Source organism: Arachis ipaensis, chromosome B9 (genome assembly GCF_059453495.1).
Source record: "Arachis ipaensis isolate K30076 ecotype BB chromosome B9, ASM5945349v1, whole genome shotgun sequence".
Lineage (NCBI taxonomy): Eukaryota > Viridiplantae > Streptophyta > Magnoliopsida > Fabales > Fabaceae > Arachis > Arachis ipaensis.
In genome coordinates, this window is record NC_142444.1 from 21,268,423 (window position 1) to 21,340,511 (window position 72,089).

A 72,089-nucleotide genomic window follows, 5' to 3' on the forward strand; every position below is an offset into this window, starting at 1 on the left:
TGAAAAATAATCTTACTAATATTTTTATTTAATATTAAAATAATATATATTAATATCGAAAAATTAATAGTAAAATATAAAAAAAATTGTTAACGAAAATTTTGGTAAAATTATAATTTAATAATTAAAAAATTATTGAAGGTATCTTAGAAAAAAAATTAATTATTAAATTTTTTAAAAAATATTTTGATAAAAATATAATTTAATCAGTAAAAAATAATTTATCAAAGAATATTTTGGTAAGCAAAATTTAATGATAAAAAATAAAATTTTTGCTAAAGAATATTTTTATAAAAAATAATTTATTTTTTCTTGAAAAACGAATAAAGTTAACATTAATTAATACAAAAAAATTTAAAACGGATTAAAGAGAAAATTTTTTAAAAGTTATAAAGAATGAAAATATACATTTATAAATGGAGGGGAAGAGAATGTCATTTTAGTGTCTTACAAGAAAAGAAAATGGTATTTTCTCTTTTATATTTTATACTAGCTACATACTTGAATAAAAAAATTAAAAATTATTTTCGTAGCGTCTTAAACTTTCTCTCAAAATCAATTTTTTGAAATTGTGGATAATAATTTTTTTTTAATAGGATAACAACCCATCTTCTTTCAATGAGTACTAAATATTATATTTTAACAGAGAATTTAGTTAACATTTAAGCTACATGATAAATTTATTATTAATAAAAAAATTTAAAATTTTTTTATTTAATAAATATAAAATAAATATATTAAAAATTTAAATTTTTTATGTTTTTAATAAAAGAATTTTAATTTATAATTTTAACATATATTCTTAAAACACAAGATAAATAAATTTTTTAACAAAACCATAACTTTTTGTTGTACCTGGTTTGGAAATAGGACGATTCCATAGTTAGATCCTGTAATATATTTGATTATGTGGCGCTGAAACACTTATGTTTGCATGTATTAGCTCAATTTGCAGAATTCCTAGGCATCTTGTTGCACTGATAACCGAGGTATTATAATTCACAAACTGACAATTTCTCATATTTGTGCCCACTCTCCGTGCATGTTAATTCAATCTCATTAATTAATCTTGAAATAAGATATATCGTGATAATAAGGCAAAGCAAGATTTACTAATATAGAGTTTGAATATATTGATCATTTAGGTGAAGTTGACCAACATAATTGGGCTCTTCTTAACAAAGAAGGGATGAAAAGTGAAAATCTTGAGATAATCACCTTTAAATTATGTATAAGATTTTTTTTAATAAGTATGCTTCGAGTACAAAAAAAAAATGTACACAAGTTCAGAGAGCACCAAACATAAGATAAGAAATATAATACAAAAACTAAACTTAATCGTTAGTATAAAATATATATTAAAATATAAATATATATTAAAAATAAATTAAATTATATATATAATATATTTATATATAAATATATTAATGATTATTTTTAATAATTAATTTTAATATATTAATAACATTTTTTCTATTTTTTACATTGATTTGATTTGAAATAAATTAAATTAAAAATAAATTATTGTATTTAAAATTAATTATGTGAAATAAGAATTGATTTTCTTTAAAAATGGATATACTTTGATTTTATATTTTTATCATTTATTTATAACATAATTTTTTATCATCACCACACCAATAAACAGTATCATAATGCAAACGCCATCGAACTTCTACTACATCTTTCTTTTTTTCAATTTTTTTAATATTAATATTTAAAAAATAAAAATAACTTTTTATATTTTATATATACTAAATCACTTTATTTTTAACCAAATTCTATTAAAAAAAATAAAAGAAATTTGAGTTTAATTATAATATAAATTTATAAAAATTAATTCAATTTTTTTATTTATTTTAAATAAAAAATTTAATTTTAAAAAAATCAATTTTATTTTTATTGTATTCCGCACACCTTAGAAAACAATAGTTCACATAGTGTTTATTATACTTTAATCATATTATCTGATTTAAACATTTGAACACCTATATTTATTATCAACCACCTCCGACTCTTAGCATGCACAAGTTATATTACTGAAAATTAATATGTAGTTCCTTTAAGTTTGCAAATTATTTTCTTGAAAAGAGTAAAATTCTTCTAATTATTAATTAATACTATGTTCATCTTTCTTTTAAGACATCATCTCAATTACATCATAGCTATGTTTATCTTAAGGTATCTTTGCCAATTTGGATTATGAGAATTTTGATGAGAATAAAGAATAGTACTCCGAATGAAGAGAATGTCAACAAACTATATGTCTCCACAGACAATATTATTATTTATAAATGTTTTATGACTTCTTGAGTTGAGAAATTACTTAAACAAAATGGTAAAGTGTAGGTTAGAAATACAAAATTATCACAATTTTCTTATTCCAAGTTTTTTATGTTAGTTCATCAAAAACATTATATTAAAAATTATACATGAATGAACATATTTAAAATAATATATTTTTTATGAAATTATATTACAAGTTTTTCTATCTTCTATTACGATTTCATTCAAAGTTTTAAATTACTTCTCGCATTAATTAGTAGATGCTAAGATAGTGAATTCAATTCTCTTAGATTTATATATGTTTGATATTGTAACTTCCTTTTTAAAAAAACCATAATTATAATGTGAATTATTAAACCTATAAAGTTAAAGGATAAAATATTATTTTAACCTATAATGTTTAAAATATTTTATTTTTATGCTAATTATTTTATTTTATTTTATTTTAATTATCTAGTTAAAATAAAAAAATTCTTTCAAAAATACTCTTTTTTCTATCATTTTTTTTATAACGGCAAAAGTATTAGTTATTGTAGTAATTTAAAAACGAAAATAGCGAAATAATAATACAAAAGAAAATCATAACAAAGAAAAAATAATATCTAAAAAAATGTTAATTTTAACAGAAGATTAAAAGAGGATAAATTAAAATATTTGAGATAAAAATTAAATTTTTTTGATAACTTATAAAAATTAGGATTTAATATAAAAGTTTGACACTAAAAGAGTATTTTGCTCTAAAGTTTAAATTATTAAATATTAAATCCACTGACACAGAATTATTGTAATTCTCTCTCCAATGCTTTCATGATGTAACCTCTTCTTTATGGATGTTTGAGACTTTAGAAATATTTGGACTCGATTTCTACCTTTTAAATATAGAGAACTAGTATAGAATTGTAGAGTCTTATGCATACAGTCATTTATTGATCAATGACAAATTTTTAAATAGAGTTCAGTATCGTGGCGGATTAATCTTTAGTCTATCGAATTAGAGAATACTATGAAAAACAAAAAAAAAAAATGAGAAAAGAAAAGTACAAATAGATTTTTGATTTTTTGATATATAAATACTTAAATTTTTAAAAATTTGAAAATACATTTAAGTTCTTAATCTTTTTAAAATCTGGATATATTAATTTCTTATATTCATTTGAGTCTGTCGAAAAAATCAAATATGACTCTTGTTGTACACATAAGAGAATTTTTAAAATTGAACAAAGTAAACTTAGAACATTGATATGTCCAAATTTTAAAAAGTCAATAATTTAAATATATTTTTAAATTTCAACAAACTTAAATATCTGCAAAATTAAAAAGTCAGCGACAGATTTCTCTTTCTCACATAAGAACGAGAAAGTTTTTGGCAAAAACTGAATTGTGATGGATTCAGTTTTTGGTCGTATGTTAGCAAAATCTTGACTCTTTATTTTCACTTTCGCTGCCAATGTATGGGTTCCTTAGCTTCCTGTGACAGTAACAGAGTTAAGAAAGTTTTGGTTGAAATAAATTATCCTCTTGCACTATCACTCATTCAAAGTGTTTCTATTGGGTCTCATCAAAGGTTTCTTGGCAAAAGATTGGAAGTACACTTGCACATATTTATCGGGACATGAATTGCACTGTTGATGGTTTGGCAAACCGTGTTCTATGATTTTATGATCTTATCACTTGCCGGGTGTGTTTTTCCTACCTTATTCGTTTTGTTTTATTCGGCCGTTAGTACCTTTAATTTCCCACTCAAAAAATAATGTCCGGTTTTACCATATTAGCGCAGACACTTCACACTTGTAACCACTTAAGACGTTGACAATATTTAACTCAAATTAATTTATTGCTTCCAACATCGCTCTTAAGGAAGAAAACCCGTATATCAGATCAGACTAATATCAAGAACGTAACTTAATTGACAAAATGATTTAGAAATTCTTAGGACATATATTCATCATATCATATTATGTATAGAAATTATCATGAAACAAACAAGAAGATTGTAATATATATTTCTCCGCAATGAATGAAACACCGAAGCAGCTTAATTTTTTGCCCTCCAATATCTGTCGGCCACTTTCATATATAAGAAATGTTGAAGGGCACGCCTACATACATTATACATTATTATTATAATTAGTCTCTTTAATTACACTTACTTAACTAACACGAACATTTGAATCATCTTCATCACTTCAACTATATAACTGCTTTACATGACTAATTATCCTCCTCTCACTTTAGTTGCAAGCAACCGGCATATACTCGTATTATTATTATCTACTTCTACTATATATAAAGGCAATAGAGTGAAGTAGTTGGCATGTATTTTTATTTTTAAATATTCTTCTTATAAATCCATAAAAGTTAATTTGTTATTTTTTTAATTTAAATCCAAAATTTAGTTGATAAAATAGTAAAACAATAACTATATTAACTAATCACACATTTTATAGTAAATTCAGAGACATATTTTCCATTTTGTAAATGTACACCTATTGATTAATCCACTGATTTTTATGTATGAAGTGAGAAGCTAGTATTCGAATGTTTCTTCTTAAAATACTATTTTATTATATTTCTCTTTTAAACAAATTGTTATAAAATATTTTCTATTTATAAAGCTTGAATAAAAAAAACAATGGTTAAAAGAATCAAAATAATGTATACTTAATTACGACTTTATATAATATTCATACATTTGATTTGATATCTATTAAAAACACATTGAATTTATAGATAAAAATAAGAAATAATAAAATATGCCAAAACCACAGTGTAATTAATAATACTAAATTGAATCTCTAAAGGTTTATACGCCAATTTTTGGTATACAAATATGTTACTTATCATACATATTATTAATCATGCTGCCTGTTCTAGACAAGATCAGCCATTTATAATCATAATTAAATAAGAATATTACGTTTTAGTTAACAGATATATAGTTAAGATTAATAAAGTCGTGATCTCATAAAATTGTTAAAATTATGACATTAAAACAGATGTTAAAAGTAGTAAATGTTTCTAAATCGTTACTCTGAAAAAAATAAAAATAAAAGAAAAGGGAACCAACAAATAAACTCTAATATTTACTAACACCTAAAAACATTACTAATTTAAATATCGGATTATCTTATAGGTTCTTGACCTAATTTTGACAACACTCAAATTAGGGTCTCCGATTTTTTTATCTTTTTAACTCGTAACTTCAAAAGGTATAAACACAATCATACTAGATATATACTAAAATTAGTCATTAATACAAAATATATATTAAAATATAAAATATATGTTGAATGTGAGTTAAATAGCGCTTGTATTTATATACGAATATACAATAACTTATTGTACACATAATATTTTTGTAATCTTGGTACATATATACTAAAAAATAACTATTAATTAGCTATTATATAGAAATATATATATTTAATCTAAATAAATTTCTTTTGTTATGTTTTTATCAAAGTATTTGATTATTTATCTATTTTAAATTTGATTATCATACTTTAATAAATATAATTATGATAATTATTAATGATTTTGTTAAAAATACATGTAAAATAATATGTATAAATAAAAAAAAAACATAATAACTAATTTAATTAATAAGAAACTTTGATGTACATGCAACACTTTTGAAATATTTTTGTATGTTATATTCACTTGGATAACATTTATACATAACAATGATGAATGAGCAAAAGTGCAAAACCAATTAATCAACTAACTCAGCATTGTAAATCTCTTTTTCTCTTTTCTTTTCCCGGACTCTTCTCTTCTCTCATCACAATAATAATAATAATAATAATAAAAGTCAGTTAATTAATTAATTATGCAGTAGTTGTTGCTTAGTTTTCTCTCTCTCTCTCTCATTCTCTCAGCATGCACAAGTGTAGAACTCAACCAGCTCATCCATGGACCCCAACTGAGTCTCAGCACTCTCAAGCATCCAAAGCAAGTGCTCAAACAGAACCACCTCACAAGAAACAACTATTCCGCCATGGCACCCACCATTACTATTATTGTTGCTGTTGGACCTGTCCACCAGCTCCTGGAACACCGGGTGATCTATGATCTCAGAGTTCACGAGGTACCTCCTCCGCGATCTGCCGACGTACACAACGTTCTGTTCCTTGGAAGACGCGGCGCCGTGGTTTGAGTCGCAGCTGGCGGCGGAGACGCAGCTGTTGTTGCGGCTCAGCTTGCTCAGTGACGGCCACCTTTTGATCGCTGACTTGATCTTCGTTAGTTTTCCCACTTTCGCCATTAAGGTGTTTGATGAAATGCCTGACTGAAGTGAATGAGTGTTTTTCTGGTTTTGTGTTTGGGATGTGAAGGAAGGTGTGAGGGAAGGTTCGGTTTATATAAAGAGAAGAATTGAAGTTAGTGAGGAATGGTGGAACACGTGCATGGCCCACGGTTTAGAGCACAGCTAAGAATGAGATATTTTTCATTCATTTTATTTCGGTTGGAAATTCGGCAAACCCAGTTGCTCTTTTTTTTTTTTTTTTTTTTTTGAGGTTATTTCCCTTATTGGGATTAGGAAGGTTTTGCAAAGTGACAATCGTCTCTCTCTCTTCCTCTTTTGTGCTTTTACATGCATGCCCCTTGTTTTTGTTGCCAACCCCAACCTCGAGGACCATGTGATTTCTTTCTTGTGCAAATAGCCACAAATTTTCTAGCGTGTGTAAAAAAATTAAAAATGACAGACACATTAAATCAAGAATTTAATTTTAATATGGGTGCATTTAATAATGTCACACCACATCAATAAAAATAATTATTTTTTATATTAACAGAATAAATAGTCATCTAAAAAAATAAATATAATTATATAATTGTGTAAAATATTTTATACTATTAGTGTATTAAAATTAAATTCTTAAATAATTAACCAATTTTAACAAATATATTAAAGTGAACATAAGAACTATGTGTATTTTGAATAATTATGATTGATGAGTATTGTAAAATATTTATTTCTCTTATTTTAGCAGAAAAGCATAGAAAAATAACTTAGTTAGTCAAGACTAATAAACTTTAATATTTAAGTTTATAATTAAAATTTAAAATTTAAAATTTATGATTTAAAATTTAGAAAATTTAATATAAAACAATAATTTTTTTGTTATTTGAGAATCCTCCAAAAATTAAATTGGATTAATTGTGTTTCTCTAAATAATAAAATCAGGTATATTGATGGAACTATTTGATTTTAATATATATATATATATATATATATATATAGAAAGAATTAACCTGTCTTTCTCTTTTCTCTTTACCGCTCTTCTCCTGTCGCTCTACAGTCATGTTTTTATTGCTGAAAAATGTCCAATAATATTATATAATTGATGATCGTTAAATGTCAGATGTTAAAAGCTATTATCATGTTAATTTCTTACGTATCATGTTCTCACCTAAATAACATAAAAAGAGAGAGAGAGAGATGAATATATATTAGTAGTATATTACTATTACATTACATGTACGGTTCATGCAACTGATGCAAGGAGCAAGGGAAACAATATGGGTTTTAGTGAACAAGATATAAAATTAAATAGAATAAAATAAAATCTCCAACAGTTAGTTGCGTAATACATGTTAAATTTTATTTTTCTATATAAAAGTCTTTTTTTTTGTTATTTCTATAAAAATGTTGGAAGCAATAATTTTTATTAGTATTAACCAATATTTTCAATGAACATTTTATTTTTATATGATCCGAATTTATAATTTAGAATTTATGATTTAAAATTTAAAAAAATCTCAAGAGCCAGTATAGATTCCAACAAATCTAGTCAGCATTTGGTTTAATTTTTAACACTACATTATATTTGGACTTTATTTAAATTTATATAAAAAATATTAATATTGACTAATTGATAATCCAAAATGATAAAATCTAATGGACTTGTAGAACTGCTGTTAAAATTTAATTAAAAAAAATGCATTTTCTCATCTAATATACATTTTTCTTGTTGTGAAATATATTTGTCATGAAATAGATCTGTAACAGTATTTAAGTTTATCAAACATTATAAATTAATATCAATAGTTACATAGGATTGACTGAGATGGTAACAATAATTAAGTTTATCAAACATTATAAATAAATTAATATCATTAGTTACATAAGATTAACTGAGATGGTAAATAACTAATTTTTTTTTACAGAATTTTTTATTTTTTTACAGAATTTCATTTAAAGATTTGTTCCATAATGCATAAGACATAATCAAACTACTAACACTCATTTAAATAACTTAAATAAACGAACGAACCAACCATTTACCCAAACCCAAATTGGTTGGTAAAATAACCTTATTAATTAACCATATATAAAACTGGTGTGTGTAAGAGAATAGTATAGCTTCTATCTTCCTACAATGAAATAAATATTAGTATTATGATTATTATAGATAGATGATAATCTCATAATGGAGTAAAGCATATAAAATAGAATGACATTGTAGACAAGACAACACCATACTCTTTCAAGGATCATCTGTTGTAAAGTAGGCCCTGAAAATCTTAGCACTACAGCATTGCAAATAGAACATGATGAGGATACTAGAAAAATATCAAATAAAAAAATGATTCTTTGTTGGACCTTCGATCTTATTTTATTCTCTTGTTCTTTTATTTATATATATAAACAGAAGCAAAAACTTAACAACCCTATATAGATGTTCTATTAAATTTTTGCATTTGTTTATCCTAAAGAAAAATTACGATTGTCTAAATAAATCTCATTACTAGAAATTTAACTAAGTTTTTCAACAAGAATTCTTTTTATGTTCATTGAGTCAAATACAAAACTTTTAATTAAAAAGTTAAGATACACCAATCCCAATGCAACTTGGTTGTTAAGCTGTGTTTCCTGTGAATGGGATAGTGAAAGACCAACAAATTAAGGTGTTGCATTGGTTGGTAAACAAAGCCAGCAAGATTAGCATATGAGCTAGTACTCAAACGAAGAAAGAAGTTTTTATCATTTTTATAAAATACTTTTAATACCAAAACTAAAAACTGTATAAAAAAAAATATGAACAAAAATAGTACACATGATGAAATTATTAAAACTCAAAACTAACTACTTCTATCAAAATATTTTTATATAAAAATAATATTATAAAGCGTTAAATAATTTAAGTATTTAACATATTTGATTGTACACATTTAATTCAACTATTTAACAGTTTGTAATATCATCTTTATGAAAAGACGTTTTTGCAGAAGTAACTACCAAATTGGGTTGTGGCCAGTGTTTGGCTTATTATTCATGAGGCTTTAGGCCCTTACAAACTATGAAGAGATGGTGCCCACAACTTGTCCTTTACTTGTATATGCTTTATTACCAGCTTTGTTTTAGGTACAGAGGTACCATTAGCTAGGTTCTAAATGCATATGGGGCCAAGGAACCTCATCTCTCACAGCACCCTAACAACTCCAATTATGGACTTTGTCAAGTTCTAGAAATTCAATCTGAAATGACTACTACAAATTCAATTTCTTATTATAAGTTCCATACATGAAAAATAATATCCTTAGTTGTTGTTGACGTTAGGAGTAAGACTCGAACTCGTAATCTCTAGGTGAGTATAGAGAGGTTATCTCATTTGAGTTATAGTTCGTTGGTCGCGTAAGATTAACTATTAGAGTTTTGGTTCTTGTATATATTTATTTTTTAAAAGAAAATAAAATTTGATATACAAATCAATTTCACACTAACCATATATAAAAAGCATAAGTATTATATCTCTAATAAGATGGTGACGAGTACTTTACTTATCAAAATTTAGACCTAAACCACAAAAGAAAAAAAAAAGGGTTATACTAAAAAGTCAATAAACTAAAATTATTTTATTTAATTTAACATTTATAATTTTATTATATATAATATTTATAATTATACACTTATCTCATTTAGTATTATTCAATTATTTCAATAATAATTAAAAATATAAAATAAGATAAATAATAATAAAAATATAAAATAAAATAATTTTGAGTTACTTTGTACTGATTTAATTTATTATTGTTTGTCAAATATTTTTTTTAAAAAAATTCATGAATAAATAACTTAATTAAAACCCCAAATCATTAACTATAATATATCAGCAAAAACGTATATTTAACCTTTTGAAATCAGACTAACTTATTAGCTAATTAGTCCTTCAAACATATATGTGACATCAATTTGGTTCTCAAATAAATATCTAATTAGTTTCTCAAATAATACATGTGATATACCATTTTTCCAACAAAGACTCAATCGATGCAAAATACATCTACAACAATAAACTCATCATCTCACATATATTTCTTAAATAACTATACTAGATGTGTATATTAAAAATAACTATTAAAATTAATTACTAACATAAAATATATATTAAAATAAATTAAATAGAGTAAATAGATGTCACAAATCTTTGAGTAGTAATACGTGAATAAGTATTTTAGTGTTAAAATTACACATGATTAATGAATAAGGCATATATACCGGATGTAAGAAATAGTAGCATATGCAGAGTTTCTGATGGGGAAACATAAATTTGGATGTGTAATGAGTCATGAGTCATGAGTAATGTCTAATGTGTGGGTCTTGTTAGTGTGGTCCAAAACATAACACAATGGGTCAAGGTGAAAAATGAAAAATGAAAACAAAACAAGAGGCTCTGAGCAAAGAAGCAAAATCCATTTGGTGTTCGCAATGCATTGCAGCCGTCAGTGGTCCAACTAACGCTTCCAATTCCCGCTGACTAAGCTGGCGCTCTTAAATTTTAACCTTTTCTTACAAGTTATAACACAAATATGAATAAGAAAAGTCTAGGGGTAGTAGTTTTATTGAAATTTGGCCAACACTTAATCAGAAAAAATAAAGTGAATAATCTCACATTTTTTAATGAAATTTTACACTATTAAAATCACTAATAATAATTAATTGATGGCTACAAATCACAAAACTGACTGCTCCTAACACTCCTCATATGAATATATGATAGATTTTTTCTGTTCATACAAAAGTGAATTCCTAAATGGATTTAGCTAAAATATGTTATATGCGCACAAGTTAAAGTCATTATTAGCAATAGAAAATTTTAAATAATTTATTATAATTTATATATAATAAATATATTAAAAATTTAAATTTTAGATATTTTTTATAAAAATTCTTTTAATCAATAATTTTATCAATTATGTGTCTTAAGAATACATATTAGTTAAATTCTTCATAAATAATGTACCAACACAAGTTTTTATTGAAATACTACCATTTATTGTGAATTAATTATTGGAGTCCAAATTGTTAGGAACAACTGCATTTTATTACCACTTAATCGGACACATTCTTTTTTATCCGTTTTATATTTAGGATTTAGGATTTAAAATTATCATATATAAAGACATATAATGATAAATATTCTGCTAGATGTAACTGGATTTATTGACTTTTTTGTGTAATTGCAGGTTTGTTTGAGGTTGTCTTTTGGATGATTAATATTTTTTTATGACAATGCCAAAAAATAATATCAAATATGTATAAGCTACCTCAAAATCTTTTCTCTTTATTTAGGTCGAGCTTATAATACAACTGATCGAAAAAATAATAATAAATATGTGGATTAGAATTTCATACGTTTTGTGCATTTTTGGCCATGAAAATTTTTCGAGTTTCTTTTCTCAATATGTTTCATTTTAAAAAGAAAAAAAAAAAGGAAAAAACCCATAAAGAAATATACCAAAAAAATTGACCCATAATTATTTCATTTGCATCAAACCATATATTGTAATGTGTAATATGATAGGTATAACTGAGCTGAAGTGGTTCAAAAATGATGCCTTCATAAATAAAAATGGTCCCAAATCTTTAGAACACTATCACAGTATCACTGTATCACATAGCTGATCATGTGCTAAGAGAGACTGTGATGGGGATCCAAGACGAGATTAATTTTTTTGGGGTCTTGGACCATGTTGTATACAATGTGAAATGCATTAAATTTTAAGATTATGTTTGGATTTGCTAATTGTAAATCATGTGCATGAAATAATGTAGCGTACAAAATGTCAAAATCATTGTCAGTTCAACCATATTATTGAACAGAGCACTAACTTAGCAACATAATTAAACCGAGCATCAATGCTGATTGGGAAGCTAATTAACAGACACAATTAAATCAAGACTTGAGTTAGGTGTGGGAGGCAAGAGAATTGCAATTTTAGGAACATATTAATACTTTAAATTTGATTTTTGAAAATGATAGGGAATGGTTATTACCACTAAAAAATTGATAATATCACTTTCAATGTGATAAGATTTTGTTATAGATAGGCTTTGTATCTAAAATAGTATTTTTCAATTGGAGGTGATATTATTAATTTGAAGATGACAGCATCCAACAAAATTTTTTTATGTACGGATAATTTTAATATAAAAGAGGAGTGCTAGGGTCAGTAACTTTTGTGATTTATAGTCATCAAATAGTCATTAATAATGATTTTAATGGTGTAAATTTGGTGTAAGATTTCATCCAATAATTTACTTTTCTTTGCTGGTTACATACTGACCAGAATTTAAAAAAGTTGCTGGCCCTAGACTTTTCCTTTTTATAAAAATTCACAATAACTTATAACACAAGTTTAGATTATTTTTGAAAAATTCATACCTAATAATTTAATATTAAAAAAAAAGAAATTCGTCAATATCCACTTCCATGATAATACTCAAATGGTATTTTTTATTTTTATTTTTAAAAAGTTCCCAAATGGTTTGTCATATAATAATGCTTGGAAAGATAGTATTAAGGTTAAACTTAGAACCTAAATGAACAACCAAGTAGCTTAGTTTATCAAAGTTTTTTGGAAGGCAGGGTTGACCATCAAAATATACTTGAAAGATTTAATTATTTATAAAAATAATTTTAAAAGATGAAAAAAAATGCTTGGTGGTACAAAAACTCGTGGAACAAAAGTAGATTAATGTGATTAGGTTATCGCATAAAATAAAAATGCTGCATAAACAACTAATTCATGTACAACTATTAAAGATTAGGTGTAATTTCTTATAGGTATGGACATACACTAAATTATACAATTTTAGTAACATTTAAAAATATTAATAAAATCAAAATAACATTATTTAAATGTTTAAAAATAATTTTCAATTTTAAAAATAAAAATAAAAAATATTATAAAAACATAAAAAAATTATTTTTAACAATATTTAAAAAAAAGTTGAGAAATTGAGACAAAGAATGACTGTGTTTAAGAACATAGAAAATGAAGCAAGGATTTTAAAGGAGATTAATGATGTTGTTTACTTCTCTTAATTAGGGATGGCAATGGGATAGGACGAGAGTGAGGGTAGGGATGGGAGATATCTTCTCACTCTCTATTCTCGCTTCTAGATTTGCTCTCCATCCCCACCTCAATTTTTGCCGTAGAAAAATATTGCTCTCCATCTCTATTCTCTGCAGATCTTCATTTTTTGTGGGGTCCCATTATCCATCATCCAATATTGATCATTTATATAAAAGTTCTAATGAAAAATTAAAAACAATGAATTAGAAAACATTATTATAACATACAAGGACACAATCATACAGCGGTGAAAAGAGAAAAGAACGCCACGATCGGAGACAAAGAGATGGGGTGACGACATGATGAGCACTAAGCAGGAGTGGCGAGGGGTATGGTTGTGACTTTATGAGAGATTGGAATTTACGAGTTTTAGCCTTCTGGAGTGACTGGAGAGTGGGACAGCATAATGTTAGTGTTATGGAAAAAAGGGAAGACACTTTTAAAATTAGGTTTTTCAATATATATAGGTGAGTTCCGTGGTGGCTAGGATTGTCGTGGCTAAAGGTGGTCGTGCTTTGACTGGTGAATTGGTGAATGACATGTGACATACCCATTTAAGCATTAGAAGTTTTTAATGTCAACATTGAAGAAGATTAAACGTAGTTAAGTATGATAACTTGCTAAGTTTTACCGCATTGATAGTATAGTTATTTTGAATCCGAAAAATTGATTATTTCATATGGACTTTAGATTGCATGGACAATAATCATGTCAACGTAAGATAGGTCTATGAGGAATTTAAAAAAAAAAAAGAAAAAAAAAACGTGAAAACAATTATTTTTTGGTTCCCTGGCTAGTATTGCGTCTGGGTTCGTGAAGAGCACATAGAGATTGATGAGAAGAGTTTTGGTGCCAATTGAAAACAGAGGCATACTACTGTCGGCAAAATTTCGAGCACCAGGAGAGAGGCAGAATCATCTAACAGAAAACTGAAGAAAGGCAGAATCATCCAACAGTAAGACCTAGAGCAAGCAATCTAACATTCCTCTCCTCCGATCAACAGAGAAGAATGGGGAAGGAAGTATTGGTACAGGCAAAGAGCAACTCGTTTCTATGGCAGCAGCGTTCAACAGCTCACCAGCATTCTACTCTATTCCGTCATCCAGCAGCGGCCACCGTTATTGGTAGAGAGAGCGCCTCACTAAAAAGAAGTGTTCTTGGTTATCTTGATTAGGATTAGGAACCATTGAGTGAGATGAAAGGGACGGAGTTAGTGGAATTATTCCTAACTATGACCCCAAAACATGTTTTTTTCGTTTTCTTTAAATCTAGTAAGTTAAAATATGTAAACTGTAAGGCCCAAGACTTTTGAAAAGTCCTATTTTAAACTAATCTCAAATTACGTATATTTATTTATAGTTTTAATTTTAGAAATTATTTTAATATTTTATATTGTTACGATGATAGTACAAAATGTTAATTGATATTTTATAAAAATTCACAATAACGTATAACACAAGTTTAGATTATTTTTGAAAAATTCATACCTAATAATTTAATATTAAAAAAAAAGAAATTCGACAATATCCACTTCCATGATAATACCCAAATGGTATTTTTTATTTTTATTTTTAAAAAATTCCCAAATGGTTTGTCATATAATAATGCTTGGAAAGATAGTATTAAGGTTAAACTTAGAACCTAAATGAACAATCAAGTAGCTTAGTTTATCAAAGTTTTTTGGAAGGCAGGGTTGACCATCAAAATATACTTGAAAGATTTAATTATTTATAAAAATAATTTTAAAAGATGAAAAAAATGCTTGGTGGTACAAAAACTCGTGGAACAAAAGTAGATTAATGTGATTAGGTTATCGCATAAAATAAAAATGCTGCATAAACAGCTAATTCATGTACAACTATTAAAGATTAGGTGTAATTTTTTATAGGTATGGACATACACTAAATTATACAATTTTATTAACATTTAAAAATATTAATAAAATCAAAATAACATTATTTAAATGTTTAAAAATAATTTTCAATTTAAAAAATAAAAATAAAAATATTATAAAAACATAAAAAAATTATTTTTAACAATATTTTAAAAAAAAGTTGAGAAATTGAGACAAAGAATGCTTGTGTTTAAGAACATAGAAAATGAAGTAAGGATTTTAAAGGAGATTAATGATGTTTACTTTTCTTAACTAGGGATGGCAATGGAATAGGACGAGAGTGAAAGTAGGGGTGGGGGATATCTTTTCGCTCTCCATTCTCGCTTCTAGATTTGCTCTCCATCTCCACTTCAATCCCCGCCGTAGAAAAATATTGCTTTCCATCTCTATTCTCTGCGGATCTTCATTTTTTGTGGGGTCCTATTACCCATCATCCAATATTGATCATTTATATAAAAGTTCTAATGAAAAATTAAAAACAATGAATCAGAAAATATTATTATAACATACAAGGATACAATCATACAGCGGTGAAAAGGGAAAAGAACGCCACGATCGGAGACAAAGAGATGGGGTGACGACATGATGAGCACTAAGCAGGAGTGGCGAGGGGTATAGTTGTGACTTTATGAGAGATTGGAATTTACGAATTTTGGCCTTCTGGAGTGACTGGAGAGTGAGACAGCACAATGTTAGTATTATGGAAAAAGGGAAGATATTTTTAAAATTAGGATTAGGTTTTTCAATATATATATATATAGGTGAGTTCTGTGGTGGCTAGGATTGTCGTGGCTAAAGGTGGCCGTGCTTTGACTGGTGAATTGGTGAATGACATGTGACATACCCATTTAAGCATTAGAAGTTTTTAATGTCAACATTGAAGAAGATTAAACGTAGCTAAGTATGATAACTTGTTAAGTTTTACCGCATTGATAGTATAGTCATTTTGAATCCAAAAAATTGATTATTTCATGTGGACTTTAGATTGCATGGACAAAAATCATGTCAACGTAAGATAGGTATCTGAGGAATTTTAAAAAAAAGAAAAAAAATATGAAAACAATTATTTTTTGGTTTCCTGGCCAGTATTGCGTCTGGGTTCGTGAAGAGCGCATAGAGATTGATGAGAAGAGTTTTGGTGCCAATTGAAAACAGAGGCATACTACTGTCGACGAAATTCCGAACACCAGGAGAGAGGCAGAATCATCTAACAGAAAACTGAAGAAAGGCAGAATCATTCAACAGTAAGACCTAAAGCAAGCAATTTAACATTCCTCTCTTCCGATCAACAGAGAAGAATGGGGAAGGAAGTATTGGTACAGGCAAAGAGCAACTCGTTTCTATGGCAGCAGCGTTCAACGGCTCACCAGCATTCTACTCTATTCCGTCATCTAGCAGTGGCCACCGTTATTGGTAGAGAAAGTGCCTCACTAAAAAGAAGTGTTCTTGGTTATCTTGATTAGGATTAGGAACCATTGAGTGAGATGAAAGGGACGGAGTTAGTGGAATTATTCCTATCTATGACCCCAAAACATGTTTTTTCGTTTTCTTTAAATCTAGTAAGTTAAAATATGTAAACGACTATGAAGGGAAAAAAAATTAAAAATACCGGGCTATTAGTTGTTTCTTTCACTAATTAGTTGTTTCTCCTCTCACTGACACACTCACTAACCGCGCACCGAGACTTAGCCCTTCGATACTAAACCCCCAATTTCAACTGGAACCCTAGTTCTTCAATCACTATACCCAGAACCAATCTTTATCAATTTTTTCACGAAATTGCATTATCGATTCTTTTTTCATGTTAATTACTCTAACTTTATGCGCCAAATGATTTATTGCATTTAATTAGTGGAGTTACTGTATCATTAGAAGAGTCAATGTCCACTCTCTATATTCAAACGTCATAGATGTGCTTCCCGCATTGGTTCACACGTTATAGCCATCTTAGCCATCAATATGCATCTGTCACCACAGACGGCATTATATATATATTATGTGAAATGACTAAAAAAATTATATGAAAAATAAATTATTAAAGGTATTTAAATAAATTTAATAATTTGAAATTAGTGGTAACGGGACGAGAATCTCCTCTCGAGTCTTTGTGTTTGCCCAGAAGAATTTTGTCCTCATCCCTATTTTCACAGAGAAAATTTCTCATCTTCAAATCTTCATTTAGAGCTGTTCCCGCAAAATTTTGTCATTCTTTCTCTTAACACTCCAAAATTTAATTAATGTTAATTATAATTAGTAATTTTTAATCATCCTCAAATCTTCTATTCAAAAATTAGATATCAAATTATAAACACTATAAAATTGGCCACTGAGAATTATTTTTAAAAATCTATTGGTCACATGTTGGTTTCTCTGTCCATTGTGGCATGCTACTTGTGGCACCCTAGTCGTTCCAATAAGAAACTTATCTTAATTAAGCTATCACCAAGAGCATATAATAAGATTCAGATACATAATATTTATCAGAGCATCTATGTGGTTTCAGAATTGATTAGGGGACAAAGTATCAAACACCATGGCCATAGTGATTCTGTTGCGTGTATTTAAGTAGCAAATCTTCCTTCCTAGTGATTATATGTCTATAATAGACATGCATAGTTGTAATTTACACATTTCCTCAAACTTTCCTCGTGCTGATTTTTGTATGAATATTACTACAATGATGATCTTCTTCTGTCGTTTCTTACATTATTATTATTATTATTATTATTATTATTATTATTATTCACAGTATCATCTAATCTGAGAGACTAAAAACTAATTTATTATGGATTTGATTTCTATTTAAGAATTTGTAACTAATTTATTATATTAATTTTTTTTAATTTGAAGTATTTATTGCCCTTAGGATATAAACTTGACTGAAATGTGACAAAATAAATACTATTTTGCCTCGTTCTTTTTAGGAAAAGTATTTAAAGGTGAGAGATCATACTTTACCTTCTAAAGTAAAAATTCAAAATTTAAAAGATCCAAATTCATTCAAATCATACTTAAGATAAAAGTAATCCACACTAAAACAAAAATCAATATAGTAATAAGAAACAACACAATAAAATTATACTATACAAACCCAAAAACAAAAAGTTATAGTATCAACAATGGCCAACTCTAAACCTCTAAATGAAAATCTAATTCGCTACGAATTGAGAAATATCATAAACAAAAAAAAAATATCATACCTACTACTTTTTTGATAATAAACAAAACTCTTGTTGGTTATCTATACTTTTCCTTTCTCTTATATTTTTTCTTGTTTTTACCTATGAATTAAATGGTGAAAGATCATACTTTATTTTTTAAAGTAAAATTTAAAATTTAGAGGATTCAAATCCGATTGAAATAGTTAGAAATGACAAAATGGTTAAGTTTCCTGGTTTTGTTAAAGATTTATTGATAAAAATCGTTGTTTTTGGTCCCGAAAAAAATAACTGAGATTCTATCTATTTCTGGGTACAATGATGTTTTCTGTCATGGGTTTCGTACAATGTTATCTGCATATCATATCAAAGCGGAATCCCAACAAGCCCAAAGTGTAGATGCAGCAGCAGCCCATGATATCTTTTCATTTACGGCCCGAAAACATATTTCTTTTTCATTTATCGTTAATAAATGCAACTGTCAGTCCAAGAAAAAAAAAAACAAATGCAACTCTTGGTCTAATTTTTGTTTGTAAACTTTTCGTCAATAATTTTTGTTGTATGAGATATTGAAATTTAAAAGTAGGAAAAAAACTAAAAGTTATCTTATTATAGAAAAATGATCACGTATTCCTGTAAGGTTTGTTTGGATGTTGAAAAGAAAATAAGAAGAAAGAAAATGGAAAGAAAAGTTGAGTTATTTGTGTGTTGTTTGGATGAACAAAAAATAAATGGAAAGAAATTAAAGAGAAAATTTTTTTTTGTTTGGATGGAAAGAAAAATGAGAAGAAAGAAAATCATAATAGTATAAAATTACATTAATACCCTTATCATAAAATAAAGTATAAGTGTTTTTATTTATTCATGTTTTATTATATTTTATAAATATTATAAAATATTATAATTTTATATATTTGATTTAAATTATTTATCTAATACATATAATATTTAAATATAAATTTTTATTATAATAATATATTAAAACTAAATTTATATTAATATTTGTTAATAATAATATAACTAAGGGTAGTATTGCAAATACAAAAATATAGTACTTTTCTTCTTGTTTTCTTACTTGTGATGGAAAGAAAATTTTTTTAGTGGGATCCATATAAAAAATTTTTTTCCTTCCTATTTTCTTTCATAACCTAACAAAATAAAATATCATTTTTCATCCATTTTTTTTTTTCATCCATTTTCTTTCCACTCATTTTCTATCAAACCAAACATAGTGTAAAAGAGTGGAATATGATACTCTATATACGAACCCATAGCCAAGTATAAATTTAACGGTAACCACTAAATTAACCTTGGCTACAATGTGATTTGTCACAACTGACCCGCTGAGAAATAAAATCGTTGGGTCGTGGCTAAAAATGGTTGAATAAAAAGTGCACTTGCAGGCTGCAGCTGTGTGAATGTGACTTATTCTATTTTATGCAAACCCAATTAAATGGTATTTGTTGTCTGCTGCGTATAGCTATGTTTGATAAAAATTTATTATCAACTTCCACTATTAAAAATAAGTTTCTTTTTGTTAATAGAATTGCCTCTAATACAATAATGCAAATGGCTTATTTTTTATCTTTTAAATACACATATTGATTAATAAAAATATGCAAAAATCCTTAATAAAATAAATTAACACTTGATTTTTCAATTTTTTTTTAAAATACATCAATTTTGCATCATTCGTCGAATTTGATGGCACGTAAATGCATCCGTCGAACTGAAAGGGAAGATGGCAAATTTTTTTTAAGATTAAGACACGTATGATAAAAACACGAAGCGCAATCGAGCTTCCACAATTTTCCGGAGAGCTCCACGTGTAACCAGATATCCAAACGATCCTTCCAGAATGTTTGCTTTACCACTCTCGAACTTTCCTTACTCCTTTCCACTTTCTCATAATCTCATTATATAAGCAATAAACCCATCCAAAAAACTTTCGAACTCGATTTCTGAGAGAGCAAAAAGAACCCACATAAAAATTCCTGTTCGGAGTGATAATTTGTAAAGATGGCGAGTATTGTTGACTCGTTCAATCTGTTCAATTTGCCAGAGGCAGTGGAAAAAATGTTGTTCCCTACTCATCATAGCCATGACCATGACCACGCTCGAGAGGGCAGGGTAGTATCAAACATTCCAGTGGATATTTTGGACAATCCCAAAGAGTATGTGTTCTTCATGGATGTTCCGGGTCTCTCCAAATCTGAAATTCAGGTACTTATGTTCTTCATAGATGTCATTGATTTCTTAAGAGGCGTTAATAATGAAATGTTAGTTAGGTTTGGATAAATTAAAAAATTGATGCGATTTGTGTTTTCAATTTTTAAAAGTTAGAAGTATTTTTAAAGAAAGTTTTTCAAAAGTTAATTTAAGTTTAAATCAACATTAAAAGATTTAATATAATTTTATATATTAAAAAATATTGTAAACAATAATATAATATTATTTTTATATTAATATTTATTATAATATTTTTAAATTTAATTTTATGATAGCACAATTTTATAATTTTATAATATTAATTTATTTTTCAACTAACTGAGCAATGCAGGTAACCGTGGAAGATGAGAACGCACTTGTTATTAGGAGCAACGGGAAAAGGAAACGTGAAGACGGTGACGACGAAGGCTGCAAGTACCTAAGGCTGGAGAGGAGAGCACCACACAAATTGCAAAGGAAGTTTCGTCTGCCTGAGAACGCTAACCCCTCCGCTATCACAGCCAAGTGTGAGAACGGGGTTCTTACTGTTACTGTTGAGAAACACCCTCCACCAACGAAATCTAAAACAGTTGAAATTGCCATTGCTTGAAGAATAGGTGGTAGATGCAGAAGCTTGGACTTGGAATATTTTGTTTATTGATTGTTCTTACTCCTTTCCCCTCTCTAGGGTGCTTTTAGGTTTGTTCTTATGGTTTGCATAGTTGGCAGTGACGCTAGTATTTATGTACTGGTTTCCACGTAATGAAAATGTTAATGAAATTATGACGCTAGTATAAAACTAAGTCTAAAATCAATTCATTTTATAGAATTAACGAATAACGATACACAAAATTTCGATATGACGTTACAAAAGCATAGCATGCAAAACTGGTATTGTGGTCTATGTGTGCTAACGACGCTGCCAAGCATCAATGTAAGCATCAATGTAAAATCAGAACAATGCAATGAGTCTATTTTTTACTCTTTTTGGACTTGTGTTTTTTTCCGGCGGGTTTTTCCCGTGTCCTGTGACTCTCGTCACCATCCTCTTCCATTAGATGCTCATAATCTTCGTAACTTGCAAACGGAGATGCCTTTTCACTCTTGCGTTTTCGTTTTTGTTTTCTTTTGTCGACTTCATCCTCATCAAAATCAACATCTGAGGCATCGTCAATATCTCCAATCTCAATGTCGTCGTTGTCGTCGTCGTCGTCATCGTCATCAATCGTGGCGTCGTCGTCATCATCAATGGCATCGTCAGCCTCTCCTCCTGACATATCCGACGGTATATCGGCATCACCAATCAAGTCATCGTCTTCCTCTTCAGCGACATTGTCTAAATCATCATAATCATAACTGTCCGGTTCAGCAGTATCCAAGAGATTCTCGATCTCTTCATTATCGCTCTCATCCCCACCTTCAACCTCCTCGTCATCGTCAAAGAAGTCAGCATCCTCATCATCAGCTGACTTCTTTTTCTTCTTCTTCTTCGGTTTAGAGCTCATTTTGTTTGTATAGAATTTGTGGAAGACGAGATCTTCTGGGGGCACATCTTCTTCGGCGAGTGAAAGAATTTCTTTGCCAATCAAGTGGTTGTTAATGTCCATCTGCAAAACAGAGTTCAGAAGTTTTTTCCGGAGAGAAACTATAGGAGATAGGGAATCAACTTAGATAGTCACCGTAAGTTAACTTTTTCTTTTTTTAATTTTAATTTTTTTTTAAGGTAGACTTACTTGTAGTTGACATGAGAAGTTGATATTTGAAAACTGTATGATGATTTATCAGATTTAACTAAATTGTTATCTATTCTCGACTATCAACTTTACATGAAGACAATTGTATCCAAATTTTCCAATTTTTGGTAGATTTAGGAATTAGAGGGTGTAATTTAAAATTTAAGATTAAAAATTTATGATTTAAAGTCTAAAATTTAAAATAAATAAAATAAATTTTAAAGAAAAATAGCTGATAATAGTTGAAAAAACAAATTGGTTTCTTAGCATTGCTCTTTCAAAACAAAAATTACCAAAAGTTAGCTAGCTAAATCAGAATGATGCAGGATTGGCCATAAGCTCAAAAACCATTTTGTGGAAGAGGCAAGAACATAAATGAGTTATTACCTGTTTAGTAGGTTCAATCTGGGAACCACCATGCCATGAGCTCTGTTTCGGTTTCTTCTCCATGAATTTGTCAAGGAAAGCTGTGAGATTTAGGTCACTTAATGGGTTTCCATTGTAGACGACGTTTGCCCCAGAAAGAAGAGTTCTGGCCATGGTGGAAACTGAAGGGTGTGCGTGCGAAGCAAGTACCATTAACTCCCACCAACTTACCCGGTCTGCATTGCTGCAGCAGTGTACAAAGCAACATTAGAGGCGCTACAACTGGATATGAATACAAGGGAAAAAAGCGCAGTTGAAATAATTTTGTAGTCAGGAGTACAAAACATTATACATGATGTGCAGCTCATCTTAGAACCTGGTGTTTATAACAAAAGAAATACCAGAATCTCTTCTAAATTTATGATATTCAAGATGAGGACCACTGTGGAAGAAAATATAGCAAATTACCAATAAGAAGGTTCTCGGTGTCGTGGGTCATAGCCTCCAGGCAGTAAAGACTTCTTGGCAGATACCTTAGATTGCTGTCCTTCATCATCAGATGCAGATTTTGATTTATTTTTGGATGCAGACTTCGGTTTTTTGATACTCGGTTCATCCTTCGCAAGCAAAAAATCTGCATCCTCCTCTGAAGCACCATCTGAATCATCGTCATCCTCAGAAGATGCTGGAAGATCGTCTTTGCCTTCCGAAGAATCACTATCATTATTTTCATCATCTCCATTCTGAGCAAGGGTAATATTATCAGCTTGTTTTTTGGATACGGTGCTAGGTTCATTATCAGTTTCTTCTATAACATCTTCAAAGTGTTCTAGTTCGTCATCAATAGATTCACTCTGCAACACCATGTTCCTAAAAGACAAAATATGAACATGATTTTTTTTGGGGATCAAAAGAGTATAGTAAATTCTATAATAAACTTATCCAGAATTGACTACAAAGACGAGCGTACTCACATAGTATGCAATTTATGGCAAACATAACAAAGCAGTAGTTAAAGCGGGATGCTTGTGCATCGAGCTACCTATTTTTCATAACGTGAAGTAGTTGTCAAGACAGTACTTTGCATTTGCTTTTAGCTTTTTCCAGCAAAAATAAATCACTTCAATAAATAATTTTATTTGAAGTCTAAAAGAATCAGTCTCAGCTTCTGAGGAAAACGTAAGAAAAAACAGTTTTCAGCTTTTACAACAACATAGAAAAAGCAAGTTATATAATCACTTTTTAAAGATCACAAACGAACATCACTTTTATACTGGTTGATACTGTCTTCAAATTAGAATGTTGACCGGATTATTCAATTGCTGTAATTATCAGCATCAAACACACAATGGAGGAATGTCAGGTCTTAAAGCATTTGATACAAGTCGCTGAAAATTTTCTCACTAGCAACTACGTCCAATTTAAATGTGATAAATAAAAATGGCATACACCAAAAAACAACTAGCCTTACCATAGAGGTGGTCTGGCTTTAAGGAGTTCGGACAGAAGAAAAAGGCATGCACAGGCATATTGCGGTGGCATCTGAAGTGCAACCTGAAGTGAAAATAAATAAAAATAGAAATAGAAATAAAAGAAAAAATCAGAAACTTGATTCATGTTACTCTACATATTAAGATTTAAGAGAAATAGACAAAAAGGCAGTTCAATGATTACCTGCAATAGACGTTTAGAAAAGGCAGCCACACGCTTTAAATTTACATCTCTTTTCATTGCTCTTAGAAGAAGTGCAACGAACATTTCTGCCTGAAATCGAGCTAGTTAGAACTTAGAAATACAGAGAAGTTAAGAATAGCAGAGGTATATAATAAATAAAACAAGAAAAACATGTTTAATTGCCTTGGACGTATTCATGGCAGCTGGAAGCAGAAGTTTAGAGTACAATGCACGGTAAAATCGATCACTAGCTATCTGATTCTTGGATGTGATTTTATCGAGAAGCATCAGTGCTTGAACTCCTACGTTAAAATTTTTTGAATGAACCTGCAGGTTTTCAGCTTTTATCAATATCCAAGAATCAAAATAAGGTCATGACTCATGACAAATGCTCTTGCAACATCTGTCGGCGAAATATTGCAGCGAAATATTGCAGACTTTCGGATATACTTACCAACTGGAAAAGAATTGGGGTTTGAACATCAACAATGTCATCGACTTCAGTGCTTGATACATAAGGAAATGCCCTATTCACTCCCTGCAAGAAAATCAAGCAGAAATTTGAAAGACTTTGAGCAAGTAAAAACAACATCAAAAAAACTTAAAAAGAATTTCACAATCATTAATCAATGTCAGTTCTTGAAAATTACAGTAACATGCTTACAGTTAGGAGTGCTGAAAGAAGCCGGGAGTCCAATTCAGCATGTGATTCAGGTGTACTTTTTGATTTTTGCTCTTTTGGATTTGCCTTGCTGCTTTTATCAAGCTTTTGATTGCTGCTTGCACTTGAGATTAATACCTGAAGATTTCTAATGTGAATATTTTTCTTATTCAATTTTACCTTTTTCCTAACTATGTAGGGAAAATGCATATTGTCTAATTTTTCTTTTTTTTTTTTTTGGGGTGTGTCAGGGGAAAGGAAACCAATAACACTTGTTTCCTTGGTAAAACTGGTACCTTAAACAGCGCAAAATAAACATCTATTAGACGTTTTGCCACTTTTGGTCCATCTCCTCTATTTGTTAGACGGATTTGGCTTAAGAAGTTAACCTGAAAACATAGTCAAGAAAAATCAATCAGACTCGGTCAAACAATTGACCATTTCTGGATGGATTTGTGGAGTCAGAGTTTTTCAATTGAAAAATTGAAGGGCTAACTTATGATACTACTGAAAAGTGACATCAAAAGATTAAGTCTTGCAATACAGAATATTGTCGTTTAACATAATAAAACACCAAAATAAAATAAGTCTGAAATGTTATACTGAAGTCAGGAATCGTTAGCCATAAATTTCAAAACATGATAGGACAGACAAAAAGTAAAACTTGTGATTCTTTGAGTCTAATATGTAAGAGAGAAACATTAAATTATATGCACAAAACACTAACAAAGTTTAGGGCATACAGCATGGTACTGTGAACGTGGTCCTAAATGGGGCCGAAAGAGAAAAGTATCCACCTCGTCAATAACCACGGCCTGTATGGAAACAATAAAAATAAAATAAGCTTATACAATCACACATTCACACTAATAATCAAGGACCAAAGAAAATATATGAAAAAGGAAGAGAAAGAAATCAAAGGGGGTCTAAATATCATAACCAAAAGGCAAGGACCCTGAAACATAACTAATCCATTTTCTTAATCAAGAAAATGAACATGCAAAAGGAAATCATATGGACCGTGCAATCATTTTTTCTTCAAGCATATATTCCCCAATCATTTTTTCTTCAAGCATATATTCCCCCCCCCCCCCCCCCCCAAAAAAAAAAAACAAAACAACAAAACCCCCACCCCCAAGGAAGCACCTTGTCATATGTAAATTGTAATGACAGGATGGATAAGCCATGACTAATCAGAAAGTGGAGATTGAATCCCAAGCAAAAGCCAACCCCCCCCCCCCCCCCTTCTTTTTCCTCTCTCTCCTGACATAATGACAAGAGAGATTTGACTTGACCTAAATTTAATTTTCTTTTCAAGAATATTTGTCCTACTAATATTTGCTCAAGCACAGAACATTGACAATGGTACTTCCAAACGATGTAGGAAAATGTTTATAGTAAATGCTGATAATTGTCCATACCTTCATATTTGGGTGGTCAGACAACAGGTTTGACAAGTGATAGTCAGCATTAGATGCGGCCCTATTATCCGGATCCCCAAGCTGAAAAAAATTCAAATTTAAGAGGGAAAAAAACACTTAGCAACAGCATCTGGTAGTTACAGCAAACCAACTAAAGTGACAACATTGAATGAATATTGAACATGTTCAATTCAGATAGGCATGAATTACCCACTTTATTAACAAGAGCAGAAAGTAGTTTGCGCTCTTGCTCTGACTTCCTACTCAACAGAATATATATGCTCTGCAAAAAGAAGGAAAGGCATCAACCAAATATTTGATAAGTAAGTCAATTGAGATATGTGTACATTCAAATAGTCTCAAAGCACATTTTTAAGTGTAACAGCATCTTTCAGAAAAAAGTTTCTCGTAACTAACTTTTGAAAGATAGATTTCAAAAAATTGTAGCATCTATGTTTGGTAAATCAAACTAAAAATGGCTTTTAATAAACACAAGCAACAACAATTGTATTTGGTAAAATAGCATTTAAAATTTAAAAAAACTATAATAGATATAAATATAAGAGTAAATTTGGATATTTATTAATGTAAGAGGTAATATTAAACTCTTTTAATTTTGATAAACACATGTCAACTTTGAAAAGCTCCTCCTTACCAAACCAAGCCGAAATAGTCTCAAAGCACGTTTTTAAGTGTAATAGCTTGAAGATAACATCAAACATATTCTATATTATATAACTATAACATAGTCGCTTGTATGTAATATGAATAATAATTTAAAAAGCAATAAAAAAGAGTCGAAGTGTGACTGTGAGAGCAAAATGCCAACCTTTAGTGCCTTGTTTTTAAGAGCCGGTAGCATGTCTCGTGACGCTTCTTCAAGTGCAACAACAAATCTTTCATATCTATGACATCAAGCTATAAAATGCATCAATAACAAAACAGCTTTGGTGGTCAGGAAATTGAACACCACTGAATGAAAAGGTACAATCGTATGATTCCTCAATCAAAATGTTAATAAACACAAAGGGCAGTAGTCATATGGGCAAGTTTTGACAGTTAGGTATTCAGCATTAACAACTCATTCTTCCTGCACTTCTTTGTCAGCAGTGGGCTAGCGTTCTATGGAAACGGTCATATAGAATCTAATTATTCTTACTCTGTAGATGCTAGTATAGGAAACAAAAAAATGCAATTCATAATATGCATTTGCCGAGTCAAATAAAATAACTTTAATCGGAAGACAATTAATAAAGTGTGGTGAGGCATACCTCTGCTTCAAACATTCCTCCCAATACCAGAACAGTAGAAGGGAATATCCATCTTTGGTTTCAGGAACATGATTTAATGGCCGCTGTATCAAGGTCTTCAATTTTCGATCCGGTAATAAGCTGCCAGACAAAATATACAAGGTATATGTTTCAGTTATATGTAAACTGGACATTGTCCCATAAAGAAGTTCTTTTGTTAAGTTTTCTATGACAAAATTGGGGAAACACAGACCTCGCAATGAATAATTCTTGAAGTGCTTCAAACCCTGTCAAAGCATGGCGCTTCCCAACCTTGGATGTCACCATTCCTAAAAGAAAGAATAAATTTCATAAAATCTAAGCTTTCACACACATATGGAGTGGGGAAAATAATCAAGCTGGAATAATCAATGAAAAAGTTGACCTAAAAGTGCATCAATTGAGCGCAGGTTTGCAACAGGGTTGTCTCCAACTAACACAGAGAAAGCAGAGACCTTGTCCGCAGCAGTTCCAGACCTCTGTGTAGACACCAGCATCTTGATATCACTGCTCTGCCCTCTCGTCGACTCGTAGTCCTGCGCGTACTGCGCCATCAACCTCTCACCCAATTCTCTCTTCTTCTCCACAAACCCCCGCCACTCTTCCAAATCCTTCACCTCCACCTTCTTCCCTTCCCCAACCACCTTCGCTTCCAGCTCAGCAGCGTCCTCGAACCACACTCCCAACGCGCTCGCCTTCACCAGAGGAAGTTTTGGAAGGTTCTTGAACCTGTTGAACCCTCTCTCCTTGTTCCCGTCTTCCAGTGACAAAACCGGGGTTTTGGGTTTCGGGTTTGCCTTCTCATGGTGGGCATTGCTTCTACTTGTTTCCTTGGTGCTCGGTGCTTGGTTGTTCCGCTGCAGTGGTTTGGTGGCGGTTTCGCGTTGCTTCTTATCCTTCTTTGGGGGCTTGTTTGGCTTGCGGAAATCAACGTCGTTGAAACCGGAATAGGATTGGGAAGTGGACAAGCCAAGGGAAGAGGCGAATGAGGCTACGTCGGATTTGATGAGTTCTAAGTCCTGTGGCTCCTTGGAGAGCTTCTTGTTCTTGGAATTGGACTTCGACATTGTTGCATGTGCAGCGATGAAAATTATGGAAGGCACAAAGCTGGGAGAAAAGAGATTAGTCGTAAGTCATAACAGTCCCTTCGGGGACATCTGATAAAATTGGGGTGAAACTCACTTCCAGTTATATTAACCAAGGTTGCGAGACCGAACCAATCAATGAACCGGTATGGTAACTGGTTCACTAGTTCAATGGTTAAACCGGTTAATTAAATATTAATTAAAAATTCAATATATAATTTCAAATATTTAAATTCAATAATTTCTGAACTAATAAAATTCAAAATTTCACAATTTCACATAATGTTCTACCACAAAAAAAAAAAACATTAACCAAATTTTTAACTAAACACAAGCACTAATCATCACTAATCAGTAATCATCAGAAAATCAGCAACATATCAACAACAACATCATCATTATTTCAGAAAATCAGCAATTCAGAATAAGCAAACATCAACAAAATCAGTATTATTAACTCAGCAACTCAGAATTAAACCCAGCAACTCACAACTAAACCCAACTCCAACTCAGAATTGAACAAGCAAAAATAAATTGAAGATACACCAATGCCTGTTCCAAACAAAACACAATAATTTATATCAGATGCAAGGAAATGCATTGATGCCACAAAGATATCCCATATAAACCTTTAAGAATTATAGGAAAATTTCCTTAAAGCAGGTACAAATAGCTCTTGAGAATGATATCTTACAACTTCAAGCAGAAAACACATATTTAAACAAAATATATGGACTAAACTTTCAGTATGAGAAATAAATCATTATAAAATGCAGCAGAAACCATATCATTAAGTTGACTGTAGTAGAACCTGTATAGTTGTATGCAAAAAGCAAAGGTGTAATAATGGTGCTTATTATCAACATAAATAGCACCAACTAAGATGAATCAAATGTGCCCACAACTTTCAAAGCAACTGAAACTTAAACCAACGATTGTAATTCTGAAGCTGCTTGGATCGTGCTAGTAATGATGGCAGGAAAGAAAAGTACTGAAATTGCCAATTTAATTATTTTGATTTATTACAACCAAATCATGAAAATATTCAGAGATGCATGTGAGAACTGGAAATCAAGGTTCTGAAAACCGGACCGATCATCAAACTGTTTTAGTCACTGGTTCATTGGTTTACTGGTCCAACCAGTCCAACCGTGATTTAACCGGAAAAACCATCCATAATAAAATAATAAATAAATTATAAATAAACATCCTAAATATCTTTCAAATTTAAAACCCTACGTAAAATATCACCAACTAAATGTAATTAATCATCAAAATATGCAATAACTTGCTGCAAATTATACTTCCATTAAAAATAGCTGTATTACTTCCATTAAAAATAGCTGGATTGAATTATAATGCACAAGTTAGAGATAAAGAATATTGTCTTAATGTAGCTAAGTCAAAAAGTAAAACAAAAAATGATAGTGTTGCACAATAAACACACAACAGAGCACGAAACAAACACACAACACAACAGAGGCTGAAACAAAAACACAACAAAGCCTGAAAAAAAAAGAATCCAACACGGAGGAGGGGTAGCAAGTCGGCGGAGATCAAGAACAGGGACAGTGCGACCAAACAATGAAAACAGAATTTTGTTTATATAACAAAACAATCAAAACATTCACTAATTGCAAATTTTTTCTTCATAAGAACAGAACAAAGAAAACATGAAGCATATAATAAATCAAAAGATCACCAATTGCAAATCTTTTAATAAGAACAGAAGTTAGAACAGTGAAAAATGAAGAAAGATTAGTAGTTTTCAACCCAATTTTAACAAAGCTCATCACAATGATTAACAACAAAAAAAAAGCAATGAAGGAACAGTGAATCAATAACATAGGCAGTGCAAATTCAAGAAACTTTAATAAAATTTAACTACAGAAACAGACAGTAAAGCAGTAATAGAGTTATCAATTTAAAATTTATCATCAAATACATTCAGTGAGCAAAACCAATCAACCAAGTACTGACTGGGCATTCGGACAAAAAAAGAATCAAAAGAACATTTAAATCACAGCAAAAACACAACAACAATAGGAACATTTAAAACAAAGCAACCCAAAAAAAAATCTAAAAATCACCATTGCTAAAAACAATGATTTGATCCGTGTATGCTCAAAGAATTAAAAGCTAAGCTTACAGGAAAGTGAAGAATACCAAAACCAAAGAACCTTCAATCACAGCTTAAATCAAGAACAGAAAATCACAACAAAAACAAAAAAAAATAAAAGTAACAGAAGAACAACAGAACAACAACACAAGAACAATTAGCAAATTAACAAATTCACAATAACAGTTAAAAATTTACCAGAAGAACACTAATGCAAGTGGAATCATCATGCTAATATGTTTTCTGCAAAGATGCTATTTGTGCAGCTAAAATTTCCTAATTACTAAGATCCAATTATTCTAATTTCACATGCAATCAACTTACTAAGTTTCTAAAAGCTAGAAATTATAAAACCAACCAGAAATATGGTTAAAGCATTTCATCAAACATGTTGAGTGCGGTAAAATTAAAACAAAATAAGAGAATTCAAAACTTAATATCAATGTGATAGAGAAGAGAACATAACTATTGTAACTTTAATTCAGTCTATGAAATAATCCAAACCACTACCAAATCAAATAGTTACTTATTGTAATAGAAATCAGAAGTTGCAGAGTTTGAGGCAGAGTATTGGTGTTGTGTGAGTGTATTGTCTGGTGGCGGGTTTAGGGAACTCACGGCGGCGACAAAAGAGAGGAGTTCGACGGCTAGGTGGAGGGCGCGGGTTGGTCGCAGTGTTTGAAGCAGAGCAACGTGGCTTCCAGACGAACACGAATGCGAACTCGAACGGTGAACGGCGAGTGAACGCGAACCGTGAACGCCGAGCGAACGTGAACGGCGAAGAACGCGAACGAAGACGACAGCTGAACGAAGACGCGAACGTGAACGGCAAACAAACGGCGACGGAAGCGCGGCTGAGCAGACAAAGACGACGGACGCCGAGCTCGAGGAAGCAGCCGCGATCGGTGACAGCGAACAGGGGTTGAAGACTTGGATCACGATGGAAGCTAGATGGAGGGACGGATGGCGAACTTTGAGTGCGACGGACGCGGCAGTATGCCACTCCTTGCGGCGGTGGTGTAGGCTTCCAGTGCTAGGGTTTTTTGGCTGGGGTTGTGTGCTTTGATTTCTTTCTTTAAAGAAACGGGGAAGGGAGAAAGAAACGAAGGAGCTTCCATTTTTGTGTAAACCGGGCGGATTCCGGTTCGGTCCAACCGGCCGGTTCTTGTTCGGTCAGCAGTTTTTCACCGGTTTTACATGTCTGATCGGATCGCTAATGTTGTCAGTTTGTGGTTGAATCGGTCTGATCGGTTGGTTCGATCCGGTTTTTAGAATATTGCTGGAAATCAAAGCATATCGTAGAAGTTACAAAATTGAGCCACAGAGGAGAAAGGGGACACAGCAAAAATTATTAACAAAACTACACAGTATTATCACATTGCTTACTGGCGGCATACTGACAGCGACGACAAAGGAGACGGCAACACCGGTGAACACAGAGAGAGAGAGCTTGAACAGAAGAGATGACGACGGCCACAAAGCATCCACACGACGGAGAGGGAGCTTCCTACGACGGCGACACAACTTCCTAGGACGGCGACGAAGCTTCCTACTACAGCGATACAACTCCTGCGACGGAGCTTCCACACACGATGCCTGTACCCAGCGGAGAAGAGTTCGGCGATGACAACGAAGCGGAGCTACAGGGCTATGGGGGCTGCAGGGGCTATGGTGGCTGTTGGCTGCTGGCTGCCGGTTGCCGGCTGTGGGGCTCCTGGGCTGGGGCTGGGGGGCTAGGGTTCTTTGTTCTTTCAATTTTAAGCTTTCACTTTTCAGTTTCAGAGAGGAGAGGAGTGGGGCTAGGCTGCGTTGGGGTTTAGGGTTTCTTCTTCTTTTTTTTTTAAGGTGTAAAACGGCGTCGTTTGGAGGGGTATACTACACCGAAAATCCTTTAAAAAATCGGCCAGTTTTGGCGATTCACCAGTTAGTTGTCGATTCGACTGGTTTTTTGCCAAGCAGTAGAGGTGTACATGATCTGGTCCGACCCAAAAATCCGGCTCGAACCCAAAGTATTTTTGCATATGTTGGCCCGGACCCAAAGTGGTCCGGATTTGACCCGGGAACAAAAAACAACACTCAAAAGAATACTTCAATCAGGTTTGGGCCATAGCTCGGGTCACCAGGTCTGACCCAACGAGGATACATATTTCAAAATTATTATTTTGTATTTAAGAAGTATAAGACTTTAGACTAATATATAATATTTTGTGTTATTAGTATTGATTCATGATTATGCTTTAATTTTAGAATTTGGTGAGTATTTATTATATTTTTCTAAGTGAATTTTATCATATAAAATAATTGTTGGAGATTTGGAACTTCTTCCATACTAGCATTAAAAAAGATAATACATTTGTCTTGAACTTGTGTTTTCTAACAAATATGGTGTAATATTAATTATGAACTAATCTATTTAATTTAATAAAAATAATTATGAAACTAGGAAAGAGATACAAAGATGCATGAAATTATGATTAAAGGCCCGATTTTTATCCCGTATAATTGTACCCCGAATGTGTATAGATTTCATCGGATTAGAGTCTAAAAAATAAGTCCAGTATATATTTAGCATCAGCTCTGTATGAGGACAAATCCAATTTCACCCTACCCATATACACCCTTACTAGATAGTTTATGATGTTAACTGAACTGGCTTGGTGATCGATTTCCAATTAATCCAGCTGAACCAACCGGTCCAATTCGGTTTTCAAAACTATGATATTAACGAAAAAATTACTAGTTAAAAAACATTACATAATTTAAAGTATTTAACTAAATTATTATACAATGATTCTCAATTATTACTTATTAGTATGCTTGTCTTCAACTAAAATTGGAATAATACAAGGTTGTAATAGAAACATAACCGTCACGACAAAAAAAAATTCAAATATTTTTATCACAAAAGTAATTTGAAACTATTATATCATAAAAATAAATTAATAGCTATAAAGTACGAATATTTTGTTAAGTTGCCGTGTCCATATGTTGGATACATTTCAGACATGATATTCATCGATATTTGTCTGATACGCGTATTTGTTGTGTCCAACTATGTCTTAATAAAAAAAATTTAGACACGTTTAGACACAATAAATAAATCACGTGTCAGCGTGCCTAACTTTATTTTTAACATATATTCTTGAGAAATAAATTTAGAAGTAATATATATTATTATTTATTAAAATTAAAAATATTTTAAATACTTTACATAATTAAAATAAGAAATTAAAAAATTAAAAAATTAATTAATATTTTAATATCAATAAAATATCAAAATATCATTATAATTTATCTAAAGGCTTGTTTGGGTGAGTTTTTAAAAAAAAATCTTTTTTCGAGTTATCTTTTTTTAAAAGATCTTATGAAAAAGTAAAAATAATTTTTTGTTTGGGTATCTCATGCAAAAAGATCTTTTTATCTATCAATTATGTTTGAGTATAACAATATAAAAATGCTTTTTTGTTTGTTTGTTACATGAGAAAAATGTTTTTTTTTTATTTTTCTAGTACTTTTACTTTTACTACTAGAAATTTGCTAAATATGCTAAAAAATAAAAAATAAATCTTTTTTTTTATTGAAAAATATCTTTTTTTTTATTAAAATGATGGTGCCCAAACAAACACTAAAAATACTTTATATTTTATATATATACTTATTCTTTTATCTTACAAAATTTTAAAATTTATGTGTCGACATGTTTCATATTATATCGTATTTTATATTTGTGTCAGTGTCTATATATCATAGATTAATGGTATCTAAAACTATTTCTCATCCTTAGTAGGATATCCACATTCCACAAAGAAAGAAGCGTGTGCGTAAAAGAATAATAGACAAAATAGTTTATATCATAAGAAAAATTCTTTCACTTTTGTCAAGATTAATCAGGTGGGTTGATCCAACCAAAAAATTAGTAGTGGACAAACAAGCAAATTAGTCCACGGCCGTCAAATTTACTAAAAACCAAATTACTTTAATACAAATTAATGCGGCTCAGATGTATGATTTGTGGGGAATGGATCCTCTCAATGGTTGAAAAAAAATTAAGGGAGTAAAGTGTGATCTATAATCTTTTAATACACTCTCTCTCATATTTTCTTTTGATCTCACTTATAAGAATTAATGGTGAGAGATCACACTTTACTCTCTAAATTGTTAAAAAAATTGAAAGGATCCATTTCCTGATTTGTGTACCTCCATGGCACACCAATGAGCGATCACAGTAGAAGATTGCCTTGTAAAATAATTCACAAAAATACTCCAAGTGTGGCTCGACCTTTAGATAGTTGTGTCTCACTATGTCACTAACGATGAAGCACGAACACTTTGCAATGTGTCTGTGTGTCGAATATTTTTCGGACACGATATTCATTAACACATGTCCAATTTATGTGTCTTTTGTATCCAACCGTATCTTAATAAAAAATTAAAATTTATTTTCTGGACATACTTGAATACACTTAGATATCATCATGTGTCAGTATGTTCAGCCTTATTCTTAACATATATTTTTAAAATATGTTTAAAAATAATATATTATTAATTATTAAAATAAAAAATATTTTAAACATTTTATATAATTAAATAAAGACATTAAAAATAATTTTAAAAATTATTTTATATTTTAATATTAATAAAATATTAAAATATCATTATAATTCATCTAAAAATATCTTATATTATATTATATATATATATATTGTTAAAATTTTATTAATAATGTAAATATTCAATTCAACAAGATATAAATTACACAAGAGTAATATCAATAACAAAATAATATCTAATAAACTAATATTGAATTAAATATTAATACTCACAATATAATCGAATAATATGAACTTGTATTGTAATTCAGAAGTTTGAACGAAATATAAGAATGATTATTCAAAATACAAAGCTTGCAACGAAAGTTTAAATGTATTTCAGAGTATGAGAAGTAGTATGTAAATGCAGATACCTTACAAATATTGTTAAAATCTTATTAATAATGTAAATATTTAATTCAACAAGATATAAATTAAACAAGAGTAATATCAATAACAAAATAACATCTAATAAACTAATTTTGAATTAAATGTTAATACTCAAAATATGATCGAATAATATGAACTTGTATTGTAATTCAGAAGTTTGAACAAAATACAAGGATGATTATTCAAAATACAAAACTTATAACAAAAGTTTAAATGTATTTCAAAGTATAAGAGATTGTGTGTAAATGTGGATGCCTTACGACTTCCTCCCCCCTTTTTATATTGGACTATCCTTTTATTCTTTTACAATTTTATCACTAATTTTACAAATTTACTTGTTCTTTATGTGGATGATTCAGGGACACCATCTTGGATTTAATATGTGCTGTCATAGTTTTTAGAAATTTGGTTGTTACTTTTCAACTACCTTTTTATTGACAAAAAGAATATCCTAACAAGTTATATTAGGTAACTCTTTCACTCTTTTACTATATCTTTTTATGGTAGATGTAGATGGAGTAACCACTTATTGCATACCAAACCAACCGATCCTATTTGAATCCATACATAAACCCAAGAAAAGAGAACTAAATTAGAAGAAAATGGTATTAACAATAAGATTTTAATAATAGTTGGATAATAATTTTTTAGTTTCGAATAATATTGATTCTTATGTGTCATCTTGTTAATTTCTATTGTATTAATAGTTTTTTTTCTTAATTTATAGATTTAAGTTTTTCTTTTAGCTTCTACATTTGTTCTAGTTTAATTACATCAGGATTTTAACATTTATATATAAGCTTTTCTATGGGTTTAATTTGTTCATGTTTATGTTCAATTCTTTCTAACTGATTTTTCATAATATCTAGGACTGTATTAGTGTAGTTAAGCTGCTGATATACTTTTTTAATATTTCTTTTGTCTGTATTTCCTTCTATTCTACTGTCTTTATAGAGGTGGCTTCTAGTACTAAATTTTAGGATACTTATAGTTTTATAGTTTTTTTCCGTATATATTAAGACTCTACTATTTGTCTTGTGTTAGTTTTTCAAATAGTGGTTGTCTTACTTAAAAGACAAAACTCTTTTTTAAAATCTTGAAAGTAGTTTTTGAACTAGTCAAAGAAGTATAAATTGATTTTTTCTATTAAGTAATTATAAAATTCATTTCTTATGTCTATGATTTCTTTTCAGAATATCTAGTAAAATACCATTTTCTTAATTCTATATTATATTTTACATTAAAATCTTTACTAATCCGATTTTTATCAATTTCAAAAGGTTCTTCTTTTATTCTAACTCCCAAGATTTGGGAGACATTAAGTGAATAATTAGTTTTTGTCCCGTATAGAGGAGATGCTATATTTGGTCTAATGTTGTTTATCCCTATAACTTCTTTGTTTATAACAGAATTATCTATAGTATCAAGGAGTAATATCTTTTTTATTCCAATAATCCGGTATTCTGACTGATTGTGACCTACTCATTCGTAATCTAATGTTTGGACCTTCTCTAATTATTTCTCTAATTTCTGTATTTTCTATTTTTTTTCTTCTACTACATCCTCTAAAATCCATTCTTCAGGGATATTCTTCATTAGTTATTCATGTTGGAGTTTTTTAGGCGTTTGAACAAAAGATCTTCGTCTTTTAACGATTCTCTTCTAACCCTAAAATTGTAGTTTGCCTTTGTAACTCACAATAAGATCGAATAATATGAACTTGTATTGTAATTCAGAAGGTTGAATAAAATACAAGGATGATTATTCAAAATACAAAAATTGCAACGAAAGTTTAAATGTATTTCAGAGTATGAGGAATTGTGTGTAAATGCGGATGCCTTACAACTTCCTCCCCCTCCCACTTTTATATTGGACTATGCCCTTTATTCTTTTACAATTTTATTCCTACTTTTACAAATCTTCTTGCTCTTTCTGTGGGTGATTCAGGGAATCCATATTAGATTTAATGTGTTCTGTCATAGTTTATAGAAATTTGGTTGTTGGTTTTATAATTTGCTGGTATTCTGTTGGTATCCCACTGGTAGCTTTTGTTGTTTTCTGCATGTAATGTCTTTGTTGATTTCTGAGCTATTTTGACACCCCTTCTTCTGTTGTCGGATAGGTATCTGATTTTCTGATTCTGAGACTCTCTTTTTTTTATTCTCCAAATAGATCTTGAGTGTCGAGTATGTACAATCCTGAGCTGGACTAAACTTTTTCGTCTTCATTTGCTTGGACTGATTTTATTGCTTTTAGAGAGTTATGAATTTCTTCTTTTGAGGTGGCCGCTACAAGAGCAACCATCATCTATTTTTTATGGGTTAAGAAATGAGTCTCTTTTTCATGTGATATCTTTTTAAACCTTGAACAGTGGTTCAGGGGTTCTGATCTTTTTTGTGATATAGTCATCCAGTTATCAATGACCCCTTTTACTGATTAGGTTAAGGTCGAATTTATTTCACCATTTTATTTTTATGTTTCGGATTAAATATTGTACACTTGGAGTGTCTTCATATCTTGTAGAGTCATATTCCCATGTCATTATCCAACATATTTCCGTAGTGAGAATGAAGGAAACAAGCTTATATCCATTTAAAAATAAAGTTTTATTTTTAAAATATTCATAAGCCATGCTAGCTTCCTTTGGAAAAATAGTTTCTGTCGGTCCGAACACTTGGAACCATACCTGAAACCATTTGAAAAACTATAGAAAAATTTTCTTGCAGAACCATATGAACCAGGAATGCGAATTTAGAGAAAGATACAAGGTGTACCACCAGGCGTCTATATAATCATAATATGAGTAATTTTGAGGTTCGAATTTTCTAGTAAAATTTTTACAGTGAAAGGGAGTTCTTTTCCATTCTAATAGGGTTATTACTTTGATGATCTTAATTTTGGAGTATATTATATTTTTTGTGGTTGGATCTTTATTGTAGGTTAATTCAATAGATCTTGTGTCAACTAAAATAAATTCATAGAAGGTTCAGCTTTTTTGAATATTTACTGGTGGATAATGAAAAGTATTTGGAAAAACTATTTTACAAAGGGTTCTTCTATCCATTTTGAACCATTTTTTTTCTAAGGCTATTATTTTCATAGGTACAAAATTTTCATGGTAAGGATGTTTCTTCGATAATGGTTTAGTTTGAATAGATTAGATGGTTGTAATAATGTATATCTGTTAACTGTAGAAACTTCATATAAATTTTTAGTTGATGTAGATGATTTTTCGCTCTTAACAATCTGTGACATTGTCAAAGGTTTAATGGCTAATTGTTTAACTTGTAATGAAGTCGTTGATTGGTTAATAATTTTATTCGAAAACTTTCTTGCAAAATCAACAAATCTTTTAATTGGAGTAATTGTTCCTTGAAAAATTTCATATCCTAAAAATCTTACTCTTGCTATAAATATTTTTATTTTCTTTTCAGATAAGACAAGACCGTTTTCTTTTATAACATTGATAAATTTTTCTAGATGTTGAATATGTTGGTTAATTCCTTCAGAGTATACAAGTATGTCGTCTAAGTAAACTATGGTAAAATCTACATGTGAGTAAAAAATATTATTCATAATTTCTTGAAATTCTCTTGGTGCATTTTTTAATCCTTGGGACATTACATTCCATTCGTAATGTTCAAAAGGTATGATAAAAGATGTTTTATATCTATCTTTCTCTTTTACTGATATTTGATAATATCCAGATTTTAAGTCAAATTTAGAAAAGATAATAGTATTACTTAATCTTTTAATTAAATCATCTTTGTTGGGTAAGGGATATCTTATATATTTTAAGGCTTTATTTAGAGGCTTGTAATTAATTACTAACATGGAAGCTCCTATTTTGATTTCTAAGGCCTTTGTTACATAAAATCTTGTACAATTTCAAGGAGACTTTGATGTGTAACACCCTAACTTTTAGTATCTCATGATCGCACTAAAGTCCTGGCGTTACCTACCTCTACTCCTTTAATTTCATACTATATTTATTTAATATTGAACTTTCGCGAATATAAACCGAACTTTTAATTAAGAAAACGAAAAGTCCTTTTTCTTTTAACTATGTAAACACATAAGTATAATCACATAATATAATACATATATATCGTTATTCATTCCTTCCTCAAAATACAAGTCCTCTCCCTCGTGGACGGCTTAGTGGCATGGGTAATTTTAATCAAAATATGGTATGTTGTATAAATTTAAAATCTAATTTAATTTCTTAAAATTACTTTAAAAAATATTATTAATTATTAATTTTCTAATTGACTTTTAATCATGTATTCTAATTTAAAATTAGAAATAATATAATCAATTTTCTTTGTTTATAAAAATTAAAGTATTAAATTCCAAAATCTTAATTATTTAACTAAAACATATAAGATTCTTATTCTTTTACAATTGCTAAGTTTTATAATTTAAATAGAGAAAATTATTCAATATTTATAAAATTAAGTAAAATTTCTAGTTTAATTATCAAAACTTGATTTAATTACTTTTAATAAAATAATTTCTGAAAATAAAGTTTTTAATGAATAAATAAATTGAAATTAGCTCATAATAAGATTTTTTCGAAAATTCTGGGTCTTACATGATGGCCTGATTAATCCTTTATCTAAGAATTCTTGAATTTCTTTCTTATAGTATTCTATGAATTCTTTATTCATTTGGATAGGTTTCGTCTTAGTACGGATATCTTTTTTATTAAAATTATCTTCATATGGTAGGGATACTTCATGTAATTTCCTATATTGAAAAGTTTTTGGATTTAGGCTACACAAGTCTTTTTTTTAATCCTATCTTCTAACCCATTTATTATGATTTGGATTTTTTGAGTTTCTAGTTGATGTTGTACCATTTTATATATAATCTCTTGATTTAGGAAATTAATTTGTTTCTTTTTTCTTTCTATTATATTAAGTTGGGGGATAGCTACTTTTTGTAGTAAATTTAGTTCTCTTTTCTTGAGTTTCTATATGAATTCAAATACGATCAGCTGGTTTGGTATGTAATATGTAACACCCTAACTTTCAGCACGTCATGATCGTACCAAAAGTGAGACGTTACCGACCTATTTTCCGTATTTACTATTTAATACTGAGCCTTTAGTTCGATTTTGCGTTTCAATTTCTAAGAAAAAGCCGAAAAGTTTTGTTTCTATGAATTAAAATCATATACCAAAGATCTCCATGCAATACTAGTCACATAGTTAGTAAAAATAATAAATATCCTACAAAAGAATTCAAATGAAACTCAGATACAACTCCTATCCCTCTGTATAAAATAAAATCTTAACTAACAAAGGCGAGGGAATTCTAAGAAAGTGACTCAACACATAAACTTAACTCAAATAAGACTAATAATCGTCCGCAGCATCAAACTGAGTCTTCGAACCTGTGTCACTGAAAGGGTGGAAGATTTTGGGGTGAGAACAAACCACGCGTTCTCAGTAGGGAATGGAAATGCCATAAGAGTAATGAAATAAATTGCAAATAATTAACTTTACTCAATAAAACTATATTTTTTATCAAACCTTTTGAAAATACTTTTTACTATTACTTTATATAATTAATTACTTTCCTTTAAATTTCTAAACTCAAAACATATTTCAGTCACAAAACTTTTCATACCAACTATCTCTTAGCCACCTAACTAATTCTTAGTCACAACAACAATTATTAATCACCTCAATACATTCACAAATAAATAGCACGAGTAAAGGTTTCAATTCAACACCCAAACAAGTCACAATAAGACAAACAGCACAATCATAAAGAAGTAATACAATCAAACACAACCAAATGCATATGCGCAAACATCATGATGCATGTCTGTCCTAAACAGGCCATGAGCTCATGTGTTGGTTTGTCACCCGATTCCCGACACTAGTCCTGAGATAAGCGTTCGTACCGCCGTCCTTATCTCAGGCATCGTCCCTTCCATGAGCGTTACGTATCGTCGTCCTCATGGGGGAAACTACCTTTCGGTCTCTAGTGAGCGTTATGTATCGCCGTCCTCATTGAGCCATCCTTATAGTGTCAAGTGAGCGTTACGTATCGCCGTCCCCACTAGACACTTGGCACTAAGGCCCAAACAACATTCAATTTCTTTTCAATCTTTGTTCTCTACTCTACTGTGGTAGAGACCCCTTTAATTATCTCTCTTTCCTTTACTTTTCGTTCTTCTTCTTTTCTTTCTTATCAACCAGACTCAAAACATAACTTAAAGCAAAATCCCTTCTCAAAAGATAGAATTTAAAACATTATACTTTTCCTTAATAAATCAAATTCAAAATAGAATAAATCTTTTCTTAACTAAATAAATCTCAAATAGTTTAATTTTTCCAAAACCAAATCTTTTAAATAGCATTTCAAACAAAACCTCAATTTCATAAAAATTTCAGCAGCACCTCCCCTAAAACTCGGGATATGCCACCCTTTTGGGTTCCCTCTTTCTCAACAAATCACCAGCCCTTTTATCAGCAGTTATCATAACAATAGATTCTCAGTAGACAACTCATCATAATTCGGTTTAGCAATCATTCTATCACCAACTAAAATCAGAATTTCAGTCAATCATTCTTTTAAAGTAAACCCATCCAACTTCAAGAATTCATAACTACTATTCAAATTCAGCCTCACGTAATTCTAATTATTTTAGAGTTACTTAGGGCTTGTTTGGGTGAGCTTCTAAAAAAAATAACTTTTTTTGAGCTATCTTTTTTTAAAAGATCTTATGGAAAAGTAAAAGTAATTTTATATTTGGATATCTCATGCAAAAATATCTTTTTATTTATCAATTATGTTTGGATATAACAATATAAAAGTACTTTTTTGTTTATTTATTACATGAAAAATATCTTTTTTTTTAAGGAAAAAAGATCTTTTAAAAAAAAGATGTAAATTATAGCTTCTCAAAAAAGATGTTTTTCTGATTTTTCTAGTGCTTTTACTTTTACTACTCAAAATTTGCCAAACACGTTAAAAAATAAAAAAGATCTTTTTCCATTGAAAAAATATATTTTTTTATCAAAATAATGGCGCCCAAACAAGCACATTTACTCCGCATCCAAAATCCATCACAAATCAAACATTCATATATTTGCAATAATTCAGTAAACTTCTTAGGCATTCAAAGTTTAAAATATTTAATTTAATAAAATATCCCCTACCTCGAAAAGTCGAACCAACGCGTTAGAGAAAAACTTTTACCCTTGGCTCTGAAACAACGACATCAACTCCAACTATGTTTCGCAGTGATAACAGCCACAAGAGCACCAGCTAACATCAATAACTCAATCCTGACATAAAATCGTTGCGCAAAACTCAATAATTTACAACAGAACAGCGACAAAGAGAGACTTTCTGAGCAAAAGAGGTTTACTGGACTACTAGAAAGGAAGGACAGGGACAGCAGCACCTCAGGCTTGCTTCCCGGTGACCACGACGCCATTCTCCGGCAGCCAGGCGCGGCGGTGCAGCCTTCCACTCATCTGGCGGGTTTTCCTCCTCCCTATTTGCGTTCTACTCATCCATGACAGCAACGCTCTTCGTGGCTCCCTCTCCTTTGGCGACAATGAAACAAGGTAATGGCGACTGGGCTTGAACGGCGACGGCTGGAAGCGGCGGCGGCGACATGTAGTGGAATGGAGCGTGGCGACGGAGCACGAATGACGATGAGGACGGGGGGCACGGCGACGCCTTCTTCCTCTCGCTCTTGGCTCGCGCTCGTCTCCCTCCTCTGGTTCCTTCCGCGAATGCCATCCCTCAAGATTTGACGATGACGCGGCGTGGCTTCCTCCCACGACGGCAGTGTGACGGCGGCGGCGGCGGCGAAATGGACAAGGCACAGGACGGTGCGACAGCTATTCGGCTCTCAGTCTCTCTCCCTCAAGCCCTCACCATTTCTTTCTTTCCTTGTTTTCTTTTCTATTGCTGCTGGGTTTGATAAGGAAGGGAACATTGGCGGTTAGGTTAGAAGAGATTAGGGTGTTAATTTGGGGATTAGGGTTTTGTGTATGAAATTGGGTATTTTGGGTAGTTTAGTAATTTTAATAAAATTAGGGTAATAGAGTAATTGAAAACTAATATTTATAAAAATACTTATTTAATTATCAACTTAATTTATTTTCAAATAAACACTAATTCAATAATTAGAGTTAATCAAATTAATTTTTTTTAAAATCATAAAATAGAGTTCAAAATCTAATTATTCAAATTAAACCATATATCTAAAACCCTCATTATTTTTCAATTACTCAAGTTTTCAAATCAATAATAAGAAAATATCCAACTAATATAAAATTTTCTGAAATTAATATCTTGAATAAATAAAATAAATCATAATTAATTTATTATTTAATTTCTAAAAATCTGGGGTCTTACACAATAAGTGGTTATTCCATCTACATCTACCATAAAAGGATATTATAAAAGAGTGAAGGAGTTACCTAATATAACTTGTTGGGATATTCTTTTTGCCAGAATAAAGGTAGTTGAAAAGTATACTCTGCCTTTACAAATCTTTGCTTTAGAAATCTTGTAGTTTATAGTCATTCTATCATTTTCTGCTTTGATAATAGTTTCAGTTGTTTTTTCATAGTACTTGTAACATCCTAACTTTTAGCAACTCATGATCGCACTAAAAGTTCAGGCGTTACCTACCTCTAATTTTTTTTATTTAGTACTATATTTATTTAATATTGAGCCTCTGCGAAATACAACTGGATTTTTAATTATAAAAGCGAAAAGCCTTTACTTTAAAGCACTTAATCACATAAGTATATTCACATAGCATTATATACATAGACTTATTCAAAAATTTTCAAATACAAGTCCTAGCCATCTGTAAACCAAAATGGCAAGTGACGAGGAAAAAAATCTTAACTAAACCAAAAATAAAAAATACAAATACATATAGCTCTGTAGTTCGGTCACGACTTTGCGCCAAAACTTTCTGAACCTATCACTAAAAAAGAAAATCTGTAAGGGGGTGAGAACGTCGTCCTCGTAGGTTCTTAGTAGGAAAGAGAATACCATAAAAAAAAATACTTGCAAATAAAAAGATTCCATTATAAAAATAATTTCTTTTTAAAATACACTTTGGAAAAGTTTTATTAGAAATCTTACTTCAAAAATGTCGTAAAAAAACTCCTTTAATTTATAAGTTCGTAAAGTAAATCGAAAAGGATAAATTCCCACAATTCGTTAAATCTACCATCATCTATACACATTCAGCCTTCAGTCACACAGAACTCTCAGTTGGTTTATGCTCAGATAATTCAATCACATCATCAGCACCATCTTCAGACCAAAGTCTCTCAGTTGATTTAAACACAAACAATTCAAACAAATCAATCACAATTCAAGAACAGTTATAGCAAATAATACAAGTAGCTGCTAAATTGGATTAGCATGTAGGCAAAACAAGACAATCAATGCACATTCAAACATATCAAACAAATACATATGATACATGTATGTTCTATTGGCCATGAACTCACATGTTAATTAAACTGCCAGAATCCAACACATCCGATAGCTGACCCAGATATTGTCTCTCTATTTCACTTCACACTCTTGGAATATAGTGTCCACCATACTCTTGGGATATAGTGCCCACCACACTCTTGGGATATAGTGCCCGACACATTCATAGGATATAGTGCCCGCCACATTCTATACAAACAGAAAGAGAACCACGAACAAGTAGAATTTCACCACCATCCTTGCTCGATTTACAACCAGAATCAACGCGCAAGCAGGATTTAACCATCGTCCTTGCCAATCACGAATCAGTTTTTAACACGCAAGCGGGATTTAACCACCGTCCTTGTCAAGCACAATTTAATACGCAAGCGAGATAACACCATGGTATGTGAAATTGTTACTCTGAGGTTGTAAAATTTGTTGTTCGTTCTCTCCCTGGCAATGGCGCCAATAACTGGTGCACAATACCATGGTCCACATATAACTTCACAACTTCGCACAACTAACCAGCAAGTGCACTGGGTCGTCCAAGTAATAAACCTTACGTGAGTAAGGGTCGATCCCACGGAGATTGTTGGTATGAAGCAAGTTATGGTCACCTTGTAAATCTCAGTCAGGCGGATATCAAATGGTTATGGAGTTTTCGAATAAAAGTAATAAATAAACAGAAAATAAAGATAGAAATACTTATGCATATCATTGGTGAGAATTTTAGATAAGCGTATAGAGATGCTTTCGTTCCTCTGAATCTCTGCTTTTCCGCTGTCTTCATCCAATCAGTCCTACTCCTTTCCATGGCTGGCTTTATGTAAGGGCATCACCGTTGTCAATGGCTACATCCCATCCTCTTGTGAAAATGGTCCAAATGCTCTGTCACGGCATGGCTAATCATCTGAGGTTCTCGATCATACTGGAATAGGATTCACCCTCCTTTTGCGTCTATCACTACGCCCAGCACTCGCGAGTTTGAAGTTCGTCACAGTCATTCAATCCCAGAATCCTACTCGGAATACTACAGACAAGGTTTAGACTTTCCGGATTCTCATGAATGCCGCCATCAATCTAGCTTATACCACGAAGATTCTGATTAAGAGATCCAAGAGATAATCATCCAATCTAAGGTGGAACGGAAGTGGTTGTCAGGCACGCGTTCGTGGGGGAATGATGATGATTGTCACGTTCATCACATTCATGTTGAAGTGCGAATGAATATCTTAGAAGTGGAATAAGTTGAATTGAATAGAAAAACAGGAGTACTTTGCATTAATTCATGAGGAACAGCAGAGCTCCACACCTTAATCTATGGAGTGCAGAAACTCTACCGTTTGAAAATACATAAGTGAAAGGTTCAGGCATGGCCGAATGGCCAGCCCCCATGATCTAAGAACCAGACGTCCCAAGATGATCCGAAGATGTCTAATACAATAGTAAAAAGTCCTATTTATACTAAACTAGTTATTAGGGTTTACAGAAGTAAGTAATTGATGCATAAATCCACTTCCGGGGCCCACTTGGTGTGTGCTTGGGCTGAGCTTGAATGTTACATATGTAGAGGCTCTTTCTGGAGTTGAACGTCAGGTTGTAACGTGTTTCTGGCGTTCAACTCTGGTTCATGACGTGTTTCTGGCGTTTAACTCCAGACTGCAGCATAGAACTGGCGTTCAACGCCCTTTTGCGTTATCTAAAGTCGGCCAAAGTATGGAATATTATATATTGCTGGAAAGCCCTGGATGTCTACTTTCCAACACAATTGAAAGAGCGCCATTTTGAGTTCTGTAGCTCCAGAAAATCCACTTTGAGTGCAGGGAGGTCAGAATCCAACAGCATCAGTAGTCCTTCTTCAACCTCTGAATCTGATTTTTGCTCAAGTCCCTCAATTTCAGCCAGAAAATACCTGAAATCATAGAAAAACACACAAACTCATAGTAAAGTCTAGAAATGTGAATTTAACATAAAAACTAATAAAAACATCCCTAAAAGTAGCTAGATCCTACTAAAAACATACTAAAAACAATGCCAAAAAGCGTATAAATTATCCGCTCATTACACCACCATCCTTGCTAATCATAATTCAATATGCAAGTGGGATAACACCGCCGTCCTTGCCATTAACACGTGAGAAAGATAAAAACCTCCGTTCTCGCCGCGGACGGGATAAAACTACCATCCCCGCATAATAGTTTACGCACTGCAACAAGCGAGATTACACCACCGTCCTTGCCATGCAAGAAACCAAGCATAATGGTTTACCCACTGCAACAAGTGAGATTACACCACCATCCTTGCCATGTAAGAAATCATCATCATATCCCCAATTATAAACCTCTTGCGCATACCTCAACTTATCCAAATTCCCATTTTAAATTTGTTCTTTAAAAGTGACAAACCATATATTTTAAATTTAAATCCAAAGTAGGTTTTACATTTTTCCATGTGCCGAGGACCAAGTCACAACCCGTTGACTTTAACCAAAACTTTCTAAATTTCAAAGCTTTTCACAACCTTAAGATAACTTCACTTAGAACCAGTTCTCCTTCATAAAACTCATTTTTTTTCATTTAAACCAATTCATTTTGAGCTTTAAAACTTTTTCAATAAGGTCTAAAGCCAAACCAGTTAAAAGTTGAAAGTCTTATTTAAAAACCCCAAAAGTATTTATCCTTAAATCTATTATTTTAAGTATCTAAAATCTTTAAAAGTAATCAAGACATATCTCTTTTGATAAAATTAATCAAGCCAAACTCATTTTAGAAATTATAACTAAGACTCTTTAAAACTCTTCACATCCTTACAAAAATTCTGGCAGAACCTCCCCTAAAAACCAGAATTTACCACTTTTTATGGGTTTCCTCAATTCAACCTCAACTGGCTTCTATAGTCAACAACATCATTTAAACCTATTCCAAGCCATCATCGGTCATTCAATAATAAATCAATCCAACGTCATAATCGGCCATTCTTTCAAACCTCAAATTCATGTTTTAATATAAACATTTTTCATGAAAGCCTTGAAAATGGTTCAAACCCTTCACTTACCAAAACCCACCAAAAGAGAAACATAACCTTTTTCTCAATCACAAATACCAAATTTATTTTTTTTTCAAAAATTCTCAATCCACAAATAACTCCATCAATAACACAATCAGTCACACAGTATTCACAATTTACAAATAACTCCATCAACAATACAAATCATTCATACACTCAACCACAACCAATAATCAGTTACATAACAGGCAATTACACATTTGCATTAATTCACTAAACTTGTCAGGTATTCAAACCCCAAAATATTTTAATTTTAAAATAATCTCTTACCTCGGCTGATCAAACTCGTAGCAATTAAAATGCGATAAACCCCTTTCCTATCAATCCGCGATAGCAACAATAACATTCACCATTTGTGGTTATAGCAATTTGACCCCGAGACATCAGAATCCCAAAATTCTCAACAACAAATAACAAGAATGCTAACAGTGATAGTTTTGGAATAGGTTTAACTTACTGCAACAAAAAAATGAAGTAGTAGCCTCGATGATTTCCAAGCGACCACAATAAATACAGTAGCAACAACTCATATCTGGCATAATTTGAATTTAACGCGGGATTGATATTAAATAGAGTTAGAATAGAAATAACATGAAATAATATTTTTATTTTTTAATAATAATATTATATTATAATTTATACATTTATTTAATTATTTTTAAGTTAATGGTTTAATTTTTTACTCATGTCATAAATTGATGTAGAATCAAATTAATTAGTAAAGGTATATATGAGTCATTTTTATTCCTAAAATTTGAAGAGTAAAATATATTTTTTATTCATGTAACACCCTACCACACAAAGATTTACGCTTAAGTCATAAAATAGAGGTGACGTGGCATTACGACCTCTAAAATAAAATGAGTACATATAATAGCAGAAGAATTATAATATGCTAGGAGCCTTGAAGAATAGAGGGAATAAAAATCGAAAAATAAAAGCGGAATGCTCAAGGAACGAGTTGACTTGCGTGCTAAGAAAACCATAACTACTAAACATAAGATGACAGAAGTAGGAATAGAGTGCCAAAGATACAAAATAACAAGCTCCTGACTCAGCCTGCGAAGTCAAGACTGGCCGGAGAATATTTACATATATACACATACATATCCAAAACCCAAAAGTACATATACACAATTCTACCTCTCCATAAACCTCTAAGAGGATCAAAATAACAAGTTAGGCGGAGAGAAAACCAAGTACATATATATATACATCATAGCATAACAAAATAACCCTGTAACCACTCCGCTTCAAGAGTCCAGACGCCTAACGAGATGCCTCTCGACCTGTATCTGAAAAACAACAACATAGTATGGAATGAGAACTGGAGGTTCTTAGTATGGTAAAGGTGCCACACACATAATATATAAGGTCTTGGGAATGCCAGAGGCAATCCTAGAACGCCGACACTCAGATTATAGAGCTTAAAGTATTAAATAGAAGCCATAAAAGGTGGGTTTTCTAAGAATATGTAAACCTAACTTAACTTAACCTTAAACCTAAATCTCATACTGCCATTCCTCCATACCTCCAACTCCATCATGCATTTTCACAGACAAATAGACAGATAAAGGTAAACACAAGAAGGTTACAACTACTGCAGGTAACAAATACACATTTAGCATGGCAAATACAGATAGGCACCCCCAATTAAAGCACAAGCAAGTAATTCAAGTAATATGCATATGATGTTTGCCTGTCCTATGGCTGATGAGGCTCATCTGTCGGTTATCCAGCCAACCCGACAAGTCTGAATTGTCCTTAGACTGTCCCCCGACGTGCATCCCCAAGAGTCTATGCATAGATTTTTCTCAAATAATCAATATTGCTCAATGGGGGTAACATTCCCGGGAATTTATATAGTGCCCGGTCACACTTACGTCGTAGGGTCAACAGAGTATCGAGTTTTCAACCTGGTACACGTGGTGGCAAGTCACGACACTTAATCCAGGGAATCTCGTATCTCAGATTATTCAAATTCATAAGCCATATAAATAATTCAATTATAATTCATCAACATCCACATCATTCTTAATCGCATCTCATTCATCATTATACGTCAATCATATTCAATCCTTATCCTTCATTATCACACCTCCCATTCCGTCCATCAATAGTTCCAATTCAAAACATAATTCATTCTTTTCTAAATAAATCAAACTTAAAACATGCTCATTTTCTTAATAACTCTAAATCAAACCATATAACATTTGAGTCTAAATCTTTTTAAATAATCATATAAACAAAATCTCTAATTTTTATAAAATTTCGGTAGCATCTCCTCTAAAACTCGGACTTTGCCACCCTTTTCAGGTCCAAACCTGCTTTCTTTTCAATTCAACATACCCTTCCTCATCATCATAACAATCGCCATAATAAATCTACCTTAGATAAACAATTATACTCATACAATATTCAAATCCAACAACCCAAAATTCAACTAAGAATCATAGTTCAAAAATCCTAGGCTTTTAACACAATACCTCATTATCACAACAACCTCCACAATAGTTATACCTCAAATCAATAATTCACCAAATCATTAGTTAATCAACAAGCACCAAACCAACCATGTTCATCAACAATAACATTCAACCATAATTCTCTCCAAATTAACATAACAACATTCACCATCCAAAATTAATAACTAATTATTCAATAAACTTCAACCAAATATATTCATCGATAAATTACTAAACATTAAACATACACCTGCATTCCAACTTATCCTATGGTTGTCTAGCCTAAGTTTTCACAGAACATTATATATTAAATGCAAGAAACCTAAACCATACCTTGGCCGATTTCCACGTAACGACCAAAGCTATTTATTCAAAACCAAGACAGCCCCTCAAAACTCAACTAATCCGCTTCCCCCAAGTTCCAGTATTCACAATTTCAAGCTCCAATTATTTATTCACAACCTAATACACATTCATAACACATATATATCCAATTTAATACTCAAAGCTCAAATTCAATGAAAATAAAATAGAATTATCGTATCCTCACCTTACCCAAGCTTCACATAAGCAAGAGTGAACGTTTTTCTCAAGCTAATTGGATCCTAAAACATCAAAAATCAAAAGAAATTCAACACCCCTTCTCAAAACTCGAAAATTGGGAGAAATGAAGGCTGAGTGTGAAATAACGAGTTACCTATGAAATTGTTCCGGTAGAAATGTAGAGCTCGACGCGGTGAACGCGTGGCCGCAAACGGTGCGGCGATCGGAGCTCAAACGGAGGAGTTACGGGATTTGGTAAGTAACGTGAGAGTTCGGGAGTGTTTTCGTTCTTCTCCTCACTGGGAAGCTTTCAGCTTCACGTTGCTGAAATGAGGGAGAAAGCAATGCGTGGGTTCATTTAATAGGTCGGTCCGGTTGGACCGATGGTCCGGTTTGGATCCGATTCAATCGGTTCAACCCATTCGGTCCAATCTTGGACCAATTTTTCTCAAAATTAGTGTCAAAATTCTCGTTTCGATGAGTTCTATCCTAATTTGATATAATATTTACATTTCTAATTCTCCTTATTAAAAACTAATTTATTGACTAATTATCTACTAATTTAACCGGAGTTTACAATTCATAATGTTTATTTTTTTAAATATCTTTAATGTTTAATTTCATTCAATTTTTTTAATATTTTCGATTTGTATCAAACTTACTTTCGAATCTTAATTCCATTTAAAACGATTTGACCAAATTATCAGATTTTATCGAAAATATCAAAAGCAAAATTTCAATATGAAATACCTCATGCTACATAAAAGAAAAAACTTAAATAGAAATTAGAATATTTATTTATTTATTTATTTATTGGAATAACTACATATCTATGTATCTATATATTTAATCAAACGTTATGAAAAAATAATAATATTTGAGAGACAAAAAAATTTAAATTTCTCTTATTTAATATTCATTAATTATCGCTATAAATGCTAAATAAAATAAATTTTGACTTGTTTTGTTTTCCTAACATTGCCAATAAAAAATATAATTAATCTTTATAAATAGTATGATAAAAATTGTTTCACACTTATATTATAATCGAATTTTTTTAATATATAATCTGTTCATACCCTGTCCCAAAAACATGAAGTCAGGCCCAATAAAGATAAAGGTCCATCCAAAAAAAGGTAGACTCATCCACTTACCTGACCTTATAGAGGTCGGGCACGACAAGGATAGTTCAACCCTACTTATCGGGATAAGTAACCACCTTTTGAAATATCTTCTACTATCACTACTTTATCTAGAAGGGAGATCTCAATAAACTCCCAAGATAAAGGTGAAGGTTCTTGTTGGCCTAGAGAAAGGGGGTTGAATCTATGCTTTTTCTTTTAAGTTTGATTAAACTTGCCTTAAACCAAAAAATGTAACTTAGCTTCTGTTCTGTCTGCGAGATGGATTATGCAGGAGACAATTTCATTTTATCTCATAAATTGTGAAAAATAGAATCAGTGCAGGGAAAAAGATGACACAGCCATGTATCCTGGTTTAGTTGCCTCGTGTCATGCAACCTACATCCAGTCTCCACCATAACAGCGATGAAATTTTCACTATCATATCAAATATTACATATACCAATTTCATAGGATTCAACCGAATCTTATCTGGAACAAATAAAATTTTAACCTAAACTTGACTTGGCTAGGCAACTTCCTAAACTCTCAACACAATAAGTACTTATCCAACTTAGCAAGGGATACAACTCATATCAGAAATAAAATAGAAATACAATCAAAAGAGATCTGAAATAAATTTGGCTTTTCTCTCCAAGATTCTCTCTATGCCTTTTTTCTCATTAGCTTTTTCTTAATGCCTCTCTTTTATGCTTTTTTTACTGAATAGAAACAAAGAAAGATATTACATACAAACAGAATACTCAAATATAAACCATGAAGGAAATGATGATTCAAGCTGAAATTCTATATGCTAAACCCAACTTCTAAACTTTCAAATATTGTTCTTTATCTTGGCGGAGTGCTCCTTTTAGTGTAGGTACAATACTTTCAAAACTTCAAACTCTATTTATAAGGTTTTACTCTTCTCTCTTTTTGAGTTCTCTCTACTTGGCTTCACTTTAAAGAGTTCTTTCCTTTTGTATGAGTTCTATTTCAACACCTAGGACTCACTTCACAAAGTTAGCTTTTTGTACGTTGAGCTAGCTGAGGTCTTTTTCCTTTTTTCTTCCATCAGCCCCAAAAATCAAGGACTTTTATTCAGAGACAAGATCCTCAATGAATTTGATAAATTCAAGTCCTTAATCTTGTACTTTGCCTTCAAAAAATAATAATACCCATTAATTTACATCAGAGAAAAGTTGCCTCCATTTTTCTCCATATTTTCCAAAATGGTAGTGTAGAGGGAAGAAGATATCATCAAGCAATTTTCTTGCATGTAAATGGAAACAAATTACCTTTTTTTCTAATTGTATTTTGATTAGACATTGGCTTTTCTTTCTTTAGATTTGGTGCCTAATGAGAGGTTCCTTAGATGTTTGGTGAGAAAGTGAACTCATCTTTATTCTTTGTACAATACCTGAAGTAACATAGCATCTCAGCTAAGGTTGCTATTCCTTTCATGAAGATAATGGGCTAAACTCATAGTTTGGACTCAGTTTCATCCAGCAGCCTTGAAAACACTTTGCTTTTGTATTTGGGCTGCATGTCTTCTATGTTTAGGTTGCACAATAAACATGGGCCTACAACACTAAACAATGGATCAAACTCCAGTTGGGTTTTTAACCCAACCTTCAACATATTTGTCATCATCAATCTTTGTTATTATTTACTAAACTCAACAATCTCTCATTTGATGACAAACATAATTTAATAATAAAATTAAGGAAGATGAAATGCAAAGTTCATATTAAAGACTTTCTTTTGATAATACCATATTATCTTGATGTGCTCCTCCTTAATGTATGCTCATCTATAATTTCTTGTTTGCATAAAGACAGAAAACGAATCTATACATGATAAGCAAATGTTGCAAAGAATTTTTTTGTATGCCAACATTATGAATAATAATTCAGCAGAACAAGCAAATGTGAGTCAGCATATTTGTCATCAAGATATCAAAACAGATTTATCAGCACAAAATATTAACAACAACATAGTCATACCATCAACAACTAAAAACAACACAAGTGTAAGACAAACACAAGTCTAGACCACATCATCTATCCTATATCTTATACTTGTACTATTTTCCCTTTTGTCATCAAGAGAGGAAATAGTTTTCAGTTTAGACCTACATAAAAGATGTTAGTCCCTAAAGTCCACATAAATAGAACTAAAATAAGTGCAAAGTTATATAGTCATCCAGAGAACACTAAAATAATATCTAAAACTAAATTATTTCATGAAACAAAGTGCAATAGCATCAAAAGTCTTCATCATTAGACATCTCTAGGCATTTGAGCCTTCGTCCTCAGTGTTCAATGGCTCTTCTTGATCAGTAGCCATGGTTTCATCTTCATAAATATTGTCCACATATTTTAGAAGAACTGTCACTCTATCTTTTGACTTGCGTAATGCATTTTCATTCCGAACAGGCAACTTTTTTTCTTGTTGGTTTGTGGAGATAAGGTGATTGGACAGATTCACAAACTCCTGCAGAACATCCTTAACAACTCCATACAAAAGTGATTTGTGTCCAGTAGAGTGAGATGTTCCAGTGGTGGAAGGAGGAAGAATGTCATCAAGCTCTTCCTCATCATTATTAAAGACCACCTCTTTCAGATCTTGTGGGTCTTTTCTTTTGTTGTTTCACTGCATCACACCCTTTTAGGTAAGAGTTTCTATTTTCAAATCTCTCATTGGTCAGGTCAACACCAAAGAATTCAAAAATGTAGGTTAGAAACATGCCATAAGGAAATGACACATTTTTATCATTCCTTATACAATCATACATATGCCTCATTATTAAATAAACAAAAAAAAATTATGTTTTCATAATGATAGCATACAACACTAGTGTGTCACAAAATCAAACCCTATATGTGATTTGTTATACGATGAAATTGAGTACAAACAGGACCTAGAGCCTTATGGTTAGGAGTGAGACAATGAATTAGAGATATATTTTCACAAACAGAAGCTAGGGCATCTTGGTATGAAATACCTAATCCTTCATCCCATTTTCAAGAGGTATGAGCATTAACACCCACATCCAAATACCCTAGGACATCACTAATGGTTTCATTGTTTAGATTTAACTCACGCCCTTTGACATAAGAATGAACATTTTCATCATGATAGGTCATGTTTGCATAAAACTCATGGACAAGATCAGGGTAAACAGACTTTTTGATTTTGAAAAGATAATTCCATTCCAAAAAGATTATATTTTTTTACAAACGTGAAACTTTCTTTTCCAAAACAAGAAAATCAACAAGATAAGTAGGGTAGAGGGGTTGATGAACAACAACTTATCTATAAAACTCATAGTTCATAGCAAAAGTGAAACGGTGAGGGTTGAAGTGAGAATGAGAGGTAGCAAAATAAGATTTGAAAGTAAATGGGTCAACATTTGAAGGTTCTTTAACTAAACGAATAGGGATCCGAGAGTTACCTCTTTGAGGGAGTTGAGGAACAAACTTAGGTTTGGGCCGGGTCTCGGAGGTTCACGTTGCTCTTCTTCAGTGTCTGGATGTTTTCTCTTTGAAGAAGTTTGGCGTGAAGGAGCACTTGAGGGTTCGGCTGCTTGAGAAGAGGAAGGACGCCTTGCTGTCGTCTTCGTGTGAGCCATCGGGTCTGTACGAGTAGGTAAGAGAGATGGAGATGGTGTATGAGGATGTGTTGGATTGTAAGAGTGAGACGGTGCTCGAGATTTTTAGAGATTTTGGGAAGTTGATGAGAGAACATGCCTCTACGGGTTGGAGTTTTCTTTCTCATTTTAATGACATAAGGGTGTTGCAGTTTTTTAAAAAAATTGAAATGATGAGTATGAAAAAATGAAGAGGCATGCAAGATATATGAAGAGTTTATGTTATGCAACTGCAACAAGTTAAAGGTTTCATGAAAAAAGGAAGTTCAGAATCCTATGACTATTTCAATGTATGACAAATCAATGAGACTCACTTACACACAAATCAACTCTTATTTGGCCCAAAGGGTTGTGGTTAAAGAAATACAAAGGATCATTTGATAACTAAAAAAAATGGTTGGCCCACATGAAATCCATTCAAAACTAAAGACCTTATTCAATGATCCATTGATGCAAGCTCTTCACCTGCCCAAAAAAATCTCATCCTGACCTAAGAGACAAAAATCTCAAAAACACATCAGCAAAGTTAAAACAAGAATTCAAAACTAATTATGCCTAACCTTGTTCTTAATTTACAAAACCTATCTTCAGCTAAGGATTTAGTGAATATATCAGCCAGTTGTTCCTCTAATTTAACAAATTGAATGTTTATATTTTTTTGAACATATTCCCTTATTGAGTGAAATCTCACTTCAATATGTTTTGTTCTTGAGTGCAAAACAGAATTTTTGAAAATATTAATGGTGCTCATGTTATCACAAAGTAAGGGAATATTATCAGCATTCAATTTGTAATCAGCTAGTTGAGTTTTTAATCATAACAATTGGGAACAACAAGATGAAGCAGCAATATATTCGGCTTCAGTAGTGGAGAGAGTCACTATAGACTGCTTCTTGCTTGACCAAACATTTAGAGACCTGCCCAGAAAATAGCAAATACCAGAAGTACTTCTTCTATCCACTCTATCTCCAGCAAAATTTACATCATAGTAACCAACTACAGAAAAATCATTAGACCTAGAATACCATAAACCAAAGTTAGATGTGCCATAAACATATCTAATAATTTTTTTAACTGCAGAAAGATGTGACTCTTTAGATTGTGATTGGAATCTAGAACAAATTTCAATACTTTACACAATGTCAGGTCTAGAGGATGTTAAATACATAAAAGAACCTATCATTCCTTTATACCTAATTTCATCAACATCTTTCTCAATTTTACCCTTTTTCTACCATGAGTTAGGGTGCATGGGAGTGCCTATGGGTTTGACATTTTTTATTCTAAACTTCTTAACTAGTTTTTTGGTGTACTTCTCTTGATGAATACAAATTTTATTAGTTTTTTTATTTGAAGCCCAAGGAAGAAGTTAAGTTCACCCATCATACTCATGTCAAATTCACTAGTCATGAGTCTACCAAAATCAGCATAAAGTGATTCATTGACTGAGTCAAAAATTATGTCATCAACATAAATTTGAACTAGGATGAATAAATCATCAAAATTCTTAATGAAAAGAGTAGTATCTGTGGAGCCTCTTTGAAAATCAATTTTCAAAAGGAAAGAACTAAGTCTTTCATATCAAGCTCTTCGAACTTGCCTTAAACCATAGAGTACTTTAGCAAGCTTGAAAACATGGTTTGAAAATTCTTTTTAAAATTAGGAGGTTGAGCCACATACACTTTCCTATCAATAATACCATTAAAAAAAGTACATTTCACCCCCATTTGAAAAAGTGCTTTAAGGAGAAGTCTTATTTGTAAGACCCAAAACCTTTGAAAAAGGGCTATTATTAGCTAATTTCAAATTCAGTATTTTTGTAGTTTTAATTTCAGAAATTTCTCTATTAAAGAAAATTAAAGCAAGTTTTGATTTATTAAATTTGAAATAAATTGAGATTTATTATCCAATTTTACAATTATTGGATTATTTTCTATATTCAGAGTATAAAGTTGGTAGTTGTGAAATAATAAGAATTTCTATATGAGTTGGATTAAATAATTAATATTTTAAATATTAATACTGCTACTTTGAAAAAATAAAGGGGTTTAATTATATTATTTCTAATTATTTTGATTTGGACCTTTTATTGAAAATAATTTGTGAAAATGATGAACAAATGGTATTTTCTATATATAATTAGTGTTAGATTTAATTTGGGTTTCAATTATTATATTATTCCCAATTTTATGTGAAATTACCATAATGCCCTTAACCCTAATTTTCAAAATGAAACCATTCCCTAACTTAACCCCTTCAGCCGCTGAGTTCCCTTTCTCCTTCACAAGTTCAACACACGCAGTTTCTTTGTGTTTTCCTTGAAAGAAAGAAGCAAAGAGAACGAAAGGGGGAATGAGGGAAAAGGAGATCCCGAGGAAGAAAGAGCACCGGGCAAGCAGCAACTCGCCGGCAAGCCGCGTTCCGCCGCCACGTCTAGCTCGCCGCCGATCGTGCTCCCGTTTGCCACCACCACCGCGCCGATTGCATCGTCGCCAGGGAGAACAGAACCGAGAAGGGGTTGGCTCGCATATGTAGGTGGCCACGGCTCGGAGCCGCCACGTCTCCATCACCACCGCGTCCACGTCGTGCCGCTGCCGCTGCTAGGGTTTGCCGCCGCCACCTTATCACTGCCAGGCAGGCACAGAGGGAGAGAGAAATCGGAGTTTTGCACAGCAGGGAGAGAGGGAGAGCACGACAGGGGAAGCCATCTCTGCTTGTGTCACCGTCGCCAAACCTCCTTGCCGTCGCCGAACCTCCTAGCTGTCGCCACAGAAGTTGCCTTCGTCGGTGCCGTTGGAGGCACGAATGGGAGAAGAACGCGCTCGAGGGAGCCTACAGAGAGGATGATGCGCGATGGTGGTAGGTTATTCCGCTGCCCTTGCTATCGTCAGAAGCTACCGCCGTCCAGCCAGCTGCTGCAGTGGTAGTCGCCTGTCGTGAATGGCTGCCGCAGAGGTGGTTGTGGCTACCGGAACCACACCGGAGCTTCTGGCCACTTGAGACCCTGCTGCCGTCGCCGGAAAACGCCTCTGCCGCCATCGAGATCCAATGCCGGTAAGGGTTTTGAATTTGGTTTTCGTTTCTTGTGAGATTCTGGAGTTTTATTGTTGCGGCATGTTGGTTTCAGTCACCGTTGCCGGAGTCGGGTCACCGCAGCCGCTAGAGGTGGCTGCCGGGGCCACCGCCCAACCGGTTCAGAGGGCGCTGCGGTTCGGTTCAGCCGTTCTCTCTTAGTTTCAGTAAGTATTCCTGTTTCGGAAAACCTCGCGTTAGTATTCTGTTGTGTTTGGTTAATGAGTATGAATTTTGATAACATAGGGTCGAGTCATGATTATTGTATGTTGCGATTAGTGTTGGTTATTGCGAACGTGACTGGGAGCTGAGGTTTTGGTTGCCGTCAGTTCGGGTTGAGGCGGAAAGGACTTGATGAGGCGTTTGGGTTATGGAATTTGCGTTTTGAGGTAGGGGCGCTTTCCGAAAACTATAGTTTATTATTGGAATTATTACATATGGGTACTGATGTGAGATATTGTGTATTTGGTGATTGTATCTGCCTTATGTATTATTGGATTGACTCGAATGACTATGGATGTTGGTTTGGCTGAATTGTTGTGCGGCTTTGTGAAATGTAATGTCTGAAGTTGATTCTTTAAAGATTTGAAATATGAGTTTAATCCGTTGAGGATTGGTTTGAATTGAGTCAATTATTTTGATGATGTGAAAGATAGAATACTCTTGAAATTCAGCCTGGGTTGCTTTAATTGATTTGGTTTTGATAAATGATTTATTGCTGAACCGATTCTTTAAAGCTTTGGAAATGAGTTAAATCGGTTGATATTGAGTTGATTTTGAAATGGTTTTCTTGAGATATGCCACTGAGGCGTCTGTTGGATTTAGCCTACTTTGAATTGATTTCTGGTTTTGAGCTGTTGAAAAGGAATGAGAAACGGTTTAGTTGGGACCCGAACCGGGTGGCAAAAGTCCAAGTTTTAGGGGAGGTGCTGCCGAAATTCTACAAAATCCTAGTCTTGTTTAAAAAGTTATTTAAAAAGGATTGGATTTGAGAAGTTGTATTATTTGATTTATTAAGAGAATATTTATATTTTCAAGCTTAATTTATTTATTGAACTTTATGCCTTGAGTTTGACTTATTTAGAAATGAACTATTTTTACCGTTTGAAGCATTGAAGGAAAGAATGATGCTCTAATATTGATTTCAATATAAAAAGGAGCTTTTAGTGATTTCAAAGGAATCTAGACTTTTGATTGAGTAATTAAATTTGAGGCATTTTGGAAGAGTTGGAAAAATGGGTTCCAAAAAGAAATCTGAAAGCGGTTTGATTCAAATGAACCGGTTTCATTTCAAATGAGTTGATTTTTTGGACCGGGTTGGAACTTGTGATTTTGTATGGTTCGGTTTCATAATAAATTCAATTTTATTTACTTGAACCGAGAATCTAAGATTTTAAGAGTTTCAATGAATTTTAAGGAATTGATGTAAGTTGACCTTCCCCTAAAGACTTGGGACTCTGCCGAAAAACTTTTGTTATGAAATTCCACTGTTGGGTGGGTGATTTTGGATACTTTGAAATAAATCCTTAACTTGCCATGGTTTTGGAAGTTTTGGAAAGAGAATGCCGAGAGTGGCTTTGTTTTAAAAAGGGAACTCACTTTGAGTAAAAGTGGCTTGTGAGCCTGAGATGATTTGAGAAATGAGATCTTTAAAGCCAAGGCCGAAAAGAGTTGAAATTTGATTTCTAAGTGAAATGGCTTGAGAAAAGTGATTTATGGCTTAAATGCCGGTTTTATGAATTTGATGATGTTGAGTGGTGGAAGTGCTGTTTTGTTATAGGCCGGAATATCTATGTATGATTATGAATATTGGTTGGTTTTAGATTGAACCGTGAGCCGGAATGGCTGTGTATGATATTGATTTATGGCTGATTGCCGAATGAGTTATGGGCCGTATGGCTGACTATGAATTATGAATTTAAGCCGGATGGCTGAGATGGATGTTGATCCATGACTGGGACTGAATGAATATATGCTTGAGATACCTGGGTAGTAGCAAGGGTTGTGGTTCGTCCCACTTGCTCCAGTAAAGGAGTGTGACACCTGGGTAGTAGCGGTAGTAGTGGTGATTTCACTCGCTCCAGGTTGAGCGGTTAAACACCCGCCTGGGTAGTAGCCGCAGTAGTGGTTATTCCACTGGCTCTGGGTTGAGCGGGTAGTAGCAATGAGGTTGTAGCTCAAACCTACTTGCTCCGCGATGGGTGTTTCTGTCCATGGTTAGCTACCAGGACGTGTCGGGTTGGCTATATAACCGACAGATGATATCATCAGCCACTAGGGACAGGCATGCATCGTATGCATCTATGTGACATTGTTTGGGTGTGCATATTGTACTTGGTTTGCCTTTGTGATTAACTGCTAATTGTTCTACTTGCTATAACTGTTTGTTTGTGCTTGAACTTCCTATCTGTGTTTGCATTTGGGACTCTGTTGGATCGTGGTGATTTGGTTGATGGTTGGATTGTTTGGGCCTAGGGCCGTGGTTGAAATGATATGGACCGATGGTTGGTTTCGGTTTTGTGTTTCTGATTTGGAAAAGTATGAAAGGCTATTTTAGTTCAGCATAGATAAACCGTTTTGAAAGGCTTTTGAGTTTTTGAGAATTTAATGGTTCCTTTTTCAGAAAAGATTTCCAACTCTACTTTTATTGTAAACTGTTGTTTTTGAAAAGAGGCATAGGACGGTTATTAATCACTGGTACGATTTATCTTCACGTATCCTATTACAGTAATTCCCAAAAACCCTCTACTGAGAACCCTTTCGAGGATGATGTTCTCACACCCCCTACATTTTTCCCCTTTCAGGATATGGGCGCAGAAGTTACGAAGAGCTTATTTAATTGTTGTTGTGATGCTCTGTATTGTTTTAGTTATGGTTTATTGTACCCTCGCCTTTATCTTGATATAATATGTAAGAGGGATAGGAATTGTATTGGTTAATGCTTGTAATATTATATTTTATATATATATATATATATATATATATATGGATGTACTCTTTGTGAGTTGTTGTAAGTGTAATGTATGTACGGATGTATGTTGTATAACGAAAGTATTTCTGGGAGCGGTATTGCGGTTTAAAGTTTTAAACAGGCTCATATTTTAGTATTAAATAATATAAAAGTCGTCGTAATGTCCGAACTATCAGAGTCGCGCAGCCGGAAGTGTGAGCTTTGTTAGTTAGGGTGTTACATTATGGTATCAGAGCAGTTCTTCCTGTAGAGCCTGAGGAATGGACTGACTATGCTTCAATTGCATACTCTGAGCCCTTGTCATGTATTAGGTCTTGTCGGATGACGAGAATTAGAGATTTATGCACATGACGATCTATTGATTAACGCTGTTAGTCTTGCATTGCATGATTCTTGGTATTAAGTTTGGCCGGCTTAATACTAGTGAATTATGTACATGAAAGCACTAATGGGTTATCATAGATAATATGCGAGTTTTGAGCAAAGCGAATCGCGGGTTTTGGGAACGTTGGAAACTATTTCTCGAGACTATTCAGTTGTGTGTTTTGGATTTTGTTCGAGTCGGCCTGTTCTTTCATAGCCTAACTTGAAGTTCTTGTTTGCTACTCCTCTTGAAAAGTAATTTGATGTTTCCACTCTGTTTCTCTATTCATATGCAATCTTGTTTGATCTTAAGTGCATATGATTGCTTAAAATCCTTGTTGCATCTATCTTCCTCTATTTGAATTCTTCTTGATTCATGTATTCTTTGATATGGCTTTGAACTTGTCCTAATGCGCTGTGCATTTTTAATTCCGGGATTTCGAGTCCATTCTTAAAGAAATTGTTGATTCGGTTTTTCTCTTATTTGACAGTGATTACAGCCAGTTTTGAGACTTTTATGAAAATTGCTGTTGAATAGATGTATACTTATCTATATATGAAACTTTGAAGATTTCTTACACAGTTTGACAACTATTTATTTCTAATACATCGCCTGTATTTTTACTGGTTTACGGAACTGCATTTTACTTTAAAATTACAATTTGACTTTCTAGTAATTTTACTATAGTTCCAATGCACATTTTCATTTGATTATGTATTTGGATATTTTTCAAAATTCTGGAAAGAAAGGGAATTTTTCACTTTTATCCTAGTTGAGTTTCGTTTGATAAGTTTTACTTAACCTATTTTGAATTGAGTTTGATTTAGCATACTACAAGGTTTATGCCATTGTTGTTCTTTTGAAAATGTTGGACTCATAGCTTTCTTCTTATGAACGGACTCGTTCCTTCTTAAGATTTTTACCTCTATGAATGTCATATGTGATTCTATTTTTAACTAATCTTTTACGTTTTGTGAACATTTCCACTGATCTTGGTTTATCCTCTCTTATGAACCTCACTCTTATGTGAGCCAGCTTGATTTGTTTCAATTTCGTGCATCGTCTATCCTTCCATTATCTCTACAAGAGTTTTTAGTCAAAGATTTATCTTTGGAAAATTACTAAAGATTGAGTTGTCTTTTCCTATGACTCTTGTATTCTTTTGAATCAATTGAAAACTTGTTTGATGACTCATGCCTAGTGAATCTTGTTTGAACTACTTTGATTTAAGATCCTTTCTTGTATGGCTTGACTCCTTTTCAAGTACATCCTAATCTTCTTGAATATTATTGTGACATGGTGATTTCAAGTATACTTTTGGAATCTTGTTTTGAATTTTATAAAGCAGATTGAATTCTCTTTGAAGAAGTTCCAAATCGAACTTATTTTTCAGTTGCTTGGTTATAATTGAAACCATTGTTCAATTTTTGACAAAATTGTTTTAAAGTTAACATGCGCTATTTTAAATGAGGTTTTGGAAAGTTTCCTTGTTTAGTGGAAATCGGTTCGTTGTAACACATCACTTATCTCCTTTACCAAATTGTAAGCAAATTTTTACTTTTGAGTTTCTTTTCTAAAAATAGTTTAACTCCCTCTTTCGTACTGGCTATAAATGTTATACACGCTTGTTTGAATATGAAATTTTGAGAATTTTGAACAAGCATTTGATTACTTCCGAGTTTTTATGAACTGCTTTTGGTTAAGTTGTGCATCTAAATATCTTTCTAAAATATTTGAGGAAATATTTTAGCTCTTAGCCAAAGTTGTGTGCATTTTGTTTTTGGAACTCTACAAAATCTACTTCAACATGAACTTGTATTGAAGTAAATCCATGTTTATGCTTTCGTTACTCTCTTGAAGGATAATTGTTGCTTAACTTTTCTTTTAAACTGCGAGGTGACTTTCCTGCAAGTTTTCGATTCTTTTATGAACAATGTATTCGGAAGTGTTTTTAATCGTGCTCTTGAAGTTCTGTGAGCTTTGTCTTGGGTTTGAGAGATTCTTCTCTATAAACTTCATACTTCTTCAACTCAGCTTGAATTTGTTTTGAACTAAGGCGCTGGTTCTCTTCTGATTGGTCCTATTGGATTTCTTGGATCCAAGTGTTATCCTTGGAGTTGTCAATCGATTTATTTCTAGCAAACTCCTTTGCTTGGACACCTTTGTTTATCCGGGGATTGGATACATTCTCTTAAATCTATGAGCATTATCCTTGATATTGTTTCTCCGTTCTAGATCTTGTATCCTTTTGAGTAGACTCGAGAATTGTTTTGATATCACGTGCGACTTGTAAACATAGTAACGCGATGCGTTAGTTCTTTAAGACATGATATGTGTATACGGAAACTGGAGTGGTATGTGTGCAACGTTATGAGTTGTGGATGTTTTGTTCCTTGCGAACGGGTTTGCGGTTGTTAGGCTTATGATTGGCTATGAGGTTGTAAAATGATTGGTGGAGTTGGGAAGTTGAGGTTCTGAAGTAAGAACGAGATTTGTCGGCGAACGTTGTAGCCGTTGTTTTATTACCAACCTGTTTTGGTAGCCTTTATGTCACATTGATACCGCCTTGTTTTGTGAACGCCTATCTTGGTTTGCACCCTATTTTGTTACCTCAAGTTTTTGTAAAGTCTTGAGATTATGTGACCTTGTGCATTGAGCCTACCTTGTAACGTTTGCCTTGCAATTACACTCCTACCTTTACATCCTTATGCTTATGACAACCAAAGTATTTGAAACTCGTATATATGATTATATTTTGAGATATTTTTGCTTCTTCCTTAAATGTGTTCAAGGGTGAACTGTTATGGAATTTCTTTCAGTTTGTATCAATTTTCGAGGGCGAAAATTTTTATAAGGTGGATAGAATGTAAGACCCAAAACCTTTGAAAAAGGGCTATCATTAGCTAATTTCAAATTCAGTGTTTCTGTAGTTTTAATTTCAGAAATTTCTCTATTAAAGAAAATTAAAGCAAGTTTTGATTTATTGAATTTGAAGTAAATTGAGATTTATTATCCAATTTTACAATTATTGGATTATTTTCTATATTCAGAGTATAAAGTTGGTAGTTGTGAAATAATAAGGATTTCTATATGAGTTGGATTAAATAATTAATATTTTAAATATTAATACTGCTACTTTGGAAAAATAAAGGGGTTTAATTATATTATTTCTAATTATTTTGATTTGGACCTTTTATTGAAAATAATTTGTGAAAATGATGAACAAATGGTATTTTCTATATATATATTAGTGTTGGATTTAATTTGGGTTTCAATTATTATATTATTCCCAATTTTATGTGAAATTACCATAATGCCCTTAACCCTAATTTTCAAAATGAAACCCTTCCCTAACTTAACCCTTTCAGCCGCTGAGTTCCCTTTCCCCTTCACAAGTTCAACACACGCAGTTTCTTTGTGTTTTCCCTGAAAGAAAGAAGCAAAGAGAACGAAAGGGGGAATGAGGGAAAAGGAGATCCGGAGGAAGAAAGAGCACTGGGCAAGCAGCAACTCGCCGGCCAGCCGCGTTCCGCCGCCACGTCTAGCTCGCCACCGATCGCGCTCCCGTTTGCCACCACCACCGCGCCGATTGCACCGTCGCCAGGGAGAACAGAACCGAGAAGGGGTTGGCTCTTGAATTGAGTCAATTATTTTGATGATGTGAAAGATAGAATACTCTTGAAATTCAGTCTGGGTTGCTTTAATTGATTTGGTTTTGATAAATGATTTATTGCTGAACCGATTCTTTAAAGCTTTGGAAATGAGTTAAATCGGTTGATATTGAGTTGATTTTGAAATGGTTTTCTTGAGATATGCCACTGAGGCGTCTGTTGGATTTAGCTTGCTTTGAATTGATTTCTGGTTTTGAGCTATTGAAAAGGAATGAGAAACGGTTTAGTTGGGACCCGAACTGGGTGGCAAAAGTCCAAGTTTTAGGGGAGGTGCTGCCGAAATTCTACAAAATCCTAGTCTTGTTTAAAAAGTTATTTAAAAAGGATTGGATTTGAGAAGTTGTATTATTTGATTTATTAAGAGAATATTTATATTTTCAAGCTTAATTTATTTATTGAACTTTATGCCTTGAGTTTGACTTATTTAGAAATGAACTATTTTTACCGTTTGAAGCATTGAAGGAAAGAATGATGCTCTAATATTGATTTCAATATAAAAAGGAGCTTTTAGTGATTTCAAAGGAATCTAGAATTTTGATTGAGTAATTAAATTTGAGGCATTTTGGAAGAGTTGGAAAAATGGGTTCCAAAAAAAAATCTGAAAGCGGTTTGATTTAAATGAACCGGTTCCATTTCAAATGAGTTGATTTTTTGGACCGGGTTGGAACTTGTGATTTTGTATGGTTCGGTTTCATAATAAATTCAATTTTATTTACTTGAACCGAGAATCTATGATTTTAAGAGTTTCAATGAATTTTAAGGAATTGATGTAAGTTGACCTTCCCCTAAAGACTTGGGACTCTACCGAAAAGCTTTTGTTATGAAATTCCACTGTTGGGTGGGTGATTTTGGATACTTTGAAATAAATCCTTAACTTGCCATGGTTTTGGAAGTTTTGGAAAGAGAATGCCGAGAGTGGCTTTGTTTTAAAAAGGGAACTCACTTTGAGTAAAAGTGGCTTGTGAGCCTGAGATGATTTGAGAAATGAGATCTTTAAAGCCAAGGCCGAAAAGAGTTGAAATTTGATTTCTAAGTGAAATGGCTTGAGAAAAGTGATTTATGGCTTAAATGCCGGTTTTATGAATTTGATGATGTTGAGTGGTGGAAGTGCTGTTTTGTTATAGGCCGGAATGGCTATGTATGATTATGAATATTGGCTGGTTTTGGATTGAACCGTGAGCCAGAATGGCTATGTATGATATTGATTTATGGCTGATTGCCGAATGAGTTATGGGCCGTATGGCTGACTATGAATTATGAATTTAAGCCGAATGGCTGAGATGGATGTTGATCCATGACTGGGATTGAATGAATATATGCTTGAGATACCTGGGTAGTAGCAAGGGTTGTGGTTCGTCCCACTTGCTCCAGGTCAGAGACTGTGACGCCTGGGTAGTAGCGGTAGTAGTGGTGATTCCACTCGCTCCAGGTTGAGCTGTTAAACACCCGCCTGGGTAGTAGCCGTAGTAGTGGTTATTCCACTGGCTCTGGGTTGAGCGGGTAGTAGCAATGGGGTTGTAGCTCAAACCTACTTGCTTCGCGATGGGTGTTTCTGTCCATGGTTAGCTACCAGGACGTGTCGGGTTGGCTATATAACCGACAGATGATATCATCAGCCACTAGGGACAGGCATGCATCATATGCATCTATGTGACATTGTTTGGGTGTACATATTGTACTTGGTTTGCCTTTGTGATTAACTGCTAATTGTTCTACTTGCTATAACTGTTTGTTTGTGCTTGAACTTTCTATCTGTGTTTGCATTTGGGACTCTGTTGGATCGTGGTGATTTGGTTGATGGTTGGATTGTTTGGGCCTAGGGCTGTGGTTGAAATGATATGGACCGATGGTTGGTTTCGGTTTTGTGTTTCTGATTTGGAAAAGTATGAAAGGCTATTTTGGTTCAGCATAGATAAACCGTTTTGAAAGGCTTTTGAGCTTTTGAGAATTTAATGGTTCCTTTTTCAGAAAAGATTTCCAACTCTACTTTTATTGTAAACTGTTGTTTTTGAAAAGAGGCATAGGACGGTTATTAATCACTGGTACGGTTTATCTTCACGTATCCTATTACAGTAATTCCCAAAAACCCTCTACTGAGAACCCTTTCGAGGATGATGTTCTCACCCCCCTACATTTTTTCCCTTTCAGGATATGGGCGCAGAAGTTACGAAGAGCTTATTTAATTGTTGTTGTGATGCTCTGTATTGTTTTAGTTATGGTTTATTGTACCCTCGCCTTTATCTTGATATAATCTGTAAGAGGGATAGGAATTGTATTGGTTAATGCTTGTAATATTATATATATATATATATATATATATATATATATATATATATATATATATATATATATATATATATATATATATATATATATGTATATGGATGTACTCTTTGTGAGTTGTTGTAAGTGTAATGTATGTACGGATGTATGTTGTATAACGAAAGTATTTCTGGGAGCGGTATTGCAGTTTAAAGTTTTAAACAGGCTCATATTTTAGTATTAAATAATATAAAAGTCGTCGTAATGTCCGAACTATCAGAGTCGCGCAGTCGGAAGTGTGAGCTTTGGTAGTTAGGGTGTTACATTATTGCTTCTATTCGGGCTACTGGTGCAAAAGATTCGTCAAAATCTATTCCTTCTTCTTTGTCATATCCTTGAGCCACCAATCTTACTTTGCTCCTTGCTATGATTCTATATTCACCTAATTTGTTCCTAAAAATCCACTTAGTACCCATCACTTTCTTTCCCATTGGATTTGGAACAAGAGTCTAAACTTGGTTCTTCTCAAACTGTAGTAGCTCTTCTTCCATGGCTTTGACCCAAGAGGGATCACTAAGAGCTTCTTTGATATTTTGAATCCCTATTTGAGAAAGAAATGCCAAATTATTTTCTTTCAAAGCCCTTCTTGAAGTAGATCTTGTAGTGACATCTTGTGAAGGATCCCCAATAATGAACTCTTGAGGATAATTTTTTAGAAATCTCTATTCACGGGGTTTTGGTGATTTAGGAACTAATTCAGGCATGTTTGGTTCAATGGTACTGGAGATTTTAGGAATTTCACCAGTTGAAGGAGATAAAATGAGATTGTCTCTTGCAGTCCTGCAGAATCTTCTATAGCAGCTAATTCAGGATCAGGTTGCCCAGTTTCACCATTTTCTTGATTTTATTGCTATCCACTTGGTTATCTGCATCACAGTCTTCCAACATACTTGAAACAATGTTAAAATCACAAAATTTAACTTGTATGGACTCCTCAATAACTCTAGCATCTTGATGATAAACTCTAAAGACTTTGTTAGTTGTGAAATAGCCAACAAAGATACATTCATAAGCTTTTTTATCAAAGTTTCTTAAATTTTTTTTGGTGTTCAAAACAAAGCATTTGCATCCAAAGATATAAAAGTAGTTCAAATTTGGTGGTTTTACTTTCCAAAGTTCATAAGAAATTTTTTTTTCAAAAATTTTCTTATGATTGTTCTATTCAAAATGTAGCATGCCGTATTTACGACTTCAGCCCAAAGAAACTTAGGAACTTCACTTCCACATAACACGGCGTTAGTCATTTCTTGAAGACTTCTATTTCTTCTTTTCACAACACTATTTTGTTGGGGTATTCTTGGACAAGAAAAATTATGTGAAATTTCAAGTTCATTACAAAAGAATTTAAAAAATTGATTTTTAAACTCTTTACCATGATCACTTCTAACAGAAGCTTTCTTTAAATTCTTTTCATTTTGAACTCTTTTGCTAAAAATCTCAAAGGCCAAAAATGCATCATTTTTATGTGCAAGGAATAGAACCCAACCAAATCTTGTATAATCATCCACAATTACTAAGCCATAATGTTTACCACCTAGACTTTGAGTTCTAATTGGGCTAAAGAGATCAATGTGTAACAATTCAAGATGTCTTTTAATAGAAATATCTTCCTTTGGTTTGAAAGAATTCTTTGTTTATTTTTCCATTTGACACGCATCACAAGTGATATCTTTGTCAAATTTGATTTTAGAAAGACCTTTCACCAAATTTCTTTTAACAAACTTGTTAATTTAAAACATGCTAATATGGCCCAATCTTTATGGCAAAGCCATTTTTCAGATTCTTTTGAATGAAAACAAGCTACATTTTGATTCTTAAGCTCATCCATAGTGAGGCCATACACATTATCACAATATTTTGCCACAAACAACACTTTGTCACACAGGGCTAATATCATTCCCTCCCTCCTGAAAAAGATTCATCCTCGAATCTGCATCCCAATCAAAAGGAGATAGGTCAGAGACATTAAAAGTAGCTGATACATTATACTCACCTGGAAGGTCAATCTTGTAAATATTGTTATTGATCCTTTCGAGCACTTGAAATGGACCATCACCTTTAGGATCTAACTTGGATTTTCTTTGAGTAGGAAATCTCTCCTTTCTCAAATGAACCCATACCCAGTCACCAGGTTAAAAGACAAGTTATCTTTGACCTTTATTCACCCGTTGAGCTGTCAACTTATTTTTCTTTTCAAGTGACTCACGTGCTTTCAGGTGCATTACTTTAACCTTTTCAGCTTTACCTTCTGCATCCAAGCTAACAATATCACTCAAAAGCAATTAAAACCATACATAAGTTCAAAAGGAGAAAAATCAATAGAAGAATGAATGGTTCTATTATAAGCAAACTCAATAAAAGGTAAACAATCTTCCCAAGTTTTCAAATTCTTACCAATAACAGCACGTAATAAGGTCCCTAATGTTCTATTTACCACTTCAATTTGACCATCAGTCTAAGGATGACAAGTAGTAGAATATAATAATTTTGTGCCTAATTTACCCCATAAAACTTTCCAAAAATGACTCAAAAAGTTTACGTCACGATCAGAAATAATAGTTTGGGAAATACCATACAAACGCACAACCTCTCTAAAGAACAGATCAGCAATATTTGTTGCATCATCAGTTTTATGGCATGCAATAAAATGAGCCATTTGACTAAATATGTCTACCACAACAAAAATGCTATCTTTACCTTCTTTTGTTTAAAGTAAACCAAGAACAAAATCCATAGAAATATCAACCCACGAAAGCATAGGAATAGGTAATGGGGCATACAAACCATGTGGTAAAGACTTAGATTTAGCCTGTTTACATGTAATACACTTAGCACAAAATTTTTTAACATCTCTACGCATGTGTGGCCAGTCAAAATGTTCAGATAACACATCCAATGTCTTATGCACACTAAAATGACCCCATCAAACCCCTATTATATGATTCAAGAACAAGTAAGTCCCTCATAGAACAAGCAGGCACACAAATTCTATTACCACGAAACATAAAACCTTCATGTCTATAAAATTTGTTAAGGCACTATGTTCACAAGAGGCATAAATAGCAGAAAAGTCAGAATCAGTTACATACAACTCCTTTAAAAATTCAAATCCCAATAACTTAGAAGTAAGTG

At 32.2% G+C, this 72,089-nt stretch overlaps 3 protein-coding genes and 1 pseudogene across 4 annotated transcripts; 2 read left to right on the top strand and 2 right to left on the bottom strand.

The window, feature by feature from the left end:
* Nucleotides 1-5,918: 5,918 nt before the first annotated feature.
* LOC107616664 (SAUR-like auxin-responsive protein family) lies at nt 5,919-6,676 on the bottom strand. The gene has a single exon (XM_016318618.3). It carries the CDS (start codon nt 6,548-6,550, stop codon nt 6,161-6,163), a length of 390 nt encoding a protein of 129 aa, XP_016174104.1. The 5' UTR covers nt 6,551-6,676; the 3' UTR covers nt 5,919-6,160.
* Nucleotides 6,677-20,540: 13,864 nt separating this feature from the next.
* LOC107617579 (17.4 kDa class III heat shock protein) lies at nt 20,541-21,709 on the top strand. Its single transcript, XM_016319362.3, has 2 exons — nt 20,541-20,925; nt 21,263-21,709. Exons 1-2 carry the CDS (start codon nt 20,722-20,724, stop codon nt 21,518-21,520), a joined length of 462 nt encoding a protein of 153 aa, XP_016174848.1. The 5' UTR covers nt 20,541-20,721; the 3' UTR covers nt 21,521-21,709.
* A 1-nt stretch (nt 21,710) lies between these two features.
* EDA25 (CCAAT-binding factor) lies at nt 21,711-33,100 on the bottom strand. 2 transcript variants are annotated; one of them, XM_088498235.1, is made up of 18 exons: nt 32,959-33,100; nt 31,877-32,061; nt 28,440-29,161; nt 28,269-28,344; nt 28,037-28,156; nt 27,595-27,670; nt 26,980-27,048; nt 26,766-26,846; nt 26,088-26,159; nt 25,641-25,733; nt 25,348-25,482; nt 25,138-25,221; nt 24,867-25,010; nt 24,684-24,773; nt 24,481-24,563; nt 23,478-23,879; nt 23,031-23,253; nt 21,711-22,517 (listed from the first exon to the last, which is right to left on the bottom strand). In XM_088498235.1, the coding sequence occupies exons 3-18, from the start codon at nt 29,119-29,121 to the stop codon at nt 21,882-21,884; spliced, it is 3,066 nt and encodes a 1,021-aa protein (XP_088354361.1). In that variant the 5' UTR covers nt 29,122-29,161; nt 31,877-32,061; nt 32,959-33,100; the 3' UTR covers nt 21,711-21,881. The 2 variants fall into 2 exon arrangements, with proteins under 2 accessions (XP_088354361.1, XP_016174846.2); XM_016319360.3 differs by lacking the exon at nt 32,959-33,100 and having other exon boundaries at nt 31,877-32,353.
* Nucleotides 33,101-44,019: 10,919 nt separating this feature from the next.
* LOC148543978 (uncharacterized) lies at nt 44,020-59,791 on the top strand (annotated as a pseudogene).
* Nucleotides 59,792-72,089: the final 12,298 nt, after the last annotated feature.

What these genes read in the sequence shown, in the direction of transcription:
- LOC107617579 (XM_016319362.3), top strand. Translation starts at nt 20,722, where the DNA reads ATGGCGAGTATTGTTGACTCGTTCAATCTGTTCAATTTGCCAGAGGCA. An exon ending in TCTCCAAATCTGAAATTCAG is followed by an intron (nt 20,926 to 21,262) that starts GTACTTATGTTC and finishes TGAGCAATGCAG; the next exon opens with GTAACCGTGGAAGATGAGAA.
- EDA25 (XM_088498235.1), bottom strand. Translation starts at nt 29,121, where the DNA reads ATGTCGAAGTCCAATTCCAAGAACAAGAAGCTCTCCAAGGAGCCACAG. An exon ending in CACGTTCACAGTACCATGCT is followed by an intron (nt 25,734 to 26,087) that starts GTATGCCCTAAA and finishes CTATGTTTTCAG; the next exon opens with GTTAACTTCTTAAGCCAAAT. An exon ending in TTTCTAAACGTCTATTGCAG is followed by an intron (nt 24,564 to 24,683) that starts GTAATCATTGAA and finishes TTTTCACTTCAG; the next exon opens with GTTGCACTTCAGATGCCACC.
- LOC107616664 (XM_016318618.3), bottom strand. Translation starts at nt 6,550, where the DNA reads ATGGCGAAAGTGGGAAAACTAACGAAGATCAAGTCAGCGATCAAAAGG.